This window comes from Gossypium hirsutum, chromosome D02 (genome assembly GCF_007990345.1).
Source record: "Gossypium hirsutum isolate 1008001.06 chromosome D02, Gossypium_hirsutum_v2.1, whole genome shotgun sequence".
In the NCBI taxonomy this organism is placed as follows: domain Eukaryota; kingdom Viridiplantae; phylum Streptophyta; class Magnoliopsida; order Malvales; family Malvaceae; genus Gossypium; species Gossypium hirsutum.
In genome coordinates, this window is record NC_053438.1 from 15155076 (window position 1) to 15227164 (window position 72089).

At 34.0% G+C, this 72089-nt stretch overlaps 1 protein-coding gene, 1 long non-coding RNA gene and 3 other non-coding genes across 5 annotated transcripts; 2 read left to right on the top strand and 3 right to left on the bottom strand.

The window, feature by feature from the left end:
- The first annotated feature begins 5230 nt into the window (after positions 1-5230).
- LOC121215004 (small nucleolar RNA R71) lies at positions 5231-5337 on the top strand. The gene has a single exon (XR_005910739.1). It is a non-coding gene; the product is annotated as a small nucleolar RNA R71 (small nucleolar RNA).
- A 13464-nt stretch (positions 5338-18801) lies between these two features.
- On the top strand, positions 18802-21445 carry LOC121214639 (uncharacterized). The gene is made up of 2 exons (XR_005910221.1): positions 18802-19167; positions 21006-21445. It is a non-coding gene; the product is annotated as an uncharacterized lncRNA (long non-coding RNA).
- Positions 21446-22909: 1464 nt separating this feature from the next.
- Positions 22910-25273, bottom strand: LOC107910249 (dnaJ homolog subfamily B member 6-A). The gene is made up of 5 exons (XM_016838040.2): positions 24926-25273; positions 24751-24828; positions 24568-24646; positions 23461-23534; positions 22910-23370 (listed from the first exon to the last, which is right to left on the bottom strand). The coding sequence occupies exons 1-5, from the start codon at positions 25022-25024 to the stop codon at positions 23299-23301; spliced, it is 402 nt and encodes a 133-aa protein (XP_016693529.1). The 5' UTR covers positions 25025-25273; the 3' UTR covers positions 22910-23298.
- A 19531-nt stretch (positions 25274-44804) lies between these two features.
- On the bottom strand, positions 44805-44911 carry LOC121215169 (small nucleolar RNA R71). Its single transcript, XR_005910898.1, has one exon. It is a non-coding gene; the product is annotated as a small nucleolar RNA R71 (small nucleolar RNA).
- A 22140-nt stretch (positions 44912-67051) lies between these two features.
- On the bottom strand, positions 67052-67158 carry LOC121215106 (small nucleolar RNA R71). Its single transcript, XR_005910838.1, has one exon. It is a non-coding gene; the product is annotated as a small nucleolar RNA R71 (small nucleolar RNA).
- Between the last annotated feature and the right edge of the window lie 4931 nt (positions 67159-72089).

Sequence of the window (72089 nt, forward strand, 5' to 3'; positions counted from 1 at the left end):
AATTCTGTTATCACAAACCTCACTTTATTCCATTCACTAAAAACCACTTCCAGTCAATACATATATTCTTTTAGGTATCATACCTGAATATTTTGTCTCATCAAATTTAACTTCTTTTTTATTTACTCTCTTACTTGTTTACTTACTTGCTTGCTTAAACAACTCATGATTATAACTTACTCATTCCTTATTGAAATTCTTTTCTCAACTGATAACTGAAAAATTCTTAATCCTTATACTCACCTGAATATGTTTATCGTACTTTTACCTGAACTTTCATGTAACATAATTTCTTTACTAGTCCGTTGAATCACTTGGAATACTAAGGATACTCGGGTCTCCTGTCTAATAATAACATGCCAAAGCCATGTCCTAGACATGATCTTACATGGGATGTTTCCTGTACTGCCAATGCCATATCCCAGATATGGTCTTACATGGGAGTTCTCATATCGGTGCCCATGCCATGTCTCAGACATGGTCTTATGGGGGACCTCGCATCTCGGTGCCAACGCCATGTCCCAGACATGGTATTACATGAGACCTCTCATCTCGGTGCCAACGCCATGTCCCATACATGGTCTTAAATGGGACCTCTCATCTCGGTGCCAACGCCATGTCCCAGACATGGTCTTACATGGGACCTCTCATCTCGGTGCCAAGCTATGTCCTAGACATGGTCTTACATGGGACCTCTCATAATTTAAATAATGATACATGGTCTTACACTGGCTCACATATCAATGTCGATGCCATGTCCCAGACATGGTCTTATACGAGATCGCATGCCGATGCCGTATCCCAGATATGGTCTTATACGGAAATCACATATAACATGTTGCCATGGTCCAACCATGGTCTTTTCCGTCAATTCATCACATATCATTGAACTAAAGTACTCATTCTTGTGTTCTACTCAATTTGATATTTCAATTCAATTTTCATACTATTATAATATTCATGGTTCAATAACAAAGACATAAAACAAACATCATATTATTTCTAATTTAACAATTAAACATAAGATTCTATCATCTAAACATACTGATTACACTTATTCAAGCAAGTGTACATAAACATACATTCCATCTATTTGTGTATATTTACTTACCATATTCAATTAATCAACTATGTTAAGCACATAACATCATATGCGCGCCAAGCAAACGCGAATGTGCTTATCACCATATAAACTTTCGTTTTATTCTACATTTCTACATTTCTACATTTCTCAACTCATGATTGTCTTACTTCATACGTTAACACATACTAATCATGAATTTTCTATTCATACCTTTCTAAATTCCGTTTCATCATAAACACATTTCAATCACCTCAACATAATTTTTTATTAGCATTATTCGAAACAACTCGGTTAGAAGTCATCTCTGTCTTACAAAACAATTTCATTAGAGTCGGAAGATATTACACTATTACGGGTAATAATATGGCATGTATAGCTAAACTCACATACGCTATGTTAGTCCAAGAACTGACTAAACCATAGCTCTGATACCAATAAATGTAACACCCTAACCCGTATCCATCTCCACAATAGGGTTATAGAGCATTACCGGAGTTTGCAAATTAATTTATAGACATTTCATTTCATCAAGCATTCATATTTAAAATCAATCAAAATCAAAACATTAATGAGCTAACGTTGGCCAATTTAACTCATACATGTCATTATAACCAGAATCAAAACATCCAAAATTATCGATAGAATTAATGGATAGTGTGATAAACATTCATACATCCATTCAATGCATTATTCTCCTTTTTATCAAATATATCAATGTTTAATCAATTTTCATACAATAAACATTCAAATCATATTCACATCAATAACATACATTTCAAGCATTTAAGAATATAATTCAAGTTACACGAACTTACCAGACTAAATTGCAGAAATACCAAAAACTCAAGGATATTTTGGTAATTTTCTATTTTCCTCGAATTTCCACCCAATCATGATCTAAATTAATATTTCATTCAATTTATTAATTTAAATAATAAAAAAATTCATTTCATGCAATTTGGTCACTTTTTGACATTTTTATCAATTTACCCTTAAAATATTACTTTTATTCAATTTAGTCCTTGAACCTAAAACATGCAAATTGGCCATTTTCAATGAAAACTCATGCTAGTTAAATAATCATTTATTTTCATTCTCCTCCTCTCCATTCCACATCCTTAATGTATAGTATGCTTATATGTAACATTATCTATAATTCCATCATTTATTTATATATTAATTCAAAGTTGTCCACTTGAGTCATAGTCACTAAATTATTTATATCTTGAGCTACTGAACTCCGAATTAAGATCTGATAAATTCTTATGAAACTAAACTCACATATCTTCTTACCATAAAAGTTTCAGAATTTTTGGTTTAGAAAAAGAGTACAATTTATTCTTTAAATTTCCCCTGTTTCACTGTTTGACAGTTCCGACCCCTCTTCACTAAAAATTAATTATCTCTTTGTACAGAATTTGGATGATGTTTCTGTTTATTTCTATTGAAAATAGACTCATCCAGGATTTTAAAAATATAAATTTAAGCCTCTAATTATTTTTATTCAATTTTTGATGATTTTCCAAAGTCAAAACTGGGGAATCTGAATTCATTCTGACATTGTGGCACAAAATTTATTATATCTCATGATTTAAAATTCCATTTCTTACACCGTTTCTTCTATGAGAAACTAGACTTAATAAGATTTAATTCCATATTTTTTTCATCCTCTAATTTGATTTCCAAAATTTATGGTTATTTTTCAAAGTTAACCTATTGCTGCTGTCCAAAACTGTTTTAGTGCAATATGTTGATTACTAAGTTTATAACTCCCTAATTCCCTTTCTCTATAATATTTCCCATTGTTTTCACTTATTTCCCTTCACTAATATATCAAGAACATAAGACTTTATTTAAGAAAACTCTACTATAACATCATTTCCATGCTTTTTTAACAATAACAAACTTAAAAATATATTGAAATCTTGATGTTCTTACCTTGTGCTATTGATTTCAATCTTTAACTTGATTTTCTCTCTCCTCCAGCTTCTATTTGTTGAATCTAACTTGACATTCTAGCTCCCCATTGTCTCCTTATTATTTTTCTCTCTTGGAAGCTATGGAAATTCTTTTGATTTCTAGGTGAAAATAGTAAATTTTTGGTGAAAGGACCAAATTATAAAGAAAGCAAAACTTTCTTTCTTCTCTTCTGTTCTAACGTTGGTTGCATGGAAAGATGATGATTTTTCATCATCTTTCCTCCATTTTATATTAATCATTTAATAATAAAATAATACTAAAAATCTTAATAAAATATTAATTAAATAACATTTATCTAATTAATTAATTAAAAATATCACAAACATCATCATTACCTTCTAGAATTCTCTCTCTCTATTTGACCATTTTACCCTTTATAATCTTTTGAAATTCCATCCTTGAGTCATCACTTAATTTGGTAAAATTACAATTTAGTCCCTCAAAATTCTTCACCTTTTCAATTTGGTCCTAATTCATCCATTTTCCTTAGTTTCTAGATTATTCCACCCTTAAATATTTACACTATTGGTCCTTCAAATTTTTCGTATTTACACTTTAACCCCTCAAATTTTGAGTATTTACTCTTGGGCAACAAAACTTTTCTCACTTTTGCAATTTAATCCTTTCTTGAATTAATATGTCATAATATACTTCCCAATGTTGACATAACTCAATATTACCCTTTTTATCACTTTATTTCCTCAGTTTACTATATCAAGGATATTATCTTACTTTCTTATTGTAGTAATTTTCGGGGTATTACAGTCACAGTTGTAGGTCTTTCTTCACCTATCCCTAACATCTTGAAAATAGACTTAGGCATCAAGTTGATACTCGCTCCTAAGTCACACAAAGCTTTACCACATTAAGATTCACCAATGTTACAAGTTATAGTAAAGCTTCTTAGGTCTTTCAATTTCGGTGGCAGTTTGTTCTGGAGGAACGCACTGCACTCCTTTGTTAAGGCAACAATCTCATACTCACTTAGTCGTTTCTTATTGGATAGTATATCCTTCATAAACTTTACATAATTCGACATTTGTTCTAAAGCCTCCACCAACGGAATATTGATGTGTAACTGCTTCAGAACATCCAAAAACTTCTTGAATTGCACCTCATGTTTCTGCTTGTGTTGCTACAATCTTTGCGGATATGGAGGTGATGGAACTTTCGGTTGAACCGAACAACTTTTCTGAGTAGGTAAATCTGCATCCAAAGAAGATGTTAAAATATCTGAATTCACTAAGTCAGGGTTTACCTTGTCAAACTTTGCAGTTTTTGATTCCTTTGGTGTAGGAACTTCAACAGCAGATTGATTTTTCTCAACGGGCTTATCTTCGACATCAATCAATCAGGGTTCTAGAATTTTTACCACTTCACAATGTCACTGCATTGATATGTTCTTTACCCAAATTTTTTAGATTCTCAGTATCGCTTGGCAAGGTTCCTTGTGGTCTATTACGTAGCTCCGTAGCTAACTGACCCATTTGGTTTTCCAAATTTTTCAGTGTTGCTGCTTGGCTTTGAATCAAAGCGTCATTCTTTGCCATGTATGCTTTCAACAAGTTCTTTGAACTGTTTGATGCCTCAACTTGAGGTGGTTTTGGAGCTTGTTGATTAAACCCTTGAGATTGGTTGGGTCTTTGCTATAATATGTTGTTGTTCGGTCCATTTCCTTGGTTGCTCCAAGAAAAGTTAGGATGATTAAGCCATGAAGGATTGTAGAAGTTGGACTGGGGTCCTTTTCCACTCCTATTTTGGTATTGGTTCCCTACATAGTACACTGACTCGGGATTTGATGGACAATTCTCAAAAGATTGACCTTCCCCACAGTACACACAAGAAACTATTTCAAACGGACTTGGCGGCTGAGCTGCAAAATTATTAGTACTATTAGCGGTTAACTGTTTTAACATAGAGGAAATAGACAATACCTGAGCTGATAACGAAGTGAGAGAGTCAAATTCATGAACTCCGGCTACACGTCTTCCTAAAGTTGTTCGATTTGTTGGCCATTGATAGTTATTACTCGCAATCCTCTCGATGATCTCACAAGCCTCATTATAAGACTTAGACAAAATTGTACCATTCGTAGAAGCATCTACCATCAATCTTGTATGTGCATTGAGGCCATTATAGAATGTCTCCAACTGAATACAGTGAGGAATCCCTTGATGAGGACACTTACGAAGTAACTCCTTGAATCGCTCCCAAGTCTCATACAAAGACTCATCATCTAATTGTTGGAAAGTTGTGATCTCGTTCCTCAACTTAGTTTTTTCCTGGGTGGGAAATACTTAAACAAAAATCTCTACGCTAATTCTTACCATGTAGATATGGAACTTGGTGGCAATGAATTGAGCCATGCTCGTGCTTGATCTCACAACGGTACAGAAACAACTTCAACCTCAGTGCGTTTTCAGTGACACTGGCTATCTTGAATGAATCACTCACCTCCATATATAATCGAAGGTAGAGATGTGGATCTTCCGTGGGCATACCACTAAGTTGGCCCACCATTTGTAGCATTTGAAACATCACTAGTTTCAATTCAAATTGGGTTGCCTCAATATCTGGCCTTTTAATTCCTAGGTTTAACTTACTAAAAAGCAGCACAGCATATTGTCTGATGCATCGATCCCTATCATCGACAATTAGGATAGGATTTCGAACATGATCGACTTCATTACCTTGGTCTTGATTCTAATTCCCAAGGTCCATCTCGACTTGTCTTTAAACTGTTCGTTCACGTCTTTTTTATCTGAAAGTTTGCTCAATTTCAGGGTCTACAGACAGTAAATCGATTATTCGATCTATGCTCACAAACACCTGAAAAGAAAATCACAAAAATTAAAAAAATAAGTTAGTAATGTTAAAAATAAATCAAATTGAAAGTAAATAATTTCACGAAAAAAATGACTATGGCAATAATTGACAATCCCCGGCAATGGCGCCAACAACTTGTAACGCTTAGGTTTGTACAAGTGTACACAGTCGTTATCAAGTAATAAGTATCAAGTTATCGTCTCTAAAGGGATTGTATTTGTGCTAAGTCACTTAATTTGTAAAATTATATTAACAATTTGGTAAATAAAAACACAATATAGTTGAGAAGTGGTGATTAAAATATATTAAACGAAGTGTAATGATCCCTAATGCAAATTATCCTAAGTATGCAAACTATATGAATGAAATCGATTTTAGTAAAATTAAACACAATTTTGCAACAATTATAACATAAATAAACTAGGACAATTACTTTAATTAAACTCAATTTATTATCAACATGCTTAATAACATTCGGAAAAACATTCCATGCCAACTCGATCTTTCATGAGTTTGGAAACCACATTAGGTTCTTTCAGAATCCTTTAATTAGTAAATATGCATTTTAATCCTCCTTATTTACTAAGGGTTTCTTAGTATTCGTGTGAAGTAATAGGGACGTGTCAAGTTTGAAACAATTTAATCACACAAATATAAAAACTATGCAGATAACAGAGCTTGGTTAGAGTTGTTATGCAACCTACAATTTAAACGAGTCAGGATCTAAATTGAGCATGCACATTTCAATTATGTGTCCATTAGCCGTCATCTGGTCAGGATCGCTCGCTAATTCAGGTGCATTCCAATCACGTATGAATGAAATACAGACTTGATTTTAATTGAAAACATGATCGATTTTGAGGCACAAACATTATAAGCATGAATCAAATAAGTATTATTTAATCAAAGCAATCATCTAGCTTAAATTAAATTAAGCTAACATTGTTGTAAAAAAGAACAAAGAACACATAGCAAACATCTTTAGATTAAATTAAAGAAAAGAAAGATTAAACCCAATTCAGAGTGGCTGTCACCCAAGACTCTGGCTGACGAGGCTGATGGTTCTCCAAGGTGGCCAACCAAGGGTTCTTTAAGAGGCTAATTTTTCTAAAAATCCTTATGCAAGGATGATGATAGGCGTGAGGGGGAAAGATAGCTAAGAGAGTTGAGAGAGGAGAGAATGATGAATGAGTGAGGGAAGATTGAAAAAGTGAGAAATGAGCTCTTATTTATAGGTGAGGCAAGGGAGCTTAATTTGCTAAAAATTGGAGTGTCCATCTTTTGAAACTTCTTCCAAGCTTGATTCTTGGTCAATTTGAGTGCCACCACAACTCAGGACTAAGACTCAGTCACCAGCAAATCTTTAGGAAAATCTCTAATTTCTTTAACTCTCCAAGGACCTTGTGTAATTAAACCAAAAATTGATTTATGATCAGCCATGTGCATCCGAAAATTAGGTTGACTTGGTCCCCAATTTGAACTATTTTACAATTAGGAGAAAACTCTCAAAGTTGTCCAAAAATAGTAGATAACTTAGAGAGCCAAATAATATAATTTTAACCACTTCAATTAATTAATTTACTTAATTAATTAAAACCCAATTTATTAATGAAATATTTAAAATGAATTATTAAATATAACTTTATATTTTATTATTTAATTTAATCATGCATGGCCCACTTGATAGCTTAAAAATATAATATGCTCAAAATAATATAAAATAAGTCATTTTATGCATGAAAACTATATAATAAAGTATAAAATCACATTTTAATAATTTCCATGTCGTAATTTCATATTTTTTGCATATTTCATTAATTTCTTAAACAATTACTTGATTTTAACAACAAATTTAAGTAAAAAGGTGATGAATTTTATAGGAAAAATCATATATATTTTTCAGTTTACACATGCTAAAATCATGAAATTTTGTGGAAAGCCTCTATAATTAATGAATTTCATATCTAAAAATTTTGGGCACTAAATTTCAACCAAAAAATATTTTTCAAATTTTTTTCGACTTTTTCGGCTGAAAATATTTTTTTCACTATAATCTAGTTCCAAAAATATAGGATTAAAATTTTAGGTCAAAATAACATCGATTATCCTCTATGTCGAATTAAACAATGTAATTTTTTTCGAGCAAAAAATAGTTTTAAGGCACCGAAAAAAAAGCTCAACAAGAATACTGATAAAGCACGAGTTTAGGGATACTAAGAGGCCTGAAATCTAATACAAAATGGTATGAGGCAGCGTCCATACAATCCCAAAAGTCCCAAGATGATTTGAAGTTGTTTTGAAGGAGAAGACTCAATTCAACTCTGTATTTCTAAACTAAATCCTTGTATCTTAGGTAGCAAGCAATGTTAGTTTTTAAGCTTTGAAAGATGCTTTCTTGATACATAAGAACACAAAAACAACAAATATAATAATTAAAATAAAAGTAAATAGCAAGATCAATAAAAGAAAACGGAAACAAAGGTGGGAGATAAAATAAATAAACTGATGGAGATGAATAGAAGGATAAGTGTCCAATTGAACATTTCGAAAAAAGATTTCTCAAAAAACTCAATTAATGACTCTAATCGACACTCGAAGAGTGAATTCTTGGCAACCTAAAGTATGAAGAACTTCCCAACAATCTTGAATAAGATTTAGTAAAAAAAAATCTTTTGAAAGAGAACAAGAATTGAATTTTGCAAAATAAAATACTCTAAAAAATGCTTTTATTAATCAAAAAATAAAAAAAAAGCATCATACCTAAAGATATCTTTATATAGGCTAGCTAATTACGTCAAAATAAAACTCCTAAGTACAATGAACCTCTATATAAAAACAAGAAGTAGTTTTCTAGTTGATCTAAATTTTCTTGTTGACTAAGAAATATAAAACTTCTAAACAACTTAAAATAATTTAAAATATCCTAAAATTCGAAATAAATAAATAAAAATATATAAAATCTAATAAATACAATATTGGGCTCATATATAATCAGAATCGAACCTAAAATGATTTAAACACGAATCAAAACTCAAAATTAGTAATTCTTGAAAAAATCTCGTTTAGAATTTTTCCGCTCGCATAATTTTTACTAAAATAATCATAACTTGAGCTCTCAAACTAGAAATTATGTGATTCAAAGTGTATTTCGAAACTAAGAAATATTCCTTTCATTTACTAAAACACATTTCAACTTAGATATTCATGGATCCCACCCAAAAATGAATCTCAAAGTCGACTGATTGCCTAGGCTTCAATGAATTGAATTTAATGAATTTCACATCTATGCATGCATCGAATAGAATTATAAACTCCTTCAGTTCTATTCCTTATTCTTCTCTTCTTAGTCGTAAGATAGAAGAATTTAGTGTTCCTATCTCCCAATTTATTCCATTTAAGCGTTGATTTTTGGAGCAAGTGTAATTGTTCCTGTTGCTTAAGCAATTTAAGATTTGCTCTAATGTCTTTTCTTTCTTAAGAGATTAAGAGAGATCATATTAAACTTTTATTAGAGCATTTTCCAAATAAAGATTTCTCTTATGTAAATCGTCGAAGACATCTTAGTTCCATTTACGAAGAAAAGAGCCAGTATTTGTAATTCTACAGACCAAGCTATAAGAAGGGGAACCCTCAATTTGTGAAATCCATGTCTCTTGTATAATCTCTTAACACTGAAGGTGAAGAGTCCACATTACCTCAAAATGATAAGGTCTTCTTTGGAAAGGAAATCTTTTATTGGTAGACACAATCATTGGGCCATGATCCGAATGAGTGATCGGGAGATTAAGAACCGATAAATTCAAGAAATGGGAGAAGTAATTATCAGCAACAAAGGCCCAATCACGTCTTTCGCATACAGCCTCTTCCAGATTTCGATTGTTGGTATAAGTGTAGGAACCTTTTGCAAGAATTTTCGATAAATTACCAGAATTAAGACACTGAAAAAGGTCAAAAGCTCTTTTAAGATCATTTGAATGAAGGAAAATTTTCTCCTTGTACCAAATCACTTGGTTGAAGTCCCCTAGAACAATCCAATTGTCATTATCATTAATGTTATTAGAAAAATGAACAAGTTAATCCCAAACAAATTTCCTCTCATTGACTTTAAGGTGACCATAGATGCAGGTTAGCCATATCTTAAAGTTTTTATCCTCAATATAACAAAAAAGCATATTTTCATTCATTGAAATGACAGAACAATTAATGCTTTTACGCGAAAGGAAAAGGGTACCACCACTACATCCACTACAATCAGTACCCACAAGATGCTCAAAATTCCATCTTGACCTAAGTCTAAGATAGCAATTATGCTTAGCTTTGGTTTCTATAAGAAAGCAACAATCAACGTTGAATCTATCAATTAGCCGAGAGCAGCGGAACATTGTTAGGGGATTTCCCATTCCCCTAACATTCCAGCTAAGGACCTTCATAGCTACTTGGGAGGCTGATCAAGGACAACCTGCCTGAACCTTTCGGCAGAGGCAATAACAGCAGTATCATTTTCAACGGTTACATCAAATTAAAAAACAATTAGGACAAACAACATTGATAAAAATAGCAAAAGAAACAACAATAGAAACAACAGTTGTAAAAGCAGTAGAGACAACCATAGAAAATTTAGAAACAGAAGAGACATTTAAAGCAGCAGTAGTTGAATCATCTTGAACAGAAAGAGGAGGTTCATTCGAGTTTGCAGCTAGATCAATATTTGGGGAAAATGGGGGAGATAGCCTTCTTTGTGGCGATGGGGGGCTAGTTGCAGTGGAGCTTTCCCCTGCAAATATTTTTTTCTTTTTTTGATAAACATATAGACTGGAATCATTGATGGACATAGCATCAAATCTTGCTTCAGCGTCACAGAGAACAATAGTGGGAAATGAGTTGGGTTCCGGACCTTCAAGGTTGGAAGTGTGTCTTCGTTTAGTATCCTCATGACCATAAAAGGCATCAGAAGAGTGTTCCTATAGGGGAATCAAATCTAGGTACTAAAAAGGCAAAATTACCACAGTTTGATTGGGGAAGATTGTGATAAACCGCCACTCTAGGAACTTCCTAAATCTAAAGTGATAGTGATGCAATCAATACTAACACATGTGATTGTAGATTAAGAAATTGTTTAAGGATGTTTAAGGATGGGATTAGATGAGTTTAAATGTACAGTGCATTTATTTATACTAAGTTTATTTACACTAAGTGTATAAACAACGGTGAAGATAAAGATTAAATATTGTAACATATTGTAACAAGAAATAAAAATAAATTAAATATAGTGTATCACATTTCATCTTCACCATTTATCCAAACTCACCCTGTTGTTGAAGCCCACAAAAACAAATAAACAGAGGGGAATTGCTAATTCATGCATCCTACTTATTTAATGAATCCATAGAAAAAAGTCTCTTAAAAATCTTCTACCCAAATTAGGCTCTTTGTGTTGCAGACCATTAGACTTTCCAAGCCCAAAATATTTGTAGCTTCATCTTCTTCAATTTGGGCCAAAGTAGTTAACTACCCAATAGATGCTCCTGCATCAATTCCTCTTCCGAACTATTACTAGTGGGGAACCACTAGAAAAAACAATTTGGCATATAGTTTTCAGGTCTAAGAACGTCTTTTGACTCTAGCCCAACCACCTGCACAGAATTCAATCTATCAAACATAGTGATGTCGTCTTAGTAGCCATGGTATCAATATTAGTAATTTCAAAGTGAACATTAGTAGATTGATTATCAACATAGATAACAAAGTCAAAAGAATTTCTACTAGAATTATCTCCATTGTGAATGACTGTCAGTTGAAGCGTTTAACTGAGCATCAATAACTGGGGCATTTCTTTTTCTTTCTCGCCTAGATCCCTCAGACTGGACTCAGCGTGATTGCCCTCATTTTCAAGGAGAAAACGAGCATTCGTGAACGTAAATTCAGTGTTAGAGAGTCCAATAAATCTGGGAATATTTCTCCTCGAATGAATAGAGGCCCCAGCTAAGGCCGCGGTTTGAAGATACACTTCTCTAGGCATGTAGAACATTGACAATTCAGCAAGGATCCTTTCAATCTGAATAAATTGTCTATCTGCCCACCATTGTTGGTTCCTTTCTCTGTATCAGGCAGCGGTAGCAGGAAATTGTGTATGGATCCTTTCTTCTAAATCATCTTTAGAAGGGATGACTTCATAATAGGGTATAGGGTGACTGAAAGGATTTGGTTGTGGGGAAGAGACAAGAGGGGGGTTAAAATGAGGAACAAATGCAAGAGAAAGGGGGGCCTGCATCGCTATCTTGGTTTTGAGTTTGCTCAGAATCAGTTGGGGGCTTCTTCATTAACAAGAACACTGTTAGATGGCGTGCGCTCATCACTATCATCCTCTTCCTCAACATCTATCGAAGGGTCAGTATCCTCATCATTCTCTTTGGGTTCCACTTATTCCTCTTCAACATTGTTGTTCTCATTAGGACGGTTAAGAGCATCATTTCCAGCCAAATCATTATTATTTGCAACATCATTACCATCATCATGAATATTAATAACATTATTAACACCAAAATGGAAATATCCTCTGGCAAAAGGATATGAAGAACTAATGCGAACAGAGACAGAAGGAATTAGCTCCACATAAGTGGAACGCTTAATACCTCTTGATCCCGAGGCTCGAATGGTACCTCTAAAATGAATCTGATGAACATCAAACTCTCTTTCATAGCCCAGGCTGTCTAATTTCCTCCATTTGTTCATTAATCATATCCTCTACTTCCTGACTATCATGGGGGCAGCTATTTCTGGTCTGGCCTATATTGCCGCATCTGATGCAGACCTTGCATATTCTTTCATAGCAGAAGTCAACCCATTACCTGACTTTGTCATCCCTTTGAACGGTATAGCCTGCAATCAAAGGAAGCAAGGGGTTAATGTTAACACGTACTTTAAGAAATTGGATGTTTAGAGGATTTCTACCATCGTCATCGATATGGATTACTCGCCCTACTATTTTTCCCAAGCGAGTTGCAACTATACCTGTTTATGTCCGCCGAAAAGTGAAAGGATTTGATTAAAAATACAAGTCTGAAAATGAGCTTGGACAAAAAATTAAGACTCATTTAGAAAGTAGGTCGAGGCTCAGGTAAGACTTTTTTTGCCCGAGTCCGGCCCGGACCGAATGTTCAAAAAAAACTTTTTTTTTACTATTTTGTTGTTAGTTTCTTGTTATTTTTTCACTATTTTGCTACCATTTCACTATTTATGTTGTTACTATTTTGTTGTTATTATTTGGATATAGTATAATTCTTGTTTTATTATTAATTTTGTTACTATTTTAGAGGTATTTGCTTGTTAAGTTGCACTTATATTAGTGTTATTTAAGGATACATATTTTTTTAATTTATTTTCAATTTTTAATTTATTTTGATATTTTTAGTATTTTTAATGTATTATACGTTTTTTAAAATAATATAAAAAATTTAATACGGGCAGGCCTGGCCCAAATTTTAGCATTTTTATCCGGGTCGAGTTTGGGCAAAATTTTAAGCCCTTTTTTCAAGTCGGGCCTAATAAACAAGCCTAAAATTTTGGTTGGGCCCAGCCTAGCCCATGAGCACCTTTAGTTGCAACAAAGGAATTAAGATATTCAATAGCAAGACCTAATATTTAGATCCACACATTTAGTGAGCTAAAGAGGTCCAACCTTGGGAAATAATTAGGGGCCCATCTAACAGTCATCGACAAGGCTCTATCAACTGCCTAGAGACCTTTCCTTTGATTGAGTTGAGGGTTAGATATAAGGTCAAATCGAAAATTTTAAAAATACCATCTCTAGAAGAAACAGTAACACGACCCTAAAGATTCCAAATCTTAAGTATTTGTAAAAGGCAAAGAGAGAAATTTTTATAGTCATGGATGTGACCAATTAAATAGTGACTCCAATTGGCTACACTAAGTTCAAGCTCTTAGCGATCAAAGGGGGCAATAGGCCCTCTTCTTATAGCAACATTGTTATGGGGATGTAACTCAACTTAAAGGGTGTATTGCACAGAGTTGCTTTCATCGGCAAAAGACTCCAATTCTGAACTTTCAAACCAACTGCAATCTCTTAAAAAGTTGTTGCACATCTTTGATAGAAGGGTGAAAAGGAACAATTTTAGAGGAAATGAGAGTTCAAATTGATTAAAGGAGAAGGGGAGAGATCGATGATTAGTTGGAAGAAAGGATCGACTAGTGTCAAATGTTCCATACAGATAAAATTTCTGGCGTTTTAAGGGACTGAAAGCCATGATGGAGGGAGGAGGGAGATTAAAGGGTAACCAATCAGTAATGGAGAGTTATAGGAAAAGGGGAAATAATGATGAAGATGAAAAAGGAGATGAAAGGGGAGGGGAGAAATCGAAGAGTCATATAAGGAGGCATTTAAGCAGAGAGAAATAAATGCATATGATGTTTAGAAAATTGAGACACGTAAAAGACGAGAGGTGAAGGAGGCAGATCTTTGGTGGAGGGCTTAGGGAAAGAACCCTAAGAGCAGAGCTCTTTTGGAAGGAACTCGACAAAAAGTTAGTTTTTTTCCATCTAAAGCAACTAAGTATTATTATTTAAAGGCCCGCAACGTATTTGTTTCTTCATTTGGCTCACCTTCAAGCAACGTTTGCTTACAAATGCTAAAAGGGTAAAACGAGGAGTTGGGAAAAACAACGCAGTGGTTTTTATAGACAATAATCTGAGAAGGTGTTGCATGTTCTCAAATATTGCCCTGTAGCTAGGAGCATTTGGGACAAGCTCATTCTAGAAGGAATGCTCCCTATGTCACACCCCAAAATTAGGCCTATGAGTTTTGAGGGTAAAATGGGAATTTTAGCTCTTATGTGTTCAGAATTTTGTAGCGTGGTAAATCAGAAATATCTTCATCTATGACTTTTAGGAAATTAAATCAATTTTTCCAAATGAGTTTCAAAATACCTTTAATTTTGAATGAGGACTTTTTTGTAAAAGGGTTCAAAATAGGAGTAGTTATAAAGCAATTATACCAAAGTTTTTAAAATACCCTATTTTCCCCTTCCATCTATATTAAACTCACGATACTTTTTCTCCATATTTTTGTTATTGTCATCCTTTACTTTCCCAAACCTCAATCACTCAATTTTATTTTACAAACTTCATTCCTTTAATATCTATTATTACCCAATCAATAAACCTCCACAGAACTTCAAGAAAAACACACAAAAAAAATTATTGATTTTGTCATCTCTCAAGCTTGTGGGTTTTTCTTATTTTCAACCAAATGTCTTTTTTTCTCCCATCGAAGGTAACAAATTATTTTCCTATTAGTTTTTTATGTTATCTAGTCTTTTAAATAAAGTTTTTACCCATTAAATCGAATGTTTTGAATAAAAGTCAAATATTGGGAGGATTTTGAGAATTTGAATAAAAACAAGGTTTCAAATTCCATTAGTTTTGATGTGATTAGAAGGTTTCTAAACATTTTTTAAAGTTTTGTTAAAAATTGGAATCGATTATAGGCAAAGGGAATGAGTAAATATTAAAATATTTGAGTTTCAAGTTTGCTAGTCAAATTTCAGTTTCATGAAGAATATAACTTAGGCTTGCGTTTTTGGTAGGCATATGTGAGTCTTTGGCTGAATGTTGATTGTGTTTATTGTGTGATTTATTTTGGTGAAGATACGGAAGTGTTGCAGCCTTCAGCGAGCAAGGTGAAAGGTAAGGAAAAGCTAGTTTATGCTTTCGGCAATCAGGCAAAAGCGTGATCAGTGAGTGTTTGGAATCGTTGCTAGTAGACACAATTCATAGTGTTAATTAGGAGTTTTAGAATAGCCTAAACCCCTATCCTAAATTCCGAGTGTAAGCTTTCTATTTCCCTTATTTTATTTTGGCAATTTATGTGATTATGTGAATAATTGTGGATTGATTATTATGATGCGATAGTGTAATATGAGACATGTGTGATGACTATTGGAAATTGTGTTGTATTATGGGCATGATGTGCATGCCAAATGACAGTGATAATGATATGCTAATAATACAAATATGCAACGAAGGTGAGCGAAATTTCAGTAAGTACATAAGTGTTGAATTATGGAATGTGATATTATTGTGACAGATAATATGTGAGAATACTTGTTTGTGATATATGATGTATTGATTTTAATGCACACATATGTGGTTGGATATGTGATGGTTCAATGAGAATTATTGTGGCACTTAAAGTTCAGTTAAATGTGAATTCGATAAGCATGCATTGTGTACAAGTTTGTGATGTAAATTGATGAACATGAATAGATATTATGTGCATTAAATCATTAATTAAAATTGTGTAATTTTGGATATTTTGGTTTTTTGATCTCTTCAAACTATTGGATATAGTTGGCATGCCATAAGATTGTGAGTCTCACTCTTGTGTTTTGTGATTTAGGAATTGAGGCCCTGGGACAGTTTGGAGAGATAAGGGAATGTATGTTGGTGTGTTGAAGAGTGTTAGCTAAATGCTACACTTTTGAGATATTTTCAACTCTACAAGTCATTTGGTATGTTAGAGATCTATGTATCCGATGTGTGGTGGTACAGCCCACTTTTATGTTTCATAGCCTCAAGTGTCAAATTATCATAATGTGATTTATATATGGAAATGTTGTGTGTAAATGCATGTGAATATATAAGCTAGACTTGTGAGTTATTAAAGCATGAATATGTTGTTTTGTCTCGATGAATTATCATTAAATAAATTATATATATAAGAGTTGAGTGTAATTGCATGTGAGAGTATATGTTAGTTTTATGATTTAATGAAGCGTGAATATATTATTGTGACTTGGTTAGAATATGATTGTGAATGTGTTATAGCATGCTCTTGTTTAACCTTTGGTATTGTGTATGCTTTGTGGTTACTTCGACATTCACTGAGCTTGTTTAAGCTCACCCACTCTCTCTAACCATTGCAGATATTTAGCGTTTACGGTATGAGTAATGCGGGGATACCAAAGAAGTGATCCAAGTTAGGCTTTAGTTTTTGTGTAGGTGATATTATTATTCTTTGAACTGTGGGAATAAGGCAATGTGGTAGACTTTTAGCTAACTATTTCCATAATGTTTTGGATGTTTACATGAATTTATTGCTCTTAGGATTTATGAATAGCTTAGTATATTTATTGCCTGCTCGGACATAATTACGATGATTTAAACTGTCATTATAGTTGATTTGGCGATTATTTGATGTGGTATTAGTTACATGTTGAATAGTGTATGTTTAGAATGGATTATATGCCTTACTATGCTATATTTTTGTTGTTTGGAACAGAGGTATTGATATACAGATTTTAAAAATGATACCTCCATGATACTTTGATATGTAGGGAGTTAGTAACGTAAGTTGGTATCGATATCATATCACGAGTATCGATACTTGAGGTAAAATAATTGATACTTTATGAAGATACTAATAATTTCTGAGATTTTAATTTTTAGGCGAGAAACAAAATGTTGTTTTAGTATTGATTTTTCAAGCAGTATCGATACCATTTAAGAGAAATATCGATACCTTTGATTCAATATCCATACCTACGTGAATAATTTAGAATTTCTATCCATACCTACGTGAATAATTTAGAATTTCTATCTAGTAGTCTAAAAGCATGTTTAACTTTTGTTTTAAAGTTCGTTTGATGAATGTTTAGCATGTTTTAATGATGATTGGAATATGTATGACTTATAACTATTACGAAAGCTAAAATGGAATATGTTTACTTAATAATGAGACTATTTTTATTACATGTGATGTGTGACGATGGTGTGACATTCTGATATTTGAGCTCGGTGATCGAGCCGAGTATAGGGTATTACACCCTAGATTCTACATTGGATCCTTCCTTAATTGGATGACAGAAAACCTTCAGAAACATCAGGCTCATTTTTTGGGTGGGGTGGATTGGTCGTGCCTTTTTGGGATCATTTCTTTGCGCATTTGGAGGAATCGCAACTTGTTTACTTTCCAAGGTATTTCTTGTAGTATTGATGAAGTCCTTAAGGTCTCCCATAGTTGGGCAAAACAATATACTTCAATTTCAAAGGAGATACAAAGTTCTTTCACTAGCCCTTCTATAGCTAACAGTTAGGTGTGCTTGAGCACGGATGGTTTGGTTAGGAATGAAGAATGTTTTTGCTGCAATTGGAAGATTAGTGCGGGATCATAATGCTGGGTGGATCATTAGATTTTGCAGATACTTGGGAAATTGCACAGTGATAGAGGCTAAGCTTCAAGGCATTTTGGATGGGCTGAAGCTTATTTTATAAAGGAGATTCAAAAGGGTCTCAATTCAAATGGACAACCTTGAGACAGCTAATGCCATTCAGGATGGTTCTTCTGAAAGCCCTAATTCTGCTCTAGTCAGAAGAATTCATCAACTCCTAAAAATGGTAAAGCAATGAAATATTCAACATATTCCCCAAGAAAACACAACTGCAGATAGTCTTATCAAGATAGTTTGTGACAGAAGACCAGATTTAAGATTGTTTGAGGATCCCCTTAGAAGATCTAGTTTAATTGATTTTGTATTCTTTATCTAAAGCAAAAAGTATTGTTGTATAAAAGTATTTGACTTTTGATAAACTCTATATTGAAAAGTCACACTAATTCAATAACAATTGTAAATATAAAAACCCTTCAACTAATTTCGCTATACATTTCACATAAATATGTTTTAAATCCACATTTGAAATTTAATAAAAAGAATAAGCTCATTAAAATATTAATATTTTTTATTTTAAAAACCACACAAATAAATTTAACAAAAAAAAATTAATGGCAATAACAACTAAATCTAAATTTTAAATTTTAAAATAAAAAAATTAAATTCTTAAAAATAAAAGTAGAAAACTAAATTTCAAATTTATAAACCTAATTCTACTTGGTCAAAGTAACGCTGGTCCTTGGGTTCTGTCGCACCAATCTCTTCCTTTTGCTAGTTTAAGGGCCCGTTCTTCCGCACGTTTTAGAAGGACTTTTTCAATAAAAAGTCCTTTTCTCTTAAAAGAAATGAAGAACGGCCTCCTTTCATGTAAAAATTTCACCATCAGAAAAGTCCTTTTCTCCAGATGAAGAAGCTAAAAATTTCTCTTTTTCTTCAGCTTGAAGTGCTTTTGGCTGATAATTGACCAAATTAACCTGTCTTCTCCCCCCAAACGTTCTTTCCCCTCTGTTGGTTCTTTGGAGCTGTATACCCTTTTTTTTTTCACATTTTCGCTTTCAAAGCTCTTTCCTGTTCTTTGTTCCTCTTCCGCAGGTGAGAATTTCTTTTCTTCTTCTTCTCTTTAATTATTCATTATGCTTTGTTTTTAGTTGCTTTTTAGTTCCTCTTCCGCGGTAAGTAAAAAAAATAGCTTTGAAAGAGGAAATTTCTGGCTTTTGTGCCTCTTTTGCTTTACTACTTTGCTCTGCTTTGTGCCTCTGCTGCTTTGCTCTTCTTTGCTTTATTGCTTTACTGCTTTGCTCTACTGGTTTGCCAAGGAAGCCATCCAAGCTTACTTTGATATGTGTAGAGCAAATTTAAGACCCGATAAAATGACTTTGGTCGTCATCCTTTCAGCTTGTTCTAGGTTAGGAGACTTGAGCTTAGGCACCCGAATTCATGAAAATATATGTGATATTCATGATATTTATTCGGATGTTTTTGCTGGCAATGCATTGGTCGATATGTATATGAAATGTGGCGATGCGGACTCTGCTCGCAAGTTGTTTGATAAAATGCCTGTTAAAAATGTGGTTTCTTGGAATTCCATGATATCTGGCCTAGTTCAACAAGGACAATTCAAGGAAGCATTGCATGTTTTTATGACATGCAAAGGATAAGTCTTAGGCCTGACGGTGTTACTCTAGTTGCCGTTTTGAATGCTTGTAGTAATCTTGGGAAGCTGGAGTTAGGAAAGTGGGTTCATGCATATATTGATAAAAATCAAATCAAGGCAGATGGGTTTGTAGGAAATGCGTTAGTGGATATGTATGCTAAGTGTGGAAGCGCAGAACAAGCTTTTGGTGTGTTTCAAGGAATGGAATGCAAAGATGTATTTTCCTATACTGCCATGATTATGGGATTCGCAATGAATGGAGAAGCCGAGAGAGCATTGGATATCTTTGCAGAGATGCCGATGGTGGGCAGCAAACCAGATGAAGTGACATTTGTTGATGTTCTTTCTGCATGTAGTCATGCAGGAATGGTAGAGGAGGGTTGGAGGCACTTTGAAGACATGTCAAAAGTTTAATCTGGAACCTCAAACAGAGCACTATGGTTGTATGGTTGATCTTTTAGGCCGTGCTGGACTAATAAGTGAGGCAGAAGTATTTATAGCAAATATGCCAATTGAACCTGATGCATTTGTTTGGGGAGCACTACTAGGAGCTTGTAGCATTCATGGAAAAGTTGAGCCTGGGGAAGCCATAATGAAAAAACTTGTAGCTGTCAACCCGTAAGAGATGGAGCATATATACTCATGTCGAACATCTATTCGTCTGCAAAAAAGTTTAAAATAATTAAAAATCAGTTAAGCATACTTGATCAAACTGTCCAAGAAATATTCTTGTTAATCTAGCTTATTTGTTTGTTCAATTGAATATGTTTCAAAGTAAATTTAGGAGCAAAAGCTCTTACTCTTCTTCTAAAGGAGAACTTTGGTTTATTCATTGCAAAAATGTCATCATTTTCATGCAGAAATATTAGAGCATTAGTAATGGTTTAATTTAAAGGCCTCTTCTTTTATTTTCTGAGATGTCAGCTCATGTTCTTCTTGTACCACTATGTTTTTCTTTATATTTTCATTACTATTTTGAACGAACCTAGTTTTAGAGATAATTGCAACAAAGAGGGAGCAAATTTCAGGTTTATAACAACTAGCTGGCTCAAAGATGCATTTAGTTTGTAAATCTTAAAGAAAGTATTTCCAACAAGCGAGGTTCATGGGAACTAAAAAAACTAGCTTGCTGTACTTAAACCTTCTATTCCCCCATTTACTTACCGTAGCCTCTAAAATTCTGTATAACATGATCAGATACTAGCACAACTGGTTTTCACTTGTTAATTTGAGTTTCTATCACTTTGTTTGGTTTTCTTTGCTTACGTATCCAAAGACAAGTGCTTGGGATATCATGTTGGGAATGAACTTCGGGGGTACTATATACAACATGATCTACATGTTTGGTTGACTACAAGGGAGTGGCTTTGAGGCAATCCATTTCTACAAGCAGCATCCAGAAGCAGCTTGGGGTATTTTCTTTTATTGCCTCTGCGGTGCTGTTGTCCAGAATTTCATGTTCTTGATTCGGCCCTTTGGCTTCAACTATATGATTTTCTTTTTCTTTTTTTGAAAAATGAGCAAACGTGTTGTATACATATTTATATTTGAAACTCAACCTCGGGTCAAGTAACATGTAATAATTATATCTCCTATCCTACATTTCCCATTCACATTCTTCTTAACATGTAACGATGATCGTTGTTGCTACAATGACGATTGTGTAACAAGAGATGCTATAGTTTTTAATTTAATAAATTCACTTTAAATTGTAAATGTTATTGTAAAATTTTTAGTATTTATATTTGGTATATAAATATTATCCCTTTTTAAAACTTTAATTCAAATATATGTAATATTTTAATTTGTTAGGTTTATGTTTTCTATGTTATGTTAATATATAATATGAGTTATATATTCAAATATATTTTAAAATAAAATAATACGAATGTATTAAAAGTATTAATTAAATAATACAATTGTATCAATAACTAATTACAAATATTTAATTTTTATATTTAAATATTTAAATAGAGTTTATATATTCTAATTAAATTTTATAAATAATTAATATTAATTACTTAGAAATATTTAAAATTAATATTATGTATTAAAATATTAACAATAAGTTATAATAAATTATTTTTTATATTTTTGCTAAAATATAATAATATTAACTAATTTGAACATTATTTAAATACATATTTGTTACTTTATAATATCATGTTTAAAATGGACATTTTATTCTTCAAAAGCACTTTTTAACAGCAATACCAAACACTTAAATTTTTCAAAAGTACTTCTCAAAAATACTTTTTAAAAACAATAAAGAACTAACCCTAAAATCTCTTCACGGTTGACGGTTATCTTCCACTGCCATTCCATCAACTAGCTTCCAAGACGGCCAACGACATTTATTTGGTTGTTGGCCAACGAATTTTTTTATTCCCGACCACAACATGGTCTTTCTAGTGATCCTCATTGCGTCAAGACAGCCTTCAATCGGTCTCCCTACCGCTCCCATCAGTTATGTGTGTTTAGGTTTCTTTCTTTATAATCGAGTCAAGATTGGACATTGGCTTATCTTTAGAACTTTTTTTATCTTTGTATCTAATTTATTTCATTACAAGCGTAATTGATTTACTTCATTACCTTGCCCTCGCGAAAAGCATCAAAATTAAACCTAATTCGTTCTATTTTCCTGGTTACTGTCTAGTACATAATTCTTAGCACCTAAATTTCTGAGTAGGATTTACCACTGGAAGATGCTATGATTGCAAAGGAGGCAGAGGGAAACATCCTGCGGTACTTGTTAGGGCAACTTACAAAGAGAAAATCCCACATCTTTCAGAAAAAAAAAAAAACCCATCAGAGAAGCAGCCGTGATTAAGTGGCAAGGAAAGGAATCACAGAACTAAACATCGAATTCTTCTGAGCAAAGACAAATCTAACATGTTGGGAATTCAAATCCTAGCAACACCTTTCTCACCAACCTGTAGCTTAAATTTTGAAAAAAAAAAAAGTAATGCAACAATAGTCCATCGACCATTTATATTTTAGATGATTTATCAACAGAAATGTTGTTATAAATGCAAGCTTTATCAATGCATTATTCAAGTTCCAGCTTCTAGAAGAGAGTATCCTCGTGCCGTGACTAGTTTAAGCTAGCAAGTTACTTCTCACATGAATTTACTCACTATGCTAATATCAGTGTTCACACTAACAAATTACCAAGTAAAATTGAAAAAGCACTGGTTATCCCATTAACTAGCTAGTAACAGTAGATTGGTTCCATAAATATTGCTCCTACAGTCATACCCTCATGAGCCTACAACCCTACAAGTTGAACCAAAAAGAAAAAGTCTACAACCCTACAAAATTAACAAGCTGCAAGCATGCAGTGAACAAATTGGTCATACCCTAATAAGCCGGACAAGCATAAGATGTTACAGATTATGTGAATTTCTCTACTTCACTATACACAACCAAGATATAACATAACCTTGTAATACATCCAAGCTTCTTCTCATCCTCAACTGTGCTGTTTTTGTGATATTCACAAATCTGGGTGTCTCAGTTTGAGCATTATGACAATGAACATAAGGAACCTCAGTTCCTCCAGCTTGAGTTTACCAAATTGATTGCCTAATCCCAAGACCATTACATGTTAAAATAAGGCCTTTGTAACGGTTCAGGTACTCCTGCAGCCAGTGAATTAAAACTTAAGATCTGAACCATCCAGAAGTATAAAAGTAGACATACCTAATTCAAAGTATGATGGAAGTTCTTACAATTATGTCATAGTCATACACATGCAACATCCCCTTCTTATCATACTCACTCCTTTTGACTGGATCAATGAGAACTGGTAAATGAAAGCCAAAACACCCAATGGTTAATTTCAAATTCATTTTCACATGCTTACCAATACCCTTTTGTAGTCTGTTTTTCAATCAAATGTTAGCAGTTCAACTATAGCTTCAAGTCGTCAACTATCATTGATCGTATAAACTCAGTTCACCTATTCATTCCATTAGACAAAACATGATCATAGTTTGCTAGCTACTATCTCGACCATGCATGAATTCAACTCCTCTCTTTAGGCCTCCAAAACCTTCATGTAAACACATAGCTACTAAGTCATGAAGAAATAGCAATGCACGACACCAATAGTGTGGCAACTTTAAACACCCATTATCATACCAAATAAGAACATACTTCCATAAATAACTGTTATAAATGGGATGACATTTTACCAGCAGATTTTCATAAGAGTACAATGTTGTGCATCCATGTTGAAATGCACAAAAATAAAGAAAAAGGATTACCTAAGACAGAAGACGAAGCATGAAAAAAGATTTGCAGCCAAGCCCAATAATAACTGCTTAATTTAAAATCCTTGCTCATGAATATGCAATGTACATACTAGACATATGAGCAAATTGTAAACTGAAAAGCAAAGATCAATCAAGAGCATATTAAAATTAACTAGATGTAACACCTTATAATTTGCAATTATCTTATAGCGACCCAAACTCCTCTTTGCTCTAATGCTAATGTTGCTTATCATCCTCATCTGTTTCTCTTTTGGGATAATTTTTTTTTTTAATTTACTTGAACTAGCAATATGATAACATATCAACAAATGAGAGGCAGATGTGGACAAAATCTTTCAAGCGAAAAATAATATGCAAACTGTGGAAGATATATAGCATAAATTAAATGGTTCCCTTACTCAAAAGATTCAACGAAAAATATAATATTGAAATTATGAAACTAATATAGAAATCCCATATAGAAGAATGAAGTACTACAAAAAAATAAAAGCCCAAAGAAAAAATTTACTCAAAAATGAAGCAAACACAAGTCGAAAGGAACCGAGAGGGAAAGATAGTTACCCTGGTAAGCCTCATTTATCTCTTGAAATCTTGAAGTGGCGCTATCCCCATCGTCCTTTTGCTTATCAGGATGCCATTTCTGCATAAACAACCTCATACTAATCAACTAAAAAAAAGGAAAATTATGAATACATATATCAATTCAACTTTTGAAGAAAAGAAAAAAAAAAGGAAAAACAGAACCAGTGCAAGACGGATATAATTGGAGCGAATAGCATCCTCCGTAGCATCGTAATCAACTTCCAATATCTTATAATAATCCTGCATTTACACAAGCAATTCGATAAATATATAAATTTCGAGAGTTTCTCCTTTTGTTTTCCTTTAAATTTTAAGCGAACGTTTGAATTGAGTTTACCTTGGGCTTGGAAATAAGAGAAAAAAAGTCGAAATTGAGGTTAGAATCTTGCTCCGGCTGTTGTGGTTCTTCAGGAAGATCGCCCCAGTCGACCCTCATCGTCGCCGTAAGGCCGCGGTATGAAAAAATAAACGGCGGTCGGCTGCGGCGGTGTATAGGATTGAGATACTACTACAATCTGTCTACGGAGGAAGGGAAGGGTCGTGGATTCTCGGCCTGCTTGCGAAAAGCGTAAAATGACAACATACAACCGTCCTGATTTTTTTTAGCTTCATTTTTTTCAGTTTTTTTAAAAACGGGACAATGTAGGAAGTTTCTAGATATTAAATAAAATCACAAGAATAATATAATATTTTTACATTGTACTTATGTTATATATATTTACTTCACTACCTAAATTTCGTAATTATATTTTGATTTTTGAATTTAAATTTTGTCAAAATTTAATGATATAATCAATACTTTTGATTATAATTGGATTGGTCAATCAACTCGATTGAATCAAGTTTATCAATGTACCAGTCCAAATAAAGAAATTGAATAGAGTGAATCATGAATTGCTTCAAACTAGTAAAATCTAAAGATGAAAAAAAAAACAATGATTGAGTATGTTAAACCGATTTAATTTTTTTAATTTTTTATAAATTTTTAATTATTTATTTAATTATTATTGGTCTAACAATTGAACTTATCAAACTGATTAAATTGAGAACCAATGGTCTGACCCATTCAACCATTAGTATAGTTACTAAAAATACTATATGTGGCATTCTAGGATCGAAATGAATTTTGTTGCCAAATTTAGGTACCAAAGTGAATCAAAGAAAAAATATAGTTACCAAAGCGTAAGGGTGAGCAAAACTCGATTTGATTAAAAAAAACAAATTTCAAGTTTGAGTTTCAAAATTGAGTCAAATTGAATTCTACAATTCGAATGACTCAAATAATCAAAATAAGCAAATTGGTGTAATTACCCTTTTGGTCCTTGTTAGTTTCAAGTTTGTTAGTCAAAATTTCAGTTTCATGAGGAATATAGCTTAGACTTGCGTTTTTGGTTGGTTTAAGTGAGTCTTTGGTTGAATATTGATTGTGTATACTGTATGATTATTATGTGTAAAGCGCTTGAAACGTTGGAACCTTCTTCGAGCAAGGAAAAAGGCAAGGAAAAGCTAATTTAAGCTTTCGGCTTTTCGACAGAAGCATAATCGGTGAGTGTTTGGAATCGCTGCTAGTAGACACGATTCATAGTGTTAATTGGGAACTTAGGAATAGCCTAAATCCTTAACCTAAGTTCCGAGTGTAAGCTTTCTATTTCCCTTGTTTTATTTTTGGTAAATCATGTTATTATGAGAATATTTATGGATTGATTATTATGATGTGATATTGTGATATGAGACATGTGTGATGACCATGGTGAATTTGTGTTGTGGGCATATTAAATATACTGAGCAATAGTGATGATGATGTGTTAGCAATATAAATATGCAGTGAAAGTGTGCAAAAATCAGTAAGTACGTATGTGTTGAATTATGGAATGTAATGCTAATGTAACAGGTTATGTATGTGATAAACTGATTTTAATGCACTCATATATGGTTGGATACGTGATGACTCAATGAGCATTATTGTGGCACTTTAAGTGCAATTAAATGTGAATTCGATAAGCATGCATTGTGTACAAGTTTTTTATGTGAATTGATGAATATGAACAGAGATGATATGCATTAAATTAGTAATTAAAATTGTGTAATTGTGGATATTTTAGCCTTGTGACCTTATGAGACCGTTGGATATGGTTGGCATGCCATAGGATTGTGAGTACTCACTTATATGTGTTTTTTGATTTGGGTATTGAGGCCTTGGGGCATGTTGGAGAGATAAGGGAATGTGAGCTAAGCTCCATTCAACAGGACATGTTTGGTGTGTTGGAGAGTGTTAGCTTTATGTTTCACTTTTGGGATATGTTCGACTTTATGAGTCATTTGGTGTGTTGGAGATCCGTGCATGTGATGTGTGGTGATAAAACCCACTTTTATGTTTCATAACCTCAAGTGCCAAATTATCTTAAAATGTATATATGTGTAATGTGATGTATGCCTAAAGGAGCATGTGGTTGCTATGCAAATTATCATTTAAATGTGATCTTATATGTTGTAATAATACGACGTGAGATGGTTGCAAAAACATGAGAATAATATGTCAAATGAGTCAATTTAAGTTTCATGAAAATGTTAGTATGTTCTTATAGTAAATTGTGTATGTAATTGTGGTTTGGATGGTTTCCATTTAACTTATGAATGCATGTGAATATATCCGCTAGACTTGTGGGTTATTAAAGCATGTATACGTTGTTTAGTCTTGATGAATTATTGTTAAATGAATTATATATAAGTGAGTTCAATGTAAGTGCATGTAGGAGTAGGAGTATATGTTAGTTTTATGATTTAATGAAACGTGAATATGATATTTTGACTTGATTAGAATATGGTTGTGAATGTGTTGTAGTATGCTCTTGTTTAACCTTTGATATTGTGTGTACATTATGGTTATTCTGAGCATTCACTGAGCTTGTTAAGCTCACCCACTCCTTCTTAAAACCCTTGCAGAGTAGTTAAATACCGGTGTGAGCAGTGTGGTTCCAATGGGTGATCCAAGTAAGTCCTTTTCTGTTATTTCGTAGGTGTTATTGTTATTTATTTTTGTTTTGGGAATAAGGCAATGTGGTAGACTTTTACTAATATTTTCCATGATGTTTTGGATGCTTCCATAGACTATTTGTTCCTAATTTTATGAGATTCGTTTAGTATTATGTTGATTATTGCTCAAACTTACTTTCGATTTTTGAGACTATTACTACGGCCGTTTTTATGTTTATTTGGTGATGATATGATAGCATGATAAATTGATACAAGTTGGAATGACTTATATGTTTAAAATTCTTGTATTTTTTTGGTCTGAAGCAGAGATATCGACATTTGTGTTGTAAAAATGATACCTCTGTGATTTTGAAATGTGCAGGAAGTCAGAATCGTAAATTGGTATCAATAGCCTATCACTAGTATCGATACTCGAGGTAATCTTATTGATACTTTTTCAATTATACATATATTTTCTTATGTTTTGATTTTAGACAAGAAACAAAATGCTAATTTGGTATCGATTTTTCATACAGTATCAATACTGTGCAAGGAAAATATCGATACCCATATTCTAATATCGATACCTATGTAATTGTCTTAGAAATTTTGTTAAGTGATCCTAATGCATGTTCAATTATTACTATAAGTTTATTTAAAGCATGTTTGACATGTTCTAATGATATGTTTGGCATGTTCTAACGATGATTGATATATGTTTGACTAAAAATTTATAAGATCTTTGATAAAGAGTATGATTTCTTAATAATGTGACAATTTACTATGAGTATGACATGAGATGGTGGTGTGGCATCCTAATATTCGAGCTTGGTGACTAGGCTGGGTATAGGGTGTTACACATCATCAACAATTGGTGCAAAATTCTAGACCGAACATGGCTGACCCAAATATAAACATCTCATCAACCACAGAGCAAAACCCTAGTGCCAACTACCAGACACCTCTAAGGAACACTGATCGTGACTAATCCCAACAAGTACTAGGCAAGCAACTTAAGAAACTCAATATATTAACTCAATCCTTACAGAAACATTACCAGTGCCCACCACTTTAGAAATATAACTAATTACCTCAAAATCATACTAGTGCCCCTCAACAGATCCAAAAATCCCAAAACAAGATCACAATAGCTTGCAAAAATGCAAGAAAAGATAAAGACACTTGAAAAACAGTTGTCTTCTTAGTAAAAAATGCATCAAGAGTAGAAAAAGTTTCTTTAAGAGTAGTTAGAAAGACAAAGGTAGATGGATTTGAGAAATGAAAGAAATAAAAAGATCATTGAAGAATTGAGAGCAACTAGGGATGCTTAAAGGTAAGATTGTAACACCCCTAACCTGTCTCTATTGCCATATTAGGGTTACGGAGCATTACCGTAAAATAAAAATATTTTAACATTTTAACATTCAATAATCTAAATCATATCATAAATCATTCATACACATGCCTATTGTCCCTAAAACGAGCCATCAAGGCCTTAAAAATAGCTTAGAAGAAATCAGGACTAATTGAAAAATTTTGAAAAGTTTAGGAAAAAGATGTAAAATTTGCAAAATAGGGGTCACACGGCCGTGTAACCTTTGAACTAGGGACACACGACTGTGTCCCATATTGTGCCCTCACCCATGTAACTCATTGAGTAGGGTCACACAACCGTGTCACATGCCCGTGTGCCAGACCGTGTGTTAGGCCGTGTAACTCACTGACATGCACCCTAGGGAAATCATCAGATGACACACGACCGTGTCGCTAGGCTGTGTGTTTCACACAGCTGAGTCACACGCTCGTGTCTCAGACCGTGTGGACCCAAAATTTACCTAAATCAAGCTATTACAATATCATTTCATGTATAAACATTCAACCTATTTCAGCACACATACAAGGTACCTAAGCATCATTCAAGCATGCTTATATATGCCATTTCAAGCAACCTAATCCACTTAACCAATATGCCATTTAAAGGCACTTCAATTTGTATACAAACTTCAAAACTTAAACTAAAGCAATTTAAACATTTCACATTTATCCAACCTAGTGCATTTTAACCATCACAATATCCCGATAGGTCACATACGCTATCACTTAAAGGTACCAAAATGACATAGTTTAACAAGCACTTCCAAGTCCATCAATCAAACATACTTTTTCAAACATAACATATCAAAAATACCAATTACATTACTTCCTATACATATTAATAAGGTTATTTCCATCCATAATAACCTAGTTCAAATATGAACTAAAACATGTCATAAGTAACCATTTTCATACCATCATCAATATGCCAAGAGAACCATATCAATAAGTACTTTAAAGTAACCAAAATCACATAATTTGGTAAGGCTTCAAGGTGTACCAAACCAACAGAGCTTTCCAAAGCTTATACATACCAAAACACAATTAACACATCCATCATAACACCATTACAAATAACCCTATACATGTCATTATAAACCTTAATCAAATTACTCAAAATCTGCCAAATTGTTCATTGGATAGTGTGATAGATCTCCGATGAACTTCCAATCGATTGCGCTTTTGATAATCTGTAAAGTAAAGGAAAAATAACTACATAAGCAATGAATGCTTAGTAAGCTTGTATAAACTTTAAGCATAATATAGCATTTCAATAATGAACTTTACAAAATTGTATAACCCTTTACCAATGCTATAAGATTAATAAAGCCTATATAACACCATCAAACTCACAAGTTAGCATACTTGTTCATGATACATAAGAAATCAACCATATATATATAAACATAACATTTAATTCATCATCGTTACCATAAGATCATGTTTCATTCCATTTGCTTACTTACCCTTTCCAATACCATGAGTTTAATATAAGCCTATTCAAGCATCATCAAGCTCACATGTTAGTAGATTCATTAACAATCATATAATCTCATTTATAACATAAATAGATTTCATAAGATACATTACATAAGCATCAACCTTTTCATATAGTTATGAACCTTTCCATTAAGTCACTTACCGTTCCATTTCATTTTCTTACACATTTCATTCCTTTTCTTACCCGTTTCATTTGCATGGTACAAAGCATAAGCATAAAAATCAACAATAAGCCTAAACAACATCATCAATCTACTAGTTAATACACTTGCACCTTTAATGTTCCATAATTTCACGCTTCAATACAATTACAGAATTACCTTTTTGTTCCCTTTTCTTGCCCCTTGAACCATCTAGAATTTCATCTGATACTCGGGAAAGCTCACACGAAGTGTGCTTAAACATATAACTATAACCTTTCCTTTACATAATTGCTCACATGAGTTGTGAAATGGGCTTGCTCACATGAGCTGTGGGTTGGAATGTAAGCTACACGATGCCGCTCACATGAGCTGTGTAGTATCTGCAACAACTGCAAGACCTTAGCCATCGATAGGACATTTAAGACCAGCACTCAGAACATAAAATCCCTAATGACATGTCATTTGTATCCTAAGAATTCCTAAAGTTCATCCGGGACTTGATATCCGTCAATTCATCATAATGTGGATACATACACACATATATATTGATTCATTTACATTAAAAAAACATAGTAAAAAATTAATTTAATTAACATTATAATCATTATAGTTCATACGAACTTACCTGACTAAATTGCAACAATGACTAAGTATAGGGGCTATTTGATAATTTTCTCTTTTCTTCGATTTTCCCACTCATTCTTGATCTAAAATAATAATTCCGTTCAATTCACTATTTCTAATAGAAATATCAACTCATTTTATGCAATTAAGTCCTTTTGAATTTTTTACAAAATTGCCCCCAAAGTTTACCCTTTTGCAATTTAGTCCCTAAACCCAAAACTTACAATTTCATCATTTCTAAATAAAATTAATACAAGTCAATTTTTATCTATTTTTATAACAGCCCATATTTATCATCTATTTTCAATATTTTCCTTTAATTTTACCATTTTCATAAATAAGTCCTTATACCTTAAAATCATCAAAAATTTCTTAATAAAATATGTCTATTTAACAACAAAGCTTAACAATCTATAATAAACTTCCACAAACACTTCAAATTCATTCATGGTAAAATTATAAACATTTAAAAACTTTACAAATTGACCCCTGAGCTAGCTAGATTAAGCTACAACGATCTCAAAAACATAAAATTACTAAAAACAGGTTTAGATTTCATGCCATGCAAAAGGCCGAATGTTAAGCTATATTTGAAGCTTTCAAATTCTCCTTCCATGGTGGCTTATTCGATGGGAGAGAAGAATGAAAAAGATGGTAAGTTTTCTTTTCTTGTTTTATGTTTAATTTAATTTTAATATTATTTTAATTATAAACTTTTAATTTAAACAACTAAAACCACTTATTCACCGTCCATCATAATTGAACATGGCATAATTGCCATTTAAATCCCTTCAATAATTCTATTTGACTTTAGCTAATAAAATTTAACTTTTGAAGCTTTTACAATTTAGTCCTTTTTAATTAATTAACTATCTAAACATTAAGTTTTCTAAACCAAACTTTAATACAACTTTAATAGCACTCCGTAAATATTTAATAAAATATTTACGGCTCAGTTTATAGAAATGAGGCCCCGATACCTCATTTTCTAAAACCATTTGACTTTAGGGTTATACCACTTAAACCTAATTATTCATTCAAATAACATAAATTGCCAATTAAAAATTTATTTTAATACGATGTTTGACTTGTAAATATTAAATAATAATATTTACAAACTTACTCGTCGAATTTGTGTCCTCGAAATCACTATTTCCAACACCACTGAAAAACGTGCTGTTACAAAGATACTCAAGAGCAAGAAAGTGAAATTGTCCATTCCACGCATACGCATCAACATAGGTTTTGGCGTGGAAGCAATCTTACGGACTATCATAGGAGTCAAAGTCATTAGTTTAATCAAGATATTTTCAAAAAAACAATGCAAGAGTTGAGGAAGGATATGCAAGATTTTAAAATGGTAGAGGCATCTCACTTTCCTAGAAATTATACCAACAAACCTTTGTGTTGGAAAATCGGGTTTGAAAAACACAATAGAAAATAAATTTAGAGAAAAATCACAGTTTTACTTTTTTTCCAAAATAAGAACTTAGTTGTGATATCTAAAGTAATAAACACTTAATCAAAATTGTACATTTTCGATTCATTTAGGATGAACATTTTGACCGAGTAGTCTTCTCCTCTATCCTCAAGCTCACGTTTGCCAAGTGTGGACTCGCTTCGAATTAGAAATTTTTTCACAAAAATTACCAATGGGGTAATTTCACAATTCTTTAAATTTTTAGGTCAAGTCGTAAATAAGAAAAATATCTCTACAAATTTTCTAAAACAATTTCTTTAGAGGACTTTCTCTTTACAACTTTCTCTTGACTTCAAGTGTGTATAAATAATGACCCAAGACTCTCTTTATATAGGGAGAGTTTAGAGAGTTCAACAATGATTAAACTCAATCACTTCAATATTAAATTAATAAAATACTATTAAGATAAATATTAAATTTAATTTAATATTAAATCTATTAAAATAATCTTATTTTTGGAATAGTTAATCTGAAATCAAAATATCTAGTAAAGTCCCAATAGGAGTGTAATTCTTCCATTGCTCAACCACCAAAGAACTGCTGTCATCGACCATTTACCGGCCACCAGCATGTTGTCGTCGCAGCCGCTGGCACCCCGACCTGGTTTGATTTTTGCCGATTCGATCTAGACTAGTGATGGCTCGACTGGTTCGGTCCACCCACCAATTGGACCGTCGGTCTGGTTTCACAAACCAGGCTCGGTTCGACCAATTTTGGGGTCTTGGTCTCAATTTTGGGCTCCCGGGCCCAATTATGATCTCAGGTCTAATTTTCAAGTTCAATTGCTTATTAGCCCAATTGTCTGACTTGAAAATTAATTTCCAAAAATATAATATTAATTTTAATTAATTTGATTAATTTAATTTTCTCAAAAGTCACTTAGATTTTCCAAATTAATTTTTCAAGAAAATTCTTTAATCAAGTTCTCTAGTTGAACAATTATTACGACCACCCACTTTAATTCCACGTGGAATAAATCGACTTAATTAAATTATTTTCAAAGTCATAGAATTTTCTTCTAATTCAAAAGTAGTTCAATCGAGCTTTTGTTGGGCTAATGGAGGGACAAATCGGACATATACAATTAGACTTTAGTAATTACAACTATGTCAAGAAGCATCATTTCAGTAAAGTACAATTACTTAATCATGGAGTCAGTCCACAAGAAGTGCCATGATTTAAAACTCCTTATTGTATACTCTTTACAAAAGCAATTCATTCAGCTGTTTTATCTAATGACCTCGTATGTGTGTGTTACCCTCAAATGATATTGTTGATTTCTTTGAGTTAAATTCATTCACTCAATGCAATCCTATTTTATCTAATTGTCACCATTGTATCTTCTTAATGATTAATATGATCATTGTCAACAAATGAATGTGAAAAATTTCTCATTCGAGAACGAGTAACTCGTGGTCACGTTTCGTATTTATCAATTCACACAATGCCAATGAGAAGATATCGTTAACTCTTTAATTGAGCTGTGAATTCCACTATTGCTAGTAAAGCCATGACATACACAAGTCATGTACCCAACATACCAGCTATCGACTCGATCATCTTTAGAGCATAAACCTCCACTTATATCAAAGTACATGAGTTACATACACATGGTCAGTGACTAACTCAGGATTTAGGTAAATCATTTCATGAATTTCAAAAGTGAATTAATTCACAAACAGATTCAAAATTAATTCATCTTGGGTCGAGTCCAATGTATCATTCTGCCAATGAATACATCGATCTCTCTAACCGTGGAGTCAACTGCTCCGATAGCCAATACTAGTCATTTCCTCAATAATTGTAGACGACATAATAATCATTCTCAGCATTTGAATCAAATGCTCACTTTGATTCTTTTATGAGATTACAGACTCGTTTAGATTATCTACCGAAGTAAGTTGTCTTTCTCGCAATGTAAACATTCTTACAGTGCCACTTATCATCAGTTTGAACTTAGACAATCAATGAGCTAATATTTGCTTGTCACAACTTCGTTACACATGTAAAGTATGAAAGATAGAAATACAAAAGACATAATAGTGAAATGTGAAATTTATTTATTCATCATTCAAATATAGAGGCAACAGTTACATGTTTACTATAATATGGACACATTTCCCAACAATCTCTCACTTTCCCTAGTGAAGTAAATGTGTCATGTTTCGCATTGCCATATCCTTGATGGGTTTGTTAAAATTCCTAGTTATAAGAGTCTTAGTACGAAGTGATACTTCTGATCAATGTGCTTCGTCCTGTTATGACTTCTTATTTCCTTTGTATGAGCTATTGTAGTAGTGTTATAGCTTTTTCCATACTAGGAATGAGTTCAAGATCAGTTAAGAAATTTCAAAGCCATATTGCTTGTTTCGTTGTCTTAGAAGCAACCATATACTCGACCTCCGTAAGAGAGTCAATAGTGCAAGTTTGTTTTACATTTCTCTATATTATGGCTCCACGACCTAGGATGAATATATTTCTCGATGCTAATTTCCTCGAATCTTTACATGTTTGGAAGTCTAAGTCTGTGTATCCAATAAAAGTAAGATTCTCCACAGAATACACAAGCATATAATCTCTGGTTCTTTTAAGATACCTTAATATATGTTCTACAACTTGCCAATGCCTAAGACTAGGATTCGCCTGACATCGACTAACCATTCCTACTACGAAACAAAGATCTGGACGTGTGTAAAGCATCACATACATATGCTCTCTTTCTTCTGCTATCTTAGAACAGTCATCTAAAGAAAGATGAAAACTTGATGTGGTCGACTGAGCGCCTGACTTCGCATTGGTCATAATAAAATTTTCTAATACCTTATCGATGTATGAAGCTTGTGATAGAGCTATCATTTTATTCTTTTGATCACTAAGGATTCGAATTCCAAAAATATAACTGGTTTCACCCAAGTCCTTTATGCTAAACTATTGAGCTAACCATAATTTAACCGATGACAATTCTCCTACGTTGATTCCGATAAGTAGAATATCATCGACATACAAAACGAGGAATACCACCTTTTTGTCCTTATCACTTATAAAAACAAGATTCATCAGTGTTTTGCTCAAACGCAAAATTCTTGGTCGTTTGATCAAATCTTTTATTCCATGAGTGAGATGCCTACTTAAGTCCATACATGGATCTTAGCAGTTTGCAAACTTTCTCCTCCTTTCCTTTGACCACATAGCTAGTGGGCTGAACCATATAAATAGTCTCATCAAGATAGCCATTCAAGAATGCTGTCTTGACATCCATTTGCTAGATCTAGTAATCAAGAGTAGTGACAATGGATAAGAGTATGCGGATAGACTTGAGCATTACTATCGGAGAGGTCTCATCGTAATCGATGCCTTCTTTCTATGTGTAGCCTTTCCTTACAAGTCTAGCTTTATGTGTTTCCATTTTCCCTTCCGCATTTCTCTTCTTCTTGTAGATCCATTTACACCCTATGGGTTTAATCCCAACCGGTAAGTCTAAAAGTTCCCACACCGTATTGGATTTCATAGAATCCATCTCGACATCCATGGCATGTTTCCAGAGCTTGGAATCAACGTCTTACATAATGTTCTTGTAAGTGAGTGGATCATCATCCTGATGATTGGCTTTCGTATTATAAATACTACCATCATAGATGAAGAAGTCTGGTTTCTTAGAAATTCTTCCACTACGATGGATTCCCTTATGCTGTTAATTGTTTGCAGGTCTTTCTACAACTTTCTCGATAATTGAACTTGGTGATAGTTCTACTACCATCATAACAGTGAGATGTGAAATTTATTTATTTGTCGTTAAAATACATAGAAAAAATTACATATTTACTACAATATGGGCACATTTCCTAACAAGTTGACCTAAAAATACTTCAACATTATATTTGTAACATCTTGAATTTTGGGCCTAGAAGAAATAGGTTTTGAACAAGGGAACAGGTAGGAGACTGCTCATAAATATTTAGTTGTGCAAGGAAGTGACATAAATGAATGTTTGCTTCAGTGGTTAAGTGAGTTAGGAGTGTTTAGAAGTGTCTGAGAAGTCAAGGGTTCAAGCCTTGGCTTATGCAAAATTTTTATTTTAAGTGAATAAAATCCTTGGATCTAGATAGTAGGTTCTTAAATTATTGTGGTTAAAATATGATACAAAAGAGCTTGTGGTCTAGTGGCAAGGTGGTGTGTTGTGTAATTGTGAGGTTTGAGGTTCAAGTCTTGGGTTGTGCAATGGATTATATATTTTGCTTCTTGAGCTATATAGGTAGTGGAGTTGGATTGAAATACTGCTAAATGGAGTTTGAAATGGTCATAGAGAGAATTGAGGAGGGATATTTGGAGAGGTTTGAGGAGAGAATATTAGGATTTGGAGAGGTTGTTGTTGTGGAGAGATATATATCACATCTCATTTGTTCCTTCTTCTCGATGGGAGATCGGCGAGGTTTTCAAGGTTTTCGTCGCTTTCTCTAACCTGCATTGCTTCCATTCCTAACTAGTGGTGGTCGAGGTCGATTGGCACATTGCTTGGGAACCAAGGGTGCCATGATCATTAATTTTTGGAATAAGAGTGTTCAGAACAAAGGGAATCCGCAAATCGCATCAGGTGTGTAACCACCCCACTGTAATTGTAGAACGGCAAAAGCCGAAAAGCTAAAATACGGCGTTTGAGACCATACGAGCGTGCGATCGCTTTTATGGTAAGCCAAACCTGCGAATCATGGGCGATAGACTATAGGGGCCTCCATGAGCATTTTCATGGGCTTAGGCCATAATGGGCCACGTTGGGCCGAAATAGGCCGTGTGGGCTCAATGGGCTCGTGGGCCCCACACTGATGAAATCTACAATTTGTGGTAAATACTAGACTAGGCTATGTAGATCTCATAGCCGTGGCGAAATCTGGGCCCATTTACACTGTTATGACCATTTAGATTACATAAGTCGTTCGAGGCGACTGTAGACATTTCGAGTGGTCGATAAATGATCGAAATACCCTCATAGGGTAAAATGACCGAAATACCATCGTAGGATAAAATGACCGAAATACCCCTGTAGCGTAAAATGACTAAAATACCCCTGTAGGGTAAAATGACCGAAATACCCCATAAGGTAAAATGACCAAGATACCCCAATAGGGAAAAATGACCGAAATAGCCCCAGAGAGTAAAATGACCGAAATACTGCCATAGGATAAAAAGACTGAAATACCCCCATAGGGTAAAATAACCAAAATACCCCTATAGGGTAAAATGATCGAAATACCCCCATAGGGTAGAATGATCGAAATACCCCCATAGGGTTAAATGATCGAAATACCCCTCATAAGGTAAAATGACCGAAATACCCTAATAGGGTAGAATGATCGAAATACCCCCATAGGGTAAAATGACTAAAATACCCCCATAAGGTAGAATGACCAAAATACCCCCATAAGGTAAAATGACCGAAATACCCCCATAAGGTAAAATGACCGAAAGACCCCCATATAGTAAAGTAACTGAAATACCCCCATAGGGTAGAATGACCGAAATACCCCTATAGGGTAAAATAATCGAAATACCCCCATAGGGTAAAATAACTGTTATACCCCTTGGAGATGAAATGACTGTTATGGCCTTATGTTATGTATGACTGATTTGCTCTATGATATGCATGACTATGATTGAGCATGACATTTTACATACGCGTATGATATCATGTCACTATATATTGCATGGGGATGGGCTGTTATATTTGGAGGAAGTGTACTGTACTGATAAGGTTGCATGGGTCGCCCAAGACGACTATAGACCTACTGATGGCTATATATCGTTTATTTTACTAGCAAATTTGCTGTAATACTGTTTAGTGCCGCAACTGGTGCTAATCTTGGTGTGTCTGGGTGGGTGGGTGGGTTGATTTTATCCTCACATGGTGTGTTTGGTGGGACGGAGTGGTGTGTAGAGGCTGGATTGGGTAGGATTTCTAACTGCATATCTGCACTGATTAATGATTTTGTACTATTACTACATCGATTAATGATATTACATTCTGTTCACTGCATGACTGATATCTGTTACTATTATGGGCTAAGGCCCCACTGATAATATTACTGAAATTGGGCAAAGGCCCTACTGATTACTAGCATTGTGATGGGCTCAAGCCCAATCATTTACTGTTACGGGAAAGGGCTTAAGCCCATACTAAACTGGACTGTTATTGAAACGGGCTCAGGCCCAAACTGCATTTATCTACTGTTTAATTGACTGTTTGCTTATTAGGGGATTACAACTCACCCCTCTGTTTAACTGTACAGGTAATCCTCAATTGTAGGCGGGTCAGTGCTGCAAGGGGCTCAGAGGTGGCCACACAACTGCTTCTATTCTACATTTGCTTTTATTTAAAATTAAAGTTTGTGTTGGGTTTTGTTTATGTAATAAGGCCATTTATGTTTGTTTAAAATTTTAATTGGGCTTTTGCCTACTTATTTTAAACTGCTAATTTAGCAGAAGATGAATTTTCAAAATAATTATTGTTTTCAAAGACACGAAATTTAAACATTAAAGTTTTTGAAAGCTTCCGTGATTTTAGATCAACCTTTTATAACAATAGCAGATAACAAGGTAAACGTTTTTGACTAGATGATTTGTTAAATAACAATAAAGGGGTTTTTAAACCTAGAAACAATTTTTTACCAATGAGTTCAATTTTCGCTAAACACCTCAATGTGACACTGTCAGATTCGGCCATAACTCCTAGGCCGGGTTTGTGGTGTTACAATATTCCTCAAACATTTAAGTTCCCCAAGATGTTGTATGACCTGTGCAATGAACTATAAAACTATTAAGTCTGGTGTCCTAAGTGTAGTATATTTGTTTGTATACTTGTATTTTTTTCAAACAAATTGGTTTAATAAAATTATTCTTGAATTACATTAATACCCTTTTTTATATTGTCCTTAATGATTTTTTTCATGCAAAGAAAAATGAAAGTACATATTAGCTCACAAGTTTTCTAATGTTTAGCTAATACTAAGCAATATTACGTGGTAAGGTCATAATGTGAAAATACAACTTCTATTAATAGACAAACCTAAACTTGTTCAAAAAATTGAATGTCAGCCTATTGTTAATTGAATTAATCGAGAAAGTTTCAAAATACGCCAAATTTTTAAAAGAAATTATGTCTAGGAGTAGGAAAGTTAAGGTAGGAGAGCAACTCAACATCAATGCATCCTGTAGTGTTATTACCTCTAAGTAGGTGCCTTAGAAACTAAAAGACTTAGGAAGCTTTACAATATGAATAGAGATAGGGAGCATTCATTTTTCGAGAGCTCTATGCTATTTAGGAGCTAGTATAAACTTAATGCCCTTATCTATTTATGAAAAACTCGAGGTAAGGGACCTAAAAAAATACTCAAATTGTATTACAATTAGCTGACATATCTACTGTCCAACCTAAGGGAGTGTTAGAGGATTTGTTAGTGAAGGTATGTAGTTTTATTATCTCGAAAGAGTTTGTAGTGTTAGATTTTGAAGAGGATTGAAAGATATCCATATTGTTGGGAAGACCTTTTCTAGCCGCATCCAGAGCCATAATTGATTTAGAGAAAAATGAACTAATGATTAAAATTAATGGTGAAACTAAAATTTTTAGATGTGGATCTCACCCAAGTGAGGAAAATCAGAGGAAACCGGGAGAGCAGTGTCATTCCATATTCACTTTTGAATCCAACTGTTCTAAATTCATGGATACGCTTAATGAGATTAGTGTAGGGTTAAAAAATAGGTATAAAAAAGGATATAAGTGGAGAAGGATGAAGGGACATGATGGTCAGTGGACAAATGTTGAAAGAGATGCAAGTGGGAACACGATGATAGAGCTGCTGGATGAATCCTACAATAAAATATTATGTAACTTAAAATTTAATTTTCCTATATATAATTGTATATTTAACTAACCATATTTTTTAGATAATAAATTTTATTTGATATATGCTTATTTTTAGACTGAGACATCCCTAAGATGGAAATTTGGGCTGAAACAAAGTTGGTGTCGCAACACAGTAACCCCATGTTGCAACACCTCGAATAGAATACAGGAATTGGAAAAAATACGATGTCGTGACAAGGAACGTCTACTTTGTGACTTAGAAGAAAGTTTTACCAAGTTTTCTAATCTACAAGGTGTGTCACGACACAAAACCCCAGTGTCGCGATGTCGGTATATTGGCAGGGATGTCGCGACATGGAACCCCTGTGTCACGACATCTCTACAATTTTTGCAAGTGACTCGACCCAATAAGTGCAACTCGGTGGCTTTAAACCCTATTTTAGCCATAGTTAACCATCTAACCCCCTAATTTTTAACCTAAAACACATTTTCCTTTTTTCTAAACATATCTTAACCCCTTCATCTTCTTAAACCTCTCTAAATTTCTTAAAACCTCTTAAACCTTAAAACTTCAATTTCTACTTTTTTATTTAAAATCTCCATCTCTTAATCATACTCTGTGCCACAAAGGTCGGGAACACACAAGGGAACAATAGACGCCGCATGGAACGAGGGATTCAACAACTTCTACGAGGTCAAGGGTTCCTAAATTAGACTTATACTATTACATTTACTTTCTTAGCTTGATATTTTTCTTCAGTCATAGAAAAGTTAGACGAACTATTGAACTGGAACGGTCAACAGTTCAAAATCCCTCTAGTTTTTAAAACTCGAATGTAGAAAAATATTTTAATGAACTTCAAGGGAAAACATTCATTCAAGAGAGGGGTTTTGATCCATCGATGATCAACTGTAAGGAGATTTGGCTTTTATTTCGATATCATATGTGGGAACATTTTTGGACGATCCCGAAAAATGTCGCTGTGGTCCTGATAGATCAAGAATTCTATGCATCTTTTCAGGATCATGAGTCTAGAAATACTAACGACCATATATGGGATAATGTATCTGTACAGGAAATTGAAGTTAAAGTAAACCTTCGAATTATTTACGATTTTTACAATGCTCCATTTTATGACCAATATTTTATCGATGAAATCAATTTGGAATACTTTAGGGACATAGATATGGACAATATTATATATTACTTAATAGAGGGAAGGGGTGAATGGAGATACCACCCAGGTACTAGTATCCCAACCTTTTTCAATCAAGCTATCATGTGCCAGAGGCCAAAATGTGGATTCAATTCATGTGTACAAGAATAGTACCTACTTTAAATGTATCTTACATTAATACCTTTGGAGTTGTTTTATTGTATGCTATTTTGCAAAAAAATTAGATGTGTATTAGAAAGTGGATCCATAAAAACATGAAGAGATGTATCAGTGGCTAGAAAATGGGAGTGTTCTTCTCCTAGTTAGTGATGACCTTATGCAAAAGAGTAGACGTTTCTATGGCATCCATCGACCAATCGATTAAACCATCTTGGTGATACTTTGTTCCAGCAGTACGTAGAACTACGAGCCTAAAAAATAAAAGATTGGAACAAACAACAACAAGAAGTGACGACTACACCAACTTTGTCGCAAGGGTTAACAAGAGTTGAACAGGAAGTTGGTGAAAGTCGTCATCCTAAACTAGACTTGATGATATAGTGGATGAAAGAGTTGAGGCTAATATTTCAAGAATTTGTAAGATAGAACAATACCAGGGTCCCTAACTACACTTTGGACCTGTTTGGGCCTACGCCATTTGGACATGAATAAGAGAGAGACGAAAATTAGGAGATGGATAAGGATGAGGATAAGGATGAGTATAACTTAATTTTATTTTGGATTGTATTAAACTTAAGGATGATTTTAATTCATTTTTAAGAGTAGGATAGAAATAAATTATTAATTGTTTTGTTTTGTGTTTGGTTTTAATCTTCTATGTAAAAACCCTACAGGAAGGAGACAAAAAAAATTTTTGAGCTTTACACGGTTAAAGGAGAAAGCATCCACCATTAGCAGTTGGAACAACTACGGTCAACTGAGTAACTTCTTTCCTTATATTATTAGGGGCTACATGATAACTCTTGAAAAGAGTTATATTTCATGCCTTTAGACTTGGTTAATTGCCTGTACTTAGGTAAGTTTAGTTGCATTCTAGGATTTTCTATTAGTGTTTCTAGGAAATTGCAATAAAAGGCTTGGAATATGCTTAAATGTTATTACATGTTACTTCTAACTATTTGCTGGAAGGATTTGTTTGTTTAGTGGCAAGTGTAGAATGAGGAAAATAAGTAAAAAAGTGAAGGTTTTTCGTGGTAAAAGATTGGATAGTTTGCCAACACGAATGTTGTGGCAATGCCAGGAAGTGACCCAGTCAACACTTAACCATTATTAGCCCTATTGTATGTGTACCAGAAAAATCAACCTAAAAAAGAGGAAAAATATCATGAGACCATGGGATGATGGGTCTGCCTTAAATAAGAAGATATAAAACCCAAAAATTAAAACTGAAGAGGGGGTAGATGGTTGGAGAGTCATTTTTGGAAGGAGAAATCTCTTATACGAAAATAGAGGGTAGCGGTTGCGATAAGGACGGAGACGCAAAGGGAAAGATGAAGGCAATTCTTCCTAGTCATTGGAAGACATTTTGTAGTCGAAGTTGTGGGCTAGACAGGAAAAAGCTATCTTCCTGAGTTCCACCTTTAATTCATTATTTTCTGTTCGTTGATTTGATTTAAGGACACGATGTTGATTGCTATTTTGAATCTGGATTCTATTCACCAACCTATGAGCTAAATCTCATAGGGTTGGGATTACTGGATGAAACTTTTATTTCCATTATTGGCCATGACTTAGATAAGTTTTAATTTATTATTTTATTCAATGGTATTTATGAATAACGTGCATGTAATATCTAGAAATAGATGAATATGCAGCACGATTATAAAATTAATCTTATTCTGACAAGGTTAGGTTAGCTAGATAAAAACTGAATGATATGTGTGAGTACTAAAAAGAATACTCGTAGCAGACTATAGACATAGAGCAACATTCTGCACAAAAAGGAAAAGAGTAGTAGTAGGAACCAAACTCAAAGCTTATAGACACATATTTCTCTAGGTGAGGTAACTCATGGCCTAGCTCTCGAAAGAAGCAAACCAGAGTAGAACTATTCTGAGCAGTAGAATAAGACTGAACTTGCCGAGGCATTATTGGTTAATGAGGGTAGATTCTTGGTAATCCCAGCCTTACGATTCAACATTGTAGAGTCTTTAACCTTATTCGTAGCATCCCTATTTTTGCATGCCTAATTGTTTACTTGTTTATTTTGCACATTTTATACAACATTATTCTCCTAATTGCCACTGCATTATTATTACTGTTTTTGCCTTAGCATTAATCTTAGTTTACTATAATAAACTAACTATTTTATACCTATTATATCCCTGTGGAGACGATCTCACTTATCACTTTATTACTTGATCCAACATGTAGGCTTGTACAATTTGCTTAGCATATTCACACGTAACAAGTTTTTGGCACCGTTGCCAGGGAACGATAATTTGGTGAAATTTGGTTTTGTTATTTTCTATTCTAATTCCATTAGTTTTATTTAAATTAGTTGCTTTTAATTTCTATAGGTTTGTTATCAGTGTATGAGTAGGGGCGTTCCTGTTAACGAAGACTATCCTTTTGACCTAGAGGTCGAGAAAACTTTACGAAGAAGGCGAAGAGAAGTGCGTAACATGGCTAGGGACGGGAATGATCCTAGTCTGAATGATACATTAAATCCAAATGTTTAGGACTTTGATCTTCCTATTCATTGTGTGATAGATGACCGAGATAGGCCAATTCGTGAACATGTTGTGCCAATTTTGGATGATTTGAATCCAGGGATAGTTAGACCACACATTCAAGTCAACATTTTGAATTGAAATAGGTGATGTTTCAAATGTTGCAAATAGTGGGACAGTTCAGCGGGTTGCCTGCTAAAGATCCACAATTACATTTAAGACTTTTACTAGAAGTTTTGGCTCGTTCAGACAACAGGGTGTTCCTGAAGAAGCCCTGAGACTTAAATTGTTTCCATATTCCTTAAGAGACTGAGTAAGAGCATGGTTGAGTGCTTTGTCGTCGGGGATAGTGGCGTCATAAAATAATCTTTGCCAGAGTTTTTGCTATGGTATAATCCTTCAAACATGAATGCCAAGATTAAAAATGACGTCACGTCTTTTCGACAATTAGAGGATGAAACACTGTATGAAGCTTGGGAAAGATTTAAAGAATTACTTTAGAAATGTCCGATGCATGGGTTTCAACATTGTACTCAGATGGAGATGTTTTATAAATGGTTGAATGCACATACAAGGATGGTAGTTGATGCTTCTTCCAATGGTACTTTGTTGGATAAATCTTACAATGAAGCGTACGATACTTTGGAACGGATTTCCAACAATGATTATCAATATCCTACCGTGCGAGTTGGGACTAGCAGGACAACTACTGACACCGTGGAACTTGATGCAATCACATCATTGACCGCCTAGGTATCATCTTTAACTAATATGATCAAAATAATGAAGAGGCCAACTATAGTTTAGGAGATGAAATCAACTAAGCTATCGTGTGTTTATTGTGGTGAAGACCATGTGTTTGATGAATGCCCATCGAACCCAAAATTTGTGTGTTACATGGGTAATTACAATTGGAGCAATAACCCCTATTCCAACACCTCCAATCTAGGGTAGAAGCGACATTCAAACTTTAGTTGGAATAATCAAGGTGTAGGGAATTTTAACAATGCTGCAAGATAGAATGCGATCAGTGCATCCCCTGGTTATACTCAACCTATGCCGAGACAGAATGCCCGAAAAGGTCAGGCATCAGTTTCTTCATTATCACCACCTATTGAAACTTTGTTGAAATAATATATGGCCAAGAATGATGCCATAATTCAAAGTTAAGCTGCATCCCTTCGAGCTCTTGAGAATCAAGTGGGGTAGATAACAAATGTTTTAAGTTTGAGACCACAAAGAGCTCTACTAAGTGATACTGACAATTCAAGATCACAAGGGAAGGAGCATTGTAAGGAAATTTATCAAAAGTGGGACTCAGCTAAATGAAAATGTTAAAGATGCCGTGGCAGAAGAGGGCAAGTCAAATTGCAACAATGGAAAGATTTCAAAAACGTCTGAAAATCACACTGCGTCTGGAAAGGTTAAACAAAATAATGTTGCAGAAGAATCAGATCATTTTGCCGATGGAAATCCTACAGTAAAACAATGTCAACAACCTGAAGGATGGCCACCTCCACCATTTCCTTAATGATTCCACAATTGTAAACAAGAATCCATGTTCAAGGGATTTTTAGATATCATTAAGCAACTTCACATCAACATACTGTTGGTGGAAGCTTTGGAGCAGATGCCTAATTATGTGAAATTTATGAAAGATGTACTATAAAAAAAGTACAGATTAGGAGAATTTGAGACTGTTGCTCTCACTGAATGGTGCACAATGATGTTGACTAATTAATTACCTCCAAAGTTGAAGGACCTAGGGAGTTTCACTATCCCTTGTTCAATTGGAAATCATGATCTTAGTAAGGCATTAAGTGATTTAGGAGCAAATGTAAATCTAATGCTTATGTCTATTTTCAGGGAGTTGGGAATTAGGAAAACAAGACCTACTACGGTTACGTTGCAACTGACTGATCGATCCTACACACATCCAGAAAAGTAAAATTGAAGACGTGCTGGTAAGAGTAGACAAGTTTATTTTTCTGGCAAATTTTCTTATTTTAGAATGTGAAGCTGGCCATGATGTGTCAATTATTCTTGAAAGACCTATTCTTGCTACAGGCATGACTTTAATTGATGTGTAGAAAGGTGAACTAGCCATAAGGGTAAATGAACAGCAGATTACATTCAATGTATTTGATGCTTTGAAATGTGCTGATGAGAATTAATAATACCACACTATTGATTTGATAGAAATAGTAGTGGAGGAAGAGTTCACAAGATTTTTCCACAACAATTCTGATAGTGATGAGGACTCCCTTGAACAGAGTGACACAATAATTTTTGAGGACCTTGGTGAATTTGTGGAAGCCAAGCAGCTTGTGGATAGACCAGGGAAGAAGTGTGAATCCTTAGATTTATTAGATCGCTCTTTCAAGTGTCCTAAACCATCTACATAGGAACCCCCCATACTGGAGTTGAGGCCTTTATCAAAGCATTTAAAATATGCATATTTGGGAGAAAACATCACTTTGTCGGTAGTAATTTCTGCAGAATTGACACCCAAGCAAGAGGTCAAGTTATTAGAAGTCCTTCGACAATCTAAGAAGACATTAGGATGGACCCTTGTTGATATAAAGGGAATTAGTCCTGCGATTTGTATGCATAAGATCTTACTAGAGGATTTCCTTAGCAACTCTATTGAATAGTAGAAGAGGTTGAATCCAATCATGAAGGAAGTTGTTAAGAAAGAGATTATCTAATGGCTCGACGCTGGCATTATTTATCTGATCTCTGACGGATAATGGGTGAGTCCTATACAATGTGTGCCTGAGAAAGGAGGTGTCACAGTGGCACCAATGATAATAATGAGCTTGTTCCAACTCATTCTATCAGGAGATAGAGAGTATGCATGGATTATTGCAAGCTCAATAAGGTAACTCGGAAGGACCATTTCCCCTTACCATTTATTGACCAAATGTTGGATAGATTAGCTGGGAAAGCCTTCTATTATTTCTTGGCTGGTTATTTAATGTATAATCAGATTTCTATAGCTTCTACCAACCAATAGAAGACAACTTTCACTTGTCCATATGGTACTTTTGCATTTCATCGAATGCCATTTGTGTTATGTAATGCCCCGATAACATTTTAGCATTGTATGATGGTCATATTCTTTGACACGGTGGAAAACTTTCTTGAATTCTTCATGGATGATTTCTCTGTCTTTGGGAATAATTTTGAGGACTTTTTGACAAATCTAGAATGGTACTCCATCATTGTGAAGAAACAAATCTTGTCTTGAATTGAGAGAAATGCCACTTCTTGGTCGTGAAGGTATTGTGCTAGGGCATAAGATATCATAGCAAGGGATTGAAGTTGACAAAGAAAAATTTCAGGTAATAGAAAATTTTTTGCCTCCAACCAGTGTCAAGGGTATTAAAAGGTTTCTAGGCCATGCGGGATTTTATAGAAGATTCATTAAGGATTTCTCGAAGGTATCTAAACCTTTGTGCGCCTTGCTGGAGGAAAATAGACCTTTCAATTTTGATGAACCTTGTTTGATTGCTTTCGAGGAATTGAAAAAAGATTGGTAGTAGCACCGATTGTAATAGTGTCATAATGGACACTGCCCTTCGAACTCATATGTGACACCAATGATTATGTTGTGGGAACAGTGTTGGGACAACAAAAAGACAAGGTATTTCATACAGTCTATTATGTAAGCAGGACCCTGATGGATGCGTAATTAAATTGCACCACCACGAAAAAAAAGTTATTGGTTGTGGTTTTCGCATTCGATAAATTTTGATCTTATTTAGTTGGTACCAAAGTCATAATATACATAGACCACTTTGCTATTAAGTATTAGGTGACCAAGAAAGATGCCAAGCCAAGATTAATTCGGTGGATACTTCTGTTGTAGGAGTTTGATTTAGAAATTTGAGATAGAAAGGGGACTGAAAATAAAGTGGTTGATCACCTGTCAAGGTTAGAAGCTGGGAATGAAGATGGAAAAATTCAACTTATTAAAGAGGATTTTCTAGATGAGCAACTGTTGGTTGCCATGGCATTACCTTGGTGTGCCAATATAGTGAACTTTTTAGTAAGTGGAATGGTGCCACTTAATCTCAATAGCCAAATAAGACGGAAGTTCCTTCATCATGCCAAGAATTATTATTGGGATGAACCCTTCCTATTCAAGCATTGTGCTGATCAGATAATTAGGAAGTGTGTCCCTGATGAACAAATACATAGCATTCTACAACATTGTCATTCAACGCCTTACGGAGGACACTTTGGAGGAATGAGAACTACTGCTAATGTACTCGAATATGGTTTTTATTTGCCAAGTTTGTTTAAGGATGCCCATGAATTTTATAAGTCATGTGACCATTGTTAGAAGACATGAGATCTACTAAGAGACACGAAATGCCACTGCAAAACATTTTAGAGATTGAGTTGTTTGATGTCTAGGCAATAGACTTTATGGGTCCATTTCCACCATCATTAGGTAATCCCTACATACTCTTGGTAGTGGACTACGTCTCTAAGTGGGTTGAAGCTATTTTCCTCCCTGTTAATGATTCAAGGTCAGTGATGAAGTTCTTGGACAAGAACATGTTCACAAGATTTGGTATACCTCTAGCCATTATCAGTGATGAAGGTTCTCATTTTGATTGCAAATTAGTTGCTAATGCTTTGTAAAGATATGGGGTGAAGCATAAGATTGCCAGAACATATCATCCCTAAACAAATGGACAAGCGGAGATCTCTAATAGAGAAATTAAACAGATTCTGGAAAAAGTGGTGAACCCAATTTGAAAGGATTGGTCCTCTAGGCTGGATGAAGCCTTGTGGGCTTACCGTTTGACATTCAAAACACCGTTAGGAATGTCACCTTTTAAGCTTGTTTTTCGGAAGCCATATCACTTACCTGTTGAGTGAGAGCATAAAGCATTTTGGGCTATTTAAAAGCTGATTATGGACTGGTGTTGTTGTTCAACTCTAGGCTCAACTTATTCCCTGGTAAATTAAAATCTCGCTGGTCAGGTCCCTTCGAAGTAGCTCAAGTATACCCTCATAGAGTTGTTGATGTCAAAGATACGAAAACGGGGGTCACATTTAAAGTTAATGGACAACGTTTGAAGCACTAATGGGTGCTCATGTGGATCGAGAAAAATAATTCATTAACCTCTGAGATGTTTGAGCTAATAATTATATTTTCCTTAATTGCTTTAGTTTAATTTCATTTTTATTATTAGTTATCTTTAATTATTTCATGTTGCTTCTATTTCTATTTTTATCTTTAAGAAGTTCTTTTCATGATTCGCAAAGATAGAATAAAGAATGAGAACTTATCAATTGTGCTACTAAGAGGAGTCTGCTATAGAATTGGGAAAGAAAGCTATGCCACGAAAAACTGGGAAATGGATGTTAAGGTACGAGGTAATATGGGTTGACCACATAGAAAAGTCTAAGGGAGAGATTTCTGGACAGTTAAGCCCATTACGTTACTTGGGTAGCCCATGGTGGAAAAGACAAAATTCTTGTTTTAGGGCTAGGTCACTTCACAGTTTCCCCCAAAAATTCCTTTGGTTTTCCCTCCTCCATGCTACAAAAATTACTTTGCACATTTAATTTTTCTAAACCGTCAACACTATCTCATAACGACAATTGTGAGGTTGGCTGTATGATACCTGTTGGCCCATTGGGAATTTGTTTCCCAAATATTTGGGCTTGTAACCTTTTCACTTTCCCTCCAAATTTCCATCACACCAGATTTAGGCCATAATTATTGGCCTCCCATCAGTCACGTCATACCCCATTTAATCCTTACTTTGTCGTCGTTTTTTTTACCCTAACCACTTCAATTCTTTTACAGTTACCCTAATTTTTCTTTTTTTTCCACGCTTATTTGTGCTTTCTTCAGACATTGCATATTTTCTTATTCCTCTTCTACACAGAATTTTACCTTAATTGTCTACAATGGCAAGATGATCTACCCTTCAATCATCTATTATGCCACTTCGCACTTTCTTTAACGCTGCAGCAAAAGAGAGGTACCAGAACAACATCTACAAGCGAGCCTTTCATGGGATACGATGCTTCCATTTCTTCTATCGTTGAGCAATATAGATGGCCAATTTTTTATTTACGTCTGGAGGATGTGTTGACCAAGATTGTTTGTGAGTTCTATGCTTACCTTACTTCCTAACACGCTGCTTTTATATATGTTCGAAGAGTCTCGGTATTATTTAATGAAGACATTATTAATGCTTAGTATAGTCTTTCTAATATCCAAGATGAGCATATCGAATTTACTGCAACCATCACTGCTGATGGATTGACTTAGGTTCTTTAAGACCTATGTATGGCAGGAACTGAATGGAAGGTGTTGAGGCAAGATTGTTACACCGTAGAAAGGGCATTTTTTATTCCCAAGTGTAGGTTTGGTATCATTTCCTTAAGACATTCCTACTCCCTTCTACCCATAACTCAACAGTTTCTAAGGAGCGAATGTTGTTGCTCCATTCCATCTTGTAGGGTAGAAAGATTAATGTGGGTAAGATTATATTCAATGAAGTCCACTGGTGCGCGCAAAAGAATTCTGAGAGTCTAAACTTTCCTTCTTTAATCACTACGTTTTTCCAGCATGTTAATGTCTCAGTCCAAGCCAATGAGGATGTCATCCCAAATAAAGGGCCATTACAAGATCGATTGTTGCAAAGATTTCTGGGGAGGATTTGCCATGGCAACAACCTCTTGGCTCAACCTCAACATCCTCTACGCCAACATTTTTCACTGCAACCACCTCCACTTCTAACAGTTTATTTGAGCAACAAGTGTTTAATTTATTGGCGAAGTTGTAGAAGAAAAATAATCTTTTTGAGATTCAGCAGCTTTAGCTTGCTGCGGATTTGGAAAAATTGCAAGATAAATTGGCTCTCTACTGGGCCTATGTGGAGAGGAGGGACGCTGCTTTGAAAATTTCCCTACAAAAGAATTTCACCAAGCTAATGCCTATTTTTTTTCACTTCACTAAGGAATTCTAGGCAATTGTAGTGAATGGGTTGGTGAAGCCCAACCAACTGAAACAGACCCTGTTCCCCCAGACCCTGCCACTGTTGAGAAAGAAACCAAAGAACCAGAGGAAGAAACAGAGAAAATAGAATCAATTAGTATTGCAACTGATTGTGAGGAAGAAGATGAAGCAAATCCTACATATGCACCATCAGTGGATAGCATTGCAGCTGTTCCACCTCCCTTTACTAAACCTATGACTGAACAGGATCGTGAGTTTAATCAGATTATTAATGAAATCTCCAAATCTGATGATGAAAAAGAGGATGTGCTACTCCAATCATTGAAAAGGAAAATGCACTATAAATATAGTGCACGTAAATCCACTCGCAAGATAGAATGAAGTAACTACACTCGGGTCCAAGCTAGGGAAGTTCTTTTCCCTTCCCTACATCATGCATTTCATTTATTTTGCCATGACATTTTCTGTTGTATATCCATACATGCATTAAGGACAATGCATCCCTTAAGTTTGGGGGTGTGTTGTCCATTTAGTATTGCATTAAATAGTTAGTTGAGCATGTTTTAATTTTTGGTTCACCTGTCATTAAATTTTTCATGACACACATAATTGCCACGGTTTGTTTTGCCTATGATGAGTACAATCTTTACTTATGATGTTCAATATTGAGCTTAAATTCTTCAGTACACCTAGAACATGTGATAGTGGATTAGGTGAATTTAGCTTAAGAGAGTTGCTTGAAAATTAAGTCCTAAACATGAGATGTCCTAACCTTAGTTTTGGACTATAACGAGTGCCTTTTAATGAGCTTAGGGACTTTTGAAGCCAAACTCAACCAAATTGCCAAAGCATTACTTAAATATAGGACAGTGGGCACTCCAAGGCTTAGAATTGCCAAGTAAGTTAGCATTACTATAACACCCTATACCCAGCTTAGTCACCAAGCCCGAATATCCAGATGCCACACCACTGTCTCATGTCATACACAATAAGTAAAAGCTCATTCTAAACGAAACGTCTTTCATATTATCATTCGTATAGGTTTTTGACCAAACATATTCTTATTTATCGATTATACATGTTGACATTATGGTATCGATACCACCTGGAAAAACAATATCAAACTTGCATTCTGTTTCTCGCTGAAAAATTAAAGTCTCAAAAATTATCAGTACCTGTCATGAAATATCGATAAATTTACCCCAAGTATCGATACTCAAGCAAAAGTATCAATACAAAATCCCTATTCTGACTCCCTGCATGTTTCAAAACATAGAGGTATCAATTTTAAAACCCGATTATCGATACCTCTGCTCCAAACCTAAAAAATGCAGCATATATAAGTAATTAATCCATTCCAATTTAATTCCTAAACAAATACATCAATTACTTCGACAAATAATCATTCAACGGCCTAATTAGTAGTTCAATCTTGCAGAATCATGTTCAAGCAAGTAATGCCAATCCATCCTCATGTTCATGAACCCGATAATTAATATAATAAGAAAGGGCTGGCTGCTCTCCTTAATTTCACAAAGAATTGAGTGGTTTTTGTTCCTTGCCCTTAGTGAAATCTAGATCTTCTCTGTGTCTATCAATCTTCCTGCCTCAAGAGACAACGCTTTTTAAGTTCGTCGTCAAATCCCAAGGCTCAACCCTGGACAAACGATGGAAACTACCAAGCTGGAGTACGATAGGGGCAAAGGGAATTTCTAGTGGAGCGGTGAAATACGTAGAGATTTGAAAGAACACCAACGGCGAAAGCACTCTACTAGGCCAACACTGACACTGAGAGACGAAAGCTAGGGGAGTGAATGAGAGGTTAATGATGATATTAAAATCTTTTATATCAGGGAATCTAATATCCTTATTCATGATGATAATCAATTCGGTCGTTATGGTCAGATAAAATATTTTAATTAAATATTAAAATTTATTATTATTTGAATTAATATTCTAAATATATAATAATATTTTTTAATATGATAATAAATAAATAAATAATGAAAATCTAATAATATAATATTAATATTAATATATAAATTGCATAAAATTAAATTAAAATAAAGTAGTAAATTACTAAAAATTAATATATAAAATAAATACAATAATAGATAAAACGATATGCAACTTCCCCCAGTTATTTTACATTTTCTCCCACAAAAAAACTTGTAATACATGGCTATAAACAAGTCTACCACATTGCCTTATTCTCAAAACATAAATAAATATAGAAGACCTATGAAATAACAAATAGACTTGCTTAGATCACCTCTCGGAAACCACATCGCTCACACCGGCACACTACTGAGTCTGCAATGGTTTAAAAGGAGTGGATGAGCTTAACAAGCTTAATGAATGCTCAGAATAACCACAATTCAAACAATTTATCAAGCATCAACGAAATAACCATATAACATAACCTCAATAGTTCCAACTCTAGTGTCATATTATATTTACTCGTGCATTTTTACTAGCTCTTTTACATGGTAAACATATTCACTTTTAAGCATATACCACATTACATATATAATCACAAAACTTTTAAGCATATATCACAATACTCATAAAAATGTTATAGATAAATTGCATAGCAAACACATACTCATTTAGGCATACATCACATTACACATATATACATTTTAATATAATTTGGTACTTGAGCTATGAAACATAAAAGTGAGCTTTATCATCACTCATCGGATACACGGATCTCCAACACACCAAACATAGATTCATAGAGTCAAACATGTCTCAAAAGTGAAGCATAAAGCTAACACTCTCATTATTTCCCCTCATATGTCCCGTTGAATGGAGCATAGCTCACATTCCCTTATCCTTCCAACATGTCCTAGGGCCTCAACACCCAAAATCACTGTACATATAGGTGAGTACTCACAATCCTATGGCATGCCAACTATATCCAACGGTTTCAAGGTCATAAGGCTAAAATATCTGAAATCAAACACATTTCACCTACCGATTATCCATGCACTATCTTTGTATATTTGAATCTCTAGCAAAACATTGTCACTAATGTTTAACATATACATAACATGTACACATTTTCACTTTCACAATAGTTATCATAACTACATATCACATGTTATAGCATCTCATCTTAATTCACATATTCACATAGTTCGCAAGATAACATATGTATGAGAAAGCTTACACTCAAAATTTAGAGTAGGAGTTTGGGCTACTACTAAATTCCCAAAAAATGCATTGAATCATGTCCACAAGAATTTATTCCAAACACTTACCAATTACGCTTTCATCAAAAACCCAAAAGCTCAAACTAGCATTTCCTTGCCTTTATCTCTACTCGTAGAACGTCCTATCGAATCCAAAACTTCAACACAACAATTCACACAACAATGCATTCAATAATCAACAAAGAACTCACCACAAGAAACAAAAAAATAAGCCTAAGCTATGTTTCCATGTAACAGAAACTTATAACATAACAAACTTTAAATTCGAATATCTCAATCTATACTTAATATTTTCACCTAAAATCAATTCCAATCATCTTATAATTCACATATGACTAATTCTCTACCTTTAAACTTCAATAAAATTCTCAATTCATAGTATTGACTTTTTCGACATGTTTATGACAATTTTCTGAAAAATCATTAAAACTCAAGAAATTTTTAACGAAACTTCAAAGTAAGTTTAGAAACCTCTTAATCATGTCAAAACTAATTGAAAAACACTTTGAAAACATGTTTTTACTCAAAATATCGAAATCCACCATTAATGACCCAAGTTTTGGCTTTTATTTATAACATGTGATTTAATGACTAAAAACTTAATTTTAAAAACTAAATAACATTTAAAACTAATGTGAAGATGATTCGTTAGCTTGACGAAAAACTGAGTGTTTGATCAAAAACCCAAAAAACCCACAAGCTTGACAATGGAGAAATCTATGGTGTTTTTTGTTGTTTTCTTGAAGTATTATGGAGGTATATGGCTTGGTTGATGGTAGAAATTGAAAGGAATCAAGTTTGTAGAAGAAAATTGAATGAGAGAGACTTGGGAGTGCAAGGGATGACAACAAAGCAAAGGGGAGAAAGCTAACGTGAATATATAAGCTGTAGGTGGGGGTTATTAGGTTGATTTTTAAGATTTGGTAAAACTGCAACATAAATGCTCATAATTTTGACTCTGTTACAAATCTATCCTTTTTCTAAAATTAAAGGTATTTAAAACTCATTTTTAGAAATTGATTTAATTTTCCAAATTTCATATTTGAAAACATTACCGGTAAACCATGTTGTAAAATTTCGAACACTCTAAAGTTGAAATTCCTAAAATACCCCTAAAACTCCTAGGCCCTATTTTAGGGTGTTACAATTACTTTGTTTTCTCCATCGTGTTATTGACTAAAAAGGTGAGTTTGAGTAAGAGTGTGTAATGAAAAAAAAGGGGGGCATTCCACTATAGTAACAAGCTGAGTAGCTAAGGAGGTAGTTGTTTGCTCCATCCATCTTCTGAGTTAAAAGCCTTAGCTTTAATAGTGATTTTTGTTTAAATTGTCACATGATTGAGTACTCGGTAATTCAATGTTTGCTCCATTGTGATTATCGAGTCAAAGAATTTTGAGACATGCTAAATCCCCTACATTAGTTTAAAAAAATAAGAAAAAAAGAATAATATATATACATTTTGAGTAGGCTTAGAGCAACTTAAGTTTAGGTAACAAATGAACTGAGTGAATTAGGAGATGCTTGTTATGACCAGAAAGCACACATGAGAACTTAGGAAATTTTTTTTAGGATGAAATTTTTTGCACTACCTTTTAGGATGACAACATGAGTTTAACAAACCTCTAACACTTTAACAAGGTTTTGGAGAAAGAATATTGCTGAGAACTTATGTATATATTGTTCTTTGAGTAGATTGGAAATTCAAGGTGGTTATGTGTGATGGAAAAGTCTTGCATATATGCATTCATGCATATCTTGCTTGAGGACAAGCAATAACTCAAGTTTTAGGGTGTGATAACTCTTGAAAAGAATTATATTTTATGCCTTTGGAATTGGTTAATTTCCAGTACTTAGGTAAGTTTAGTTGCATTTTAGGATTTTCCATTATTGTTTTTAGGAAATTACATTAAAAGGCTTGGACTGTGCTTAAATTTTATTACATGTTACTTTTAATTGTTTGCGAGAAGGATTTTTTTGTTAAGTGGCAGGTTTAGAATGAGGAAAAGAAGTAAAGAAGTGAAGGTTTATCATGACAAAAGTTTGGACAATTTGGAAACACGAATGATGTGGCAGATTCTAGGAAGCAGCCCAATCAACACTTAACCGTTATCAGCCCTGTTTTATGTGTACCAAAAAAATCAGCCTAAAAAAGAGGAAAAAATATCATGGGATGATGGGTTTACCTTAAAGGAGGAGATATAAAGCCCAAAAATAAAAATTTAAGAGAGGGGTAGACGGTTGGAGAGTCATTTTTGGAAGGAGAAATCCCTTAGATTAAAATAGAGGGTAGCGATTGCGAGAAGGGCAGAGACGTAAAGGGGAAGATGAAGGTAGTTCCTCTTGGTCACCGAAAGATATTTCATAGCCAGAGTTGTGGGCTGGACAGGTGAAAGCTATCTTCCTGATTTCTAATTTTAATTCTTTATTTTCTATTCAGTAATCTGATTTAAGGAAATGATGTTGATTACTTTTTTGAATCTGGATTCTATTCACCAACCCATGAGCTAAATCTCATAGGGCTGGAATTACTAGATGAAACTTTTATTTCCATTATTGGCCACGACTTAGATTAGTTTTAATTTACTATTTCATCCAATGGTATTTATGAATAGCGTGCTTGTAATCTTTAGACATATGTGAATACGCAACATGATTATAAAATTAATCTAATTTTGAAAAGGTTAGGTTAGTTGGATCGAAATTGAATGATATGAGTGAGTACTCGAAAGAATACTTGTAGCAGACTCTAGACATAGAACAACATTCTGTACAGAAAGGAGAAGAACAATAGTAGGAACCTAACTCAAAGCCTATAGGCATACAGTGACCTAGGTGAGGTAACTTAATGCCTAGCTCTCGAAAAAGCAAACCATAGTAGAACTATTCCAAGTAGTATAATAAAACTGAACTTGCCAAGACATTATTTGTTAATGAGGGTAGATTTTTGGTAATCCCAGCCATACGATTCAACATTGTAGATTCTTTAACTTTTTCCATAGCATCTCTATTTTTGCATCCCTAATTGTTTACTTGTTTATTTTTCACATTTTATACAACATTATTCTCCTTATTGCCACTACATTATTATTACTATTTTTTCCTTAGCATTAATCTCACTTTACTATAATAACCTAACCATTTTATTACTTGATCCGACGTGTTCACTTGCACAATTCGCTTAGCATATTCATGCATGACACTACACATTGAGAACAATGTGTTATCTAAAGTGTGGGGGTAACATGAAAAATTTGTCTAAATTTCTTATGTTTTACTTTTGATTTTTCTTTTCAATTGTGTGCTTCATCTTGTAGAAGTACAAGTGATTGGTTAGGAGCATGAACATAGGTGGCTTGTGTTTATGAAAAAGTTCGACATGATAATAGGTGATTTTAAATTTTTTACTATTAGACTATTAAGTTTTATATATTACACTGTAAATAGATATTAATAAGTTAGTTGTACCAATTTGTATAGAAAATACAAGGAAAAGAGCATGCTAGTATGAATGATATATGGCTAAATTTGAGTTTGTTTGGTTAATTAAATTTGTGCATATTGAGATACTTAGGGATGACTTAAGGAATTGTTTGGAACACATCCAGAGCCAAAAATCTTACCTATATTTACCCACTTTTAGTACCAATATTTGAGCCTATAAACGCTTCTTGATGAACCTTATGACAAAATCTGAGTATGAAACGTTAATTTGTATTTGCCCTATTTCTTTGGTCCTGAACTACATAGCTATAGACGTCTGAACATATGTATTGAGGGTTAAGTAGATACATCACGGAAGATTTTGTAAAAAAAGATTGAAATAGGAAAGATTAGTGTGATATAGGAACTATAGGTTAGCCTAAAAAGTGCAGAATAAAAAAATCAAAAAGAAAATCAATACAAGTAGAAACAATTCTTGAAAAGAAAAAAAAAATTATTAGTGAGATGAATTGAAAAAAAAAGTGACAAAGTAACAAAAATAAGAAAAACTCATTCATTAGTGCACAAAAAAGTGTAGGCTAGCTGTAGTTACTATGTCATGCTTTGATTTCTTATGTGGAGAAACAAGGAAGCTGAGAGGAGAAATAAGGCGATGAGCGAGTAAATGTCGCTAATGGGGAAGAATGGGATAAAAACGATGTGCCAAAATATTTTTGTCATTGTCACCATTTTTTATGCTTACTATTTTTGAATTTCATACTTGTCCTAAGCCTTAGAATATTACAAGCCAAAAAGTCCTTTGTGACCTAAGTATCCTTATGCATAAATGGACATAGTACTAAACAATCACATAAATTGCTATTTGTATTCTTCTAGGATAATCAAATTATTTGTATGATTTTTTGATGGAATCCTACATTCGAGACCCTTAATGTTTATATACTTTATAATGTACTGAACCCAGAAGTTTGATGTCAAAAGTGGTAAATCAACTAATCATCAAGTCAAGATTATTTGTAAAAATGAAATGCTTAGTCATGTGCTCCGAATTCAATGCTTGTATTATATTTGCTCAAGGGTCGTCTTTTCTATTTCTTATCTTTTGTTTGTGTTGCTTTAAGACAAGCAATGACTTAAGTGTGGGAGAGTTTGATCTGCCTTAATTCAGTGTACAAGATTAGACTAGTTTTCACATTTAAGGAGCTTGAAATAAAGTATTATCACTAGGGTTTAATTATGTTTTAGCAAGTCTTGTTAGAGCCCAATAAAATGTGCAAATCGAGTCTTTTATTGACCTTAGGGCCAAATGTAACAACCTGATTTTAGCTAAATCAGAATAGTGGTTTTGGAACGACAAATTCGAAGTTGTAAAATTATTTTAATATTATTTTCGGTGTTTACAGTATGTGAATTAATATGTGTGAAAGTTTCATATGAAAATTTTATCGTTTGTGTGCTCAATATGTGTGAAAGTTTCGTATGAAAATTTTATGGTTTTTTTATGGTGACTTGCGCTGCGCATATTTCAATAAAGCTAAATGTACATAGAATTATGTTATAAGGTTAGTTAAGGTTTTATAAGTTAATGATTATATAACCATGTGATACGGATTTGTATGGTTCTTTATGTGCTTAGTTTATAAAATGAAACATACATAGTTTTAATTTAAGTGTTCGAATATCATGGATTTAATGGCCATATCGTTTTAAAAAAAATTGTTTGCTTGATTCATTGTTTGGATTGGTTCATGTTTTAGGTATACAATATTTGTGATTCATGATTAGTATTGAATTATTGATTCGGTAAATATATTTAGATATGGCTTTGACATTAGGAAATTTACGCATGGTATAATGGTAATTAAAGCATGTTTGGTCATGTTTTTATATCACCAATGCCGCATAAATGAATGAAAAATTTAGTAGTGAAATATGGTTCTTTTGATGTTTAATTTGTACATGTGCAAAAGCTTTATAATAATAGGTTTCATATTCAACTAATGGAATAGTTGTTTTGTTATATGTTCTGTATATGATATGTTTTGATATATGCTAGAATATGTTTTAATTACGCAATGTTATGATTGTTATGATTTCAAGACTCGATATTTGATTAAGTTACGAGCATTGATGTGATTAAATTTTGAGTTGTGAAATGTAATGATTATCTGTATGAACTGTCATATGATCGGTAATTCCTCGTAACCCTAATCCAGTGACGGATACGGGTTAGGGGTGTTACACCAAATGAGGCCTAAGGGTGAGCTAACGCATTTTGTGAGTGTGCAGGAGACCGTTAGAAGGCATGGTACATCAATACTGATCACTATGTCACAACACAGAGTATATGATGTCGCAACATAGGGAGCATAATGAAGAAATTCTAAGACTTCTTTTGATGTCACGACACAGCTTGAGGATGTCACGACATACCTCTGAAGACACCCCAAAGAAGAGCATATTGACTACTGTGTCGCAACACAGGTCTTGGTGTGTCGCAACATTGACTCTGGAAGTGAAATAATTACGAAGCATGGGCGTTTTGGTCAACAAAATCCAACTTAAAGCCCAGGAACGTCAGCTGACCTAGGGTTAAGGACGACCACCACTTAAAATCTATAAATATTCTCCTTTGGCACCTGGTTTAAACATCAATTCCTTAGCTTAGAATTTCTCTTTTAAGTTTAGTTTAGTTTTTCTCTTTTTTCTTAGGTTTTAGTTTATTTCCGTTTTTTCTTTATTTGATTTTGGGAGATCTAATTTGTGAATACAATTAGACGCTGTGGATTCATTCTTGCTCTTAATACAAATCAGGCTTTTTCCTAAATCTTATATTTTTGATTCACTCGTTATGTTTATCTTTTATATCAATTTTATTTTATTTACGAAAACCATGAGGAACTAATCCCTCTATAGGGGATTAGCGAGTGGAGGTATGCTGAATTAACTATTTTGTAGGGTTACTCAATGGATCAACTTTCCGGGAAAGAAGAACATGAAATAAACCCTAGGATTGACAACCCTAGGAAGTTATCAAGGTGAGAATTAACTCAAAATTGGTATGGCCCATCTGTGAACGTCTTAACCCTGAGTCAGTTTGGTTTGTTCCTTGCTGACTTGTTATTTTAGTAGAAGATCAAAAAAACCTGTTGGGATAGAGACTAGTTGGTTGACGAGGAACCCGAAGAAACAAGTAATGAAGATTACTGAAGCGAGCTAATCTCCCATAACTAGATTTGATTAATTCTACTTTTTAATCTCTTGATATTTATTTCTTTATTTTATATATTTTATTATTATAAAAATCTTAAAAACTCCTTTTATTTTTACTTTTATATTATAACTTATTTTGAGTACTAATTAGAGATTTTGATGTTTAGGTTAAAATTGATTTAGCACTAGCCTCCCTTGGGTATGATCCTCGGAGTACTCACCTATGCCGTTGTAACTATATCACAATTGAACCCGTATACTTGTGAATACTACCTCATTTATATATTTTTTACTGTAGTATTCACACTTTGGACATTAGTACATCCGGAAGTGGTCACATTCCTACAACATTCCATCTCCATCTTCAAGCAACTGATTAATTTGTTTATGAGCATATTCCTAGCCAAATAAACCTTACAATAGTTTTCATACCCTCGTTTGGTGAACTAGTATGTTTTGGAAGATTGCTTTGGTGAAACCACCTAAATCATGAGCCTTAGACTAGTTAGCGTTGGCAAATTTCTTGATAAAGTATTTTGCTGAGCTTCACCAAGTTTTCAGATTCTAATTTTGCAATTGGTGAGTTCCTTATTTGGCTAATCCTTCCACTAATAAGTCCACCACCCGTGTTTTTTGTTGTTGTAGATGTAATTGTGTATTAGAAATAATGGTTAGTGGGATATGTTTAAGTCATCTATAATCCTAATAGAGGTAACGTGTTAATAACTAGGACACTTGGTGAGTCTCGTAGGATGTGATTAATTAGTGAAATAGTCTGTGTATGATTACTAATTAGAGATTTACTTGAGTGTGATTTGGACTAGAGTTAGTTATAATAGAACAACTCGATAGTGAAGAGAAGTTTTTAGTTCATCTTCTTTGCTCACATTCGTTATCATCGAAGATAAACCAAAAGTGTTCTTTGTAACATCCCAAAAATCGGGGGTTAGTAGAATCAGGTTTGGGAATCGAGAGAGTGATCATGCCTTAATATTGTAAATTATTTATGCATTTTTAGGAAATAAATGAGGTATTGGTTTGTTGGTTAAGTGTTAGTGTAGCATTTCTTAAAACTCAAGTTCAAATCCCTTCTCTCGTAACATTCTTATTATTTTGCAAATTTTGCCTTAGACCCTAGTACGTGACATTCCTTGTTTTTTTTAAATAAATATTTCAAATTATATCAAGAATGAGTTATCGGTTTGATGGTTAAACATTAGTGAATTTATCATTGAGGTCCAAACTTCAATTCCCTTCCTATGCAAATAGTTTAATTTTTTTTACAAAAACCCCTTGTTTTAATGTGTGGGCCATCGAAGCCTGGTTAACCTAGGTATAAATATTAATTTTTTCACTAATAATCAGCCTTTAATCCTCTTCCTCATTTCCCCAGTCGTTCCTCTTCTCCTCTCCTTCTCTTTGATTTTAATATTTTTTCCTTTCCTCCATTGTTGTCATCGCCTACACCTACTTTTACCATCTTTTTCTTTTTTTTTTCTTTTTGCCACAAGATTTGTTAACATATTATCCAAAATATTGCTGTCATTTTTCCTCATTAAAATCAGCCCCAAATCTGAAATCTTGAACTCCAAGATCGATCCCAAACATTGCCAAGAAAGTGCCATTGTCGTTTCTCTCGACTAGCTTGAGTAATGTCTCTTCTCTCTTCAATTTCTTAATTAATACTTTCCATTAAAAACATAAATTTAAAAATCTGGAATTTGGTGGATTTTAAATGATTTTAAAGGTATTTTTCCAGATTTTAATTAAATATCAAAATGTTTTAAAATTCATCCCCAATTTTGGCCACCGCGATTGGTGATGCGTGCACCTATGGGCAAGAAAAGGGGTTGTTTCTTGCCTATATTTTGCCAGAATTATTTTTAGTTCTTGAACCCTCCTAATCAGCTTTTAAACCATTTCAATTAGGGAAAATGTTCTTGATCGATTGGGCATTCGGATTCCATAAATCGCGAAGCGTAAGTGCAATTAAGAGTAACTAGTTTGTTATTTCGACATAGTTGTTAGGTAAATGTTATGAATTGATTAAATGAAGGAATATAATCATTAATTAGCCACTGATTTTCCAATATATTATTGAATTAGGTGCTGACCCAAATGCCTCGAATCATCCGTAAAGGTGAAGAACGATTGCACGTACGGTTAGCATAGATATAGTGTTAGAAATCTAACTAGTTTTGATTCATAAAATACTTATAATTTCAAGGATTGGCTTGAACTCATAAGCAGGATTTTCGGGGCTGTTTTAATGGTAAATTTACTGAATTTATACTGAATTTTGGTTTAGGTTCGTTTAAGGAATTATTAAGGAAAATTGGAAGATTCGCTAGTGTGCTGTGAGGAAACAAAAAATAAGGTGTGGGTCCTAAACTCATAAAATTATTTGAAAATGTTAAATATCATGTAATATATGATAAATTAGCTTGCTGATTGGATTGGCTTAATAGCAAAATTATTGATTTTGTGAGTGGCCGAACCAGGTATGTTTCGAGCCTTAAAAGATTGACATGTTGGCAAAATTGCTAGTTTGACAGTATGGATGTTTGATTGAGTTTGTAATTGCATATTTGAGTTATGAGATATGAGAATGTTTGACTGAATGATATAATGCATTGAGCTATTAAGCTTATGTATGGTTTAAACGCATGAGATACTTGTTATATTGTGTACTGAAAAGGGTGCTATTTATGCACAATGAAAATCCGTAATGTATGTGAAATTGAACGATATTGATTGATACCAACACAATGGTAATTTGAAAGATTGTAACACTACTTCCATTTTCTGAAAGTATGTGATTACTGAGGACATGCTGAGCATGTCAAATGAATGTGAAAAGTATTGAGATATGATTATGTATGAGATTGTGTGACATATTGCATATGAATTGGGTTCGGATTTTGTGGCTGACGGAGGAGTTCCGTGGAGTACCAGCAACATATTAAGTTTGCATTATTCGTAGTCAGTGCACAGCACCTTGATTACTAAGGGGATTGGCGATTTTATTGCATATTTTATGTTATTTGAGATTGTATCGCACTAATTGATATCCAAAAATTTTTCTGCATTATTGATTATTCGGTGGTTTTCCACATCGAGCTATGCTTAAATGTTTTGGAGTTTGACAAATAGGTTCTGGGGAACTCGTGGTGTGTAGCGAACGGTATGGGTAGGAACGTTTTTGCATTACATCATGTGCACGACTGGAAACACGGAAATTTACACATTTTTACAAACCCTTTTTAACTTAAAATCATACAATTTCGATAAAATTATTGCCGAAAAAATAATTAATTTTTACGAAATAATTAAAGTGCACTTAAAATATGCAAAAGTTGAATTTTAGTTAATTTTATAATTAATTTTGATGAATTTTTGTTATTTTCGACAGATTTGCACAAAGGGCGAAAAATGACTCGGTAGAGACTACTAGAAGCTCAAAATCGAGAAGCAATTTGAAGTATCGAGGCGAACTAAATTTCAGCCTAAGACGGTCCAAAATTATATGTATTAATTCATAATAAAATTAATTTTAATTTATATCCAATTTAATTTGGGTTAATAAATTATTATTAATTAGTTATGAAAAAGTGGTCCAGTTGAACTGAACTGAGTGAACCGAACCGACCAAGAAATGGACAGCCCAAAAATCATCCCAAGTGACCCAGATCAGCTTATTAGCTGATTATTTAATCTTGCAAAGAGGCCCTTGAACACTTGTTCAAGTTGCATTCAAACCCCTCAACAATTGGTGGCTTTATAGATTTGCCCCAAGCCTAAATTAGCAAAGTTGAAACTATCAACCTTGCCACATGTGTGGTCCGCTAAAGGAGGGATCTTTGGCTGATAATTTTAGCTATTTTTAGCAGCCCTCTTCAACTATAAAAACCCCATTAGGCTGGTCATTTTAGAAACACACCTCAAGCATTCATATCTTTCCTCTCTTCTCTCCACTTTCTCTCTTATTTTCCGTTGCAAAATTTCCCTACTCTCTTGCTGATTTCTCCTCTTGGGAAAAGGGCATTCATCAGCTATTTGGAGCAGAAATTAATTGTTCATAGCAGCCTTGGTCGACGAGGACAACGGAGAAGGAAGAACGGAGCAACTAGTCAAGCCACAAAAAACACCAGATTTGATTCTTATTCCCTATCTCTTTAATTTTTGTTGTTGTTATGCTGAACATATATATGAATATTTATGTTTTTGGAATAGTTAATTTATTAAATTTAGGTTGAATTTAATTCGTGTTAGGTTGATTGCATTTCATTTGTTAAAATTATTGGAATTGTGTTTATGTTGTTATAGGCCTCGGTAAGATGCTTGATTAAGTAAAATCATGACAAAGTTATTCTTGCATTACAATTGTTAGGTAACTAATGAATTAATTATTTAAATAGATTGAAATTGTAATTAATGGACACAGTACTTAATCAGTGCATGTTTAATCATCTAAGGTAGCTGAGGGTTAGATTAGCAACAGTATCTGACGATACATTTGCCTTGCATAACTTGCAAGATTATTGTGATTAAACTGTTTCAAGTTAAGGATACTTTGTTACCTCACATAGTCTTTTATGTGCTTATTAGATCGCGTTAATTTTTTAAATTGACATAGGGATATGTACAAGAGATTATTTTGGTTTAATAAGCATGTATGTGCAATAACATATTTGTTAAGATTTGTTTAATCAGTTGAATTGACATAGAGATATAGTCAAGAGATAAATGGATTTTGGTAGGTGAGTATGTTCATAAGTTAGCAAATTACTGAGTTACCGTGAACTTATTCATAACAATATAAACATGAGTTTAATAATTCTATGTTAAGAAATGTAATTAATCTAATACAATTATGTCATCTTGATTAAAATCGTATTTTGAAATCGTGCATTTGAGATTTATTTATTTAGTTCACTTAGTTTAAAGTCTTAGTTTTTAATCACCCTCTTCAAACAAAATATTTTTCTTCACCAAAGTGTTTTAAATAGCATTTATAAATAATTCTTTTCACAATCCCTATGGGTAGGGTAACTCGACATTTACTTGTCACTTTATTACTTGTTGCGATTGTGTACACTTGCACATTTCCGTCGTTCCAAGTTTTTGGCGCCGTTGCTGGGGACTATGTTTTAAAAAAAAGTCATTATTTGTGAAGTTAGTTTTGCATTTTGGTTTATTTTTCTGTTCAAATTTTAACTTATTTAATTTTTCTATGGTTATTTCAGGTGTTTCTGAGTATTGATCAAATCATCGATTTACTCCATGTAGACCCTGAGATTGAACGAACTTTTCAACAGCAAAGAAGACAAGCAAGTCAAAGAAGGACTGAAGAGATGAACTTCAGAAATCCGAATCAAGGAAACGGAGCAAACCTTGCTCAAAATCCTATCCTTATTGCTGTTGATAGGGATAGAGCTTTGAGACAGTATGTCGTGCCAGTATTTCATGGTCTTAATCTGGGTATTAGAAGACCTAAAATTGAGACACAATAGTTCGAGTTGAAGCCAGTCATGTTCCAGATGCTTCAGACAGTGGGCCAATTCAGTGGAATGCCTACCGAAGATCCTCACCTATAGTTAAGATTGTTTATGGAGGTGAGCGATTCTTTCCAGTTAGCCGGAGTACTTGAATATGCATTAGGATTGAAGTTTTTCCCATATTCACTAAGGGATAGAGCTCGAGCTTGGTTGAACTCATTACCACCAAACTCAATTTCAACATGGCAAGAGTTAGCAGAAAAATTCCATATGACGTATTTCTCGCCTAGCAAGAATGCTAAGTTGAGGAGCGAGATCACTGCTTTCCAACAAATGGATGATGAGTCATTATATAAGGCATGGGAAAGGTACGAAGAATTATTACAAAAGTGCCCTCATCAAGGAATTCCACATTGCATACAACTTGAGACATTTTATAATGGTCTCAATGCTCACATGAGGATGGTAGTGGACACTTCTGCTAATGGTGCTCTCCTTTCTAAGTCTTATAATAAGGCTTATGAAATCATTGAGAGGATTGCCAGCAATAATTATCAATGGCCAACGAATCGAACAGCGTCAGGAAGACGAGTCGCTGGAATACATAAAGTAAACGCTTTTACTTCACTCGCATCTCAAGTATCATCAATATCCTCAATGTTAAAAAATCTTACTACTAATGGGTGTAATAGTTTTGCAGCACAGGCACTGAATCAATTTGAAAATGTACCTTGTGTTTATTGTGGGGGGGTAGGACATTTGTTCGAAGAATGTCCATCGAACCCAGAATCTATGTATTACATGGGTAACCAGAACCAAAATCGAGGAATGCAAGGGTTGCAATCCAATTTCGATAACCCATCATGGCGAAACCACCCAAATTTTTCGTGGAGTAACCAAGGGGCAGGAACCAGTAACAATTATGTCCAACCTAGATCGACCCAGCCACCTAGTTTTTCCAAACAAGCTCAGAAACTAACCCAAGCTGAACCATCCAATAGCCTAAAGAATCTACTGAAGGCATACATGGCGAAAAATGATGCCTCTCTAAGGAATTTGGAGAATCAAGTGGTCCAGCTTGCAACTGAACTCAGAAACTGACCACAAGGTGCTTTACCTAGTGATATGGAGAGTCTGAGGAATCCAGGGAAAGAGCATTGTAAAGCGTTAACATCGAGGAGTGGAAAGACTTTAGAGCCTAATTCCATCAAAGTTGAGAAGGAGCCAGTTGACGCTCAAGACTCAGAGGAAGTTCAACCAAGTGTTGAAATTCCAGTTTCACTAGAAATTGAATCTGTAAAATCTAACAAGGTAACTTCTGAACCAGCTAATTCTGATCAACTTATAACTCTGTTAGATGCATAATTGCCACAGAAAACGAATCAACTAGTTCCAGTAAAGAAACCTCCACCACCCTACCCTCAAAGACTTCAGAAGTAGAAGCAGGAAATTTAATTAAAGAAGTTCCTAGACGTACTCAAGCAACATCATATCAATATCTCGTTGGTTGAAGCACTTGAACAAATGCTGAACTACGTCAAATTCATGAAGGATATCCTGTCTAAAATATGAAGGCTTGGAGAATTTGAGACGGTAGCCCTAAGGAAGGAATGCAGTGCATATCTTCAAGAAAAATTACCCCCAAAATTGAAGAATCCTGGATGTTTTACCATACCTTGCAATATTGGAGCAACATATTGTGGTAAGGCACTATGTGACTTGGGTGCGAGTATCAACTTGACGCCCATGTCAATATTTAGAAAGTTGGGGATAGGTGAAGTTAGACCTACTACGGTTACACTTCAATTAGCAGATCGATCCTTAGCACATCCAAAAGGAAAAATCGAGGACGTATTGGTACATGTCGATAAATTTATCTTTCCTGGTAACTTTGTAATTCTTGACTTTGAAGTAGAAAAAGAGGTGTCAATCATATTAGGAAGACCATTCTTAGCAATAGGAAGGACCTTTATTGATGTGCAGAAGGGCAAGCTTACTATACGTGTTCAGGATGATCAGGTAACATTTAACGTTTTTAAGTCCATGCGATTTCCTGACACAATTGATGATTGTTCTGCAGTCTCTGATTTAGAGGATTTAATCGTAGAGAATGAACTCAATTATGTTGAGGACCCATTGGAACAAATTTTGACATCAGATCCTTCGAATGATGAAGAGGAGGATGAATAAATAGCTTTGTTAGAAGCTAATCAAAGGGGATTGAATCCGCAATCCCGCTTTGAATATTTGGAGTTAGAGAAAAGGGATTATGCCCAACAAAAGCGTCAATCGAAGAGCCACCTAAATTAGAACTGAAGGTACTTCCCTTACATTTGAAATATGTTTATTTAGGTAATTCTTCTACTCTTTCTGTGATTTTTTCAGTAGAATTAACTACTGAGCAAGAAGAGAAACTTATCCTGGTGTTGAAACAATTCAAGAAGGCTATCGAATGGACCATAGATGATATTCACTGAATTAGTCCATCTGTATGCATGCACAAGATTACCTTAGAAGATGGAAAAAAAGGGACGATTGATGGACAACGAAGACTGAACCCCATCATGAAGGACGTAGTCAAGAAAGAAATCATTAAGTGGTTAGATGCGAGTATAATTTACTCCATCTCAGATTGTTCATGGGTAAGTCCAGTCCAGTGCATGCCAAAAAAAAAGAGGTATTACGGTCATTGAAAATGAGAATACCGAGTTGATACCAACTAGAATGGTTACGGGATGGAGAATTTGCATCGATTATCGGAAGCTGAACAAGGCAACTAGGAAAGATCACTTTTTGTTGCCATTTTTGGACCAAATACTGGATAGGCTAGTAGGGCGAGACTAGTACTATTTTCTCGATGGATACTCGAGGTATAATCAGATTAAAGTAGCACCGAAAGATTAGCACAAGACAACATTCACCTGCCCGTACGGTACATTTGCATTTAGGTGCATGCCATTTGGTTTATGTAATGCATCTACTACATTTCAAAGATGTATGATGTCTATTTTTACTGACATGGTTGAGAAATATTTGAAAGTTTTTATGGATGATTTTTCAGTATTCGGAGATACATATGATGATTGCCTAGCCAATCTAGCCAAAGTACTTAGGCGATGCAAAGAAACAAACCTTGTACTTAACTGGGAAAAGTGTCATTTCATGGTATGAGAATGTATTGTTCTAGGGCATCGGATAACAAGAAATGGAATCGAGGTAGATAAAGCAAAGGTAGATGTTATTGAGAAACTCCCACCTCCAATATTTGTAAAGGGTGTTAGGAGCTTTTTGGGTCACGCCGGTTTCTATCGAAGATTCATCAAGGACTTCTCCAAAGTTGCTAAAACCTTATGCAAATTATTGGAGAAGGACACGTCATTTAAATTTGATGAGGAGTGCTTAAGAGCTTTTAATGATTTGAAGAGTCGATTAGTCTCGGCACCCATAATAGTCACACCAGACTGGGATTTGCCATTTGAATTGATGTGTGAAGCAAGTGACTTCACGATCGGAGCTGTCATGGTTCAGTAAAGGAACAAAGTTTTGCATCCCATCTACTATGCGAGTCGGACTCTGACAGGAGCTCAACTGAATTACACAATAACAGAAAAAGAGTTACTTGCTATTGTGTTTGCTTTTGACAAGTTTTGATATTATCTTGTAGGTACCAAAGTGACTGTTTATACAGACCACTCGGCAATTAAGTATTTACTTTCCAAGAAAGACGCTAAGCTGAAACTGATCCGATGGGTACTTCTACTAAAAGAGTTCGATCTAAAAATTCAAGATCAAAAGGGAGTGGAAAACCAAGTAGCAGACCACTTGTCCAGATTGGAGTCGTAAGAAGGGAACTCTCCTTTTATACGAATTCGAGAGACGTTTCCAGATGAACACAAGAGTTAGAACAAAGCTTACTGGGCTCTTCAACGATTCAACTTGGATCTTAAAAGTCCCAAAGAGAAACAGATACTTCAACTTAACAAGTTAGAAGAATTCTGAATGTCTTCATACGAGAATGCCAAATTACTTAAGGAGAGACTCAAGAAATGGCATGACAAGCACATTTGAGTTCGAGAATTTGAAGCAGGTCAGCAAGTCTTGTTATTCAATTTCATATTAAGGTTCTTTCTAAGTAAGTTAAAATCACGTTGGTTCGGTCCATTTATGATTCATCGAGTCTATCCATACGGAGTTGTTAAACTTTAAGGTAAGGGAGGTAATTTTTGAGTTAATGCTCAACGCTTGAAACATTACTAGGGAGATAAAATTGAACAGAATTAAATCTCGTTCATTTTATCAGATATTTAATTTTTGTTGTTCTTCTATTTGAATAAATGATTTAGGGTATATTTTCGGGATTAGTATGTTTAAATAAATTCTGTTTAGGAGATTGGAACTTAGGCGGGACCGCTTGTGACATCTCCAATCTTTCCTAGGAATTGATTTTAACATAATTTCCCAAGAAATTATTCCCTAAATGACAAAATAAATTTTTAGTTTTTCAAATAAAAGGGTCAATTTTGATCCAAGTTTTATGTTGCAAGTCAATTTTGAATTTTCATTAAGTCTAGGAACTTAATTGAATTATTTTTAAAAATTTGGTTGCTCTTTTTGTAAATATTAAAAATTAGATTCATCTTTTTGTAAATATTTTCTTAAATCATCTAGAACAAATGTTTTAGTTCAATAAAGAAAAGAAAAGATGATAATTATTAATATATAATTATATCCATTATAATATATATTAATTATTATCAGCTTTATTTAGAGATAGGATTAGTTTTAATTTAATCATATTTTATTCGATAAGTTTTTATCTTAATAAATTAATAGGAAATAATAATTTAATATGCATTATTTTAATTATTAATTGTTATTTACTTTGAGTAAAATTAGAACTTAGAATTTTTAAGAATTCTACTCTAGCTCCTACTCCTTTCACTATAAATTCCACCCATGTATTCTTTTTTTTTTCATTCATACACCATTCCCTCCAAAAACACCAAAACCCTTAAGTGTCGAAACCTCCTAACAATTCCCTAGCCACAGTATCGCTCAGCTTACTGGAAATACTAAAAAATAAGGGATGACTCGATGAGAAGTGCTCTTACGAAAATTTACAATGACCCATCTATTTTTGTGCCTGAGTTTCCTGATTACATATTTGAACCATGGAGCCCATTATCGAAAAAGGAGTGAAGCAATTCATGCGAAGACAATAATGATGGAGCAAAAGATGAGTCGAATTCGGAAGGATCTGCAAATAAATAAATAGGGGATCTCGACTTTATTTTATTTATGTTCTTAGGTTATTTTAGGATAAAGTTAATTAGGAATT

Bases quoted from the DNA above. Each gene is read 5' to 3' on its own strand.
- LOC107910249 (XM_016838040.2), bottom strand. From the start codon at position 25,024: ATGAGGGTCGACTGGGGCGATCTTCCTGAAGAACCACAACAGCCGGAG. The intron at 23,535-24,567 runs GTAACTATCTTT...TTCATTTACCAG, and splicing joins GATAAATGAGGCTTACCAGG to TTCTCATTGATCCAGTCAAA. The intron at 23,371-23,460 runs GTAAGAACTTCC...CACTGGCTGCAG, and splicing joins TGTATGACTATGACATAATT to GAGTACCTGAACCGTTACAA.